Source organism: Mustelus asterias, chromosome 16, assembly GCF_964213995.1.
Source record: "Mustelus asterias chromosome 16, sMusAst1.hap1.1, whole genome shotgun sequence".
In the NCBI taxonomy this organism is placed as follows: domain Eukaryota; kingdom Metazoa; phylum Chordata; class Chondrichthyes; order Carcharhiniformes; family Triakidae; genus Mustelus; species Mustelus asterias.
In genome coordinates this window covers 99,624,962-99,697,050 of record NC_135816.1, presented here as the reverse complement: position 1 = coordinate 99,697,050, position 72,089 = coordinate 99,624,962, and the positions used below count along the sequence as shown (strand labels likewise).

The following is a 72,089-nucleotide window of genomic DNA, read 5'->3' as shown; positions in this document are numbered from 1 at the left end:
ACCAATAATATCAACCCCAAACCCCAATAATATCAACTCCAAACCCCAATAATATCAACCCCAAACCCCAATATCAACCCCAAACCCCAATAATATCAACCCCAAACCCCAATAATATCAACCCCAAACCCCAATAATATCAACCCCAAACCCCAATAATATTAACCCCAAACATCAATAATATCAACCCCAAACCCCAATAATAACCCCAAACCCCCAAAATATCAACCCCAAACACCAATAATATCAACCCCAAACCCCAATAATATCAACCCCAAACCCCCAAAATATCAACCCCAAACACCAATAATATCAACTCCAAACCCCAATAATATCAACCCCAAACCCCAATAATATCAACCCCAAACCCCAATAATATCAACCCCAAACCCCAATAATATCAACCCCAAACCCCAATAATATCAACCCCAAACCCCAATAATATCAACAATAAATTCAAACTCCCAAAATATAAACAAACCCAAACCCCAATAATTTAAACTCCAAACCTCAACAATTTAAACCCTAACTCGAAATCCCAATAATTTAAACCCAAACCCCAATAATTTAAACCTGAACCTCAAACACCAATAATTTAATCCCGAACTCCAAACCCCAATAATTTTAACCCTAATAATTTAAACCCAGACCCTAATAATTTAAACCCTAACTCCAAACCCCAATAATTTAAACCCTAACTCCAAACCCCAATAATTTAAACCCTAAATCCAAACCCCAATAATTTAAACCCAAACCCCAATAATTTAAACCCAGACCCTAATAATTTAAACCCTAACTCCAAACACCAATAATTTAACCCCTAACTTCAAACCCAATAATTTAAGCCCTAACTCCAAACCCCAATAATTTAAACCCAAACCCCAATAATTTAAACCTAAACCCCAATAATTTAAACTCCAAACCGCAATAATTTAAACCCTAACTCTAAATCCCAATAATTTAAACCCAAACCCCAATAATTTAAACCCGAACTCCAGACCCCAATAATTTAAACCTGAACTCCAAACCCCAATAATTTAAACCCTAAATCCAAACCCCAATAATTTAAACCCAAACCCCAATAATTTAAACCCTAACTTCAAATCCCAATAATTTAAACCCAAACCCCAATGCTTTAAAGTCCAATAGTTTAAACCCTAACTCCAAACCCCAAGCGCAGTCCTGTCCTTAATCAGAACATCCCAACCCCCAAGCACTAGTCTCAAAAAGACTGCAGCCATGACACTTCATCTCTTGTGAACTTCAATCGCAGCCACCATGGCGTCAATAGAGACAAGGCAGCTCACAGTGTGACTGGAGCCTGTAACACCACTGGTGACACCAGTCACCCCAATAGTTATCATGGAGGAGAAACATCCATCTCTCAGTGTACCCAAACAGGCGCCAGAGTGTGGCGACGGGGATTTTCACAGTGTTAATGTAAGCCTACTTGTGACACTAATAAATACATTTTAAACTTTAAATCAGTAGGTTAAAGGTTAGCCCGAATTCCATTATCTCTTGTGCTGGAATGGATTTTTCAATTTTGCTCATTTTGTGGAATTCTGTTCCAAAGCCAGGAAGTCTGCAAGTTCATTGTGAGCGAGCTTCCAGTTATTTGTACAATGTCAGTCATTGATCCATAGGAAAGATTTGTTGCTCTTTGTACCTTCTCAACAGAATGTTCCTATAGGACATATGGGTTGGGATTCTCTGGTCTTGCATGCCCGCTGCTGCCAGCGAGAATGGAGAATTTGGTGCTCAGCCAAACCTCCATTAATTGTAGTGAGACCGGATGATACATAATGCAGCCACAATGTCCTCTCCACACAAACAAGCTAACTTCCAGCTTCGAGGGCGAATCTTCTTAAAAATGCATTGTATTGGCTCAGGTGAGAAAACCGGTGTGAAGCTCATAGTGCTTCACAGCTGGCTATTCCTGCGACATTGAACAACACTCTGCATTTTAAAAGGGCAAGCAGGAGGCGGACAGTTAGCTGGAGGCCTAAAAACACTGGCAAGGCCAGGAATCCCAACATCCAACTTAAAATAAGGCCCCCCTCCACGAGAGATACCATGAACCCCCCACCTGCAATATAACGTAAACATCGAGAGATCACCCCACACCCACCCACACGCATTGGTACTCTCCCTTCTGCCCCACACACCCCCCACCCTGCCCCACAGGCATTGGGGCTTTTTCCACCCCAACCACGCACCATGCAATTATCAGGGCTCCCCCCCCCCCCCCAACCACCCCCAACTATAAGTAAGCCCCTAATGGGGCTCTCCAGAGGACCTGCCCCTAGCAGTGCCAACTGCCAGCCTGGCACAGCTAACCTGTATGGTTGGCAGTGCTAGGGTGAAATGCTAGGGCACCACTTGCCCATGTCCCTCATCACTGGGGACTATAGTTACCTCCACACTCCTGGCGTGCTCACACTGACTGGTTTTTGTTTTTGAAAACCAATAGTGATCTGCGCTGGCATGACATCACGTTGACGAGGTGGGAAGATAGATCGTGGGCAGATGTTACTGTGTCAAGGCTGGTAAGTAGATGATATTAAACTTTATGGAGATCAGGTTCATGACCTTTTGATCACGTCACTGGCGGGGGGTGGTAATCTTCAATACTCTCAAACTGAGATCTCAACAGCACAAATTTGTGTCTGTTGGCGAGATTAAGCAGCCATTACAGGGGTGGCATGGTGGCACAGTGGCACTGCTGCCTCACAGCACCAGGGACCCAGGTTCTATTCCCAGCTCGGGTCACTGTCTGTGTGGAGTTTTCACATTCTCCCCGTGTCTGCGTGGGTTTCCTCCTGGTGCTCCGGTTTCCTCCCACAGCCCAAAGATGTGCGGGTTAGGTGGATTGGCCATGCTAAATTGCCCCTGAGTATCATGGGGACTAGCTAGGGTTAATGCATGGGGTGATGGGGATAGGGCCTGGGTGGGATAGTGGTCGGTGCAAACTTGATGTGTTGAAGTGGAAACTTTCCTGCTTCTTGGCTGTGATAGAAAAACTCAACAAAGTTCGTTCCGACAAAGCATCTAGTATTTATTTACGAAAGACTGCATGCAGTTTTGGCTGAAAACTTGAGTTCAGAGAGCAGTTGGTACAATTTGCTAATTCCTCCTCAAGTCCGCAATTACACAAAGAATCAGTTCAGTATTTATACATAATCACTATCAGTTTGCGTGACCAGAGCATATTCAGGAATTTGATCAGTAATAGAACCATAAGCAATGTCATTAATCATGTCACAACCTTCTGACCTCCTAGAACTCTTTGTCTCATTATTCATACCCTTATCTTGTCCTTTAATGTAACAAAAGAAGGTCTGTGACTCCTTCATCCCTGACCTTATCTTGCCTTATTCATACAGCCCTAGGTTTATGAGGAGTCAAATCTTATCAGGCCTTCCCGAAGTCAGGCATTGCTCGACCTTCTCTGGTCTTATTCATGTCTTAAGTTATGCGGAGTCAGCCTTATTAAGTCTTATAGGGGTCTGGCATTTTGAAATAGCTTTGGTCAGCCGTTCTTATATTGTACCAAATAGTTGACCAATTTTCTCATCATGCTATTCCTTAGTTCGTACAACTTCACATTCCCTCCTTTTGTCATATCATGACAACTAATTAAATAGGTATATCCATGACCCGATTAAAAATGCATTTACACAAGCAGCCAAGCAATCCTATCCCCAGTAACAGTAGTAGTAGTAACATGAAGGCCTTAAAGATCCAATCAAATAATCCGTGACCCAGCCATCCTAACCAACCCGACGGGTCATAATCATGAAATTCTCGGCCAATCTCTTGAATTTGATCAGCCTGTCTCTTAATATGGTCGGCCAGGTTGGTGATAATTTCAGAGGCATCTGGGATATAAGTACAGCATTCCTGACCTACAATGGCGCACGTTCCTCCCTGCGAGGCTAACAGATAATCCAAAGCCAGTCGATTTTGTAATTCCACGGTCTGGACAGCCACCAGCTCAGCCGCCGTTGTTACGTTTGCCAGTTGTTCCAATGCTGAGGCCATAAGAATCAGTTCGTTGGCTGCCCCGCCCCTTCCATAGAGTTGAAAGGCCATCATAAAGAACCGTTCGGATCCGCTAATGGTCCTTTTGGCTCGCGAGGGGTGATACTGAAGGGAGGGTAGGTGGTGCATGTAGGGTACGACATTTCCCAGATAACAGGATCCTATCCAATTGGTAGGAAGGCACGAGTGTGCTTTAGTGCCACATATGAAATATGTTCCATTATAGGCCATAAAATCATCAGCCAATGTCATCCAGGGTATTGGGGAAGTCTGTGCCCATGAGCTATTAGAGGTTGTATTCCATACCCTGGACCAATCAAGAATAAACATACCCTTGGTGGATAGGTTTCCTACTGGTCCTTGCCACTCAGCTGTAAGGTTACATCTACTTTGCCCCATCAGCTTTCCTTTCCCTGATTTACTAAAACATAGGGAACCTCGCACATCATTCGAGGGGACGGTGAGGGAGGGTGGAAGCAAGGCATGATTATAAGCAGGCTGGTACCAACCCGAAAACCTAGTCATTTCGCCGCTTCCCATTCTACCATGTCTCCCTCGAACCCTGTTCGGTTTTGACGTAGAATCCATTCAACTGTCTCTCCTATCTGGAATGGGAGGGATTGGAGAGGTATTCCTTCCCTCGAATGGACGGGGATGTGGGTACAAACCCAACACTTGCTTACATTCAATTTTTCAGCATAAATATATGACACATATAAATAGATATTGGCATGCAGTCCCCGGGTAGTTTGCTTTTTCGCTACCGAGTGGCCATTAAGGCCAAATAGTCCCGAAAGTCCAAAAAATATAATGAAGATCTTCATCCTGTGTTCGTTTCTGGGTTGGAGACAATCTTCTTACAGTTGGATAGATGTATCCAACTTGGACGTCCTTCAAGCTTGACGGAAGTTGGTGTGGTCAGTAGTAATTGAAAAGGTCCGCTCCAGCGTTGTCCTCGCTTCTTTCTATTCCAGTTCTTCACCAATACGTAGTCTCCGGGTTCGATCACTGGATATCGAGGGGTGGCTGTCCCTGCTGTCACTGGGAGGTGTGCCTGTTTCACCTGTGAGTGGAGAAACTTCAGAGAAAGTGTTAATTGCTTCAAATGATTCTGCATCTGTTCCCCCATCACATGGAGGTCTACTCCCTCCAGGGGTTTTTCATGGGCATCCCAGGGAGTCCTCATTGGCCGACCGTAGACTATCTCTGCAGCTGACAGTCCGGTCCGCGAATGTGGAGTCACCTGCATGTGAAACAGTGCCAAGGGCAATACCTTTAGCCAATTTCATCCAGTTTCTTCAGTCAATTTAGATAATTTTTCTTTTAAAGTCCCGTTGGCTCTTTCCACAATTCCTGCTGCGGGTGATACGCGCAGTGCAGTTATTGTTTAATTACGAGTGCTTCGCACAATTCAGTATTGATCCGAGCCACAAAATGTGGTCCATTATCTGAACTCACCATTTTGGGTACCCCAAAACGGGGAATAACTTCTGTCAATAATAATTTCACCACCGTAATTGCAGTACAATTCGTGGTGGGGAAGGCTTCAATCCATTTACTAAACACATCGATTATTACTAAACAATATTTATAGCAATTTACTTTTGGTAATTCAATTAACTCAAGCTGTATACAGGCAAAAGGACCATCTGGCAAGGGAGTGGTTCCGGGAGGGCATTTAGTGCCTTTACTCTTATTATTTCTCATGCAAATGGGGCATCGATCCAGCCGCGTTTTCGCTGCAATATTCAAATCTGGGTGCCACCAAGTCTTTAGAAGTAGCTGTACCATTCCCTCCTTGCCGAAATGGGTACAAGAATGCAAATAGCCAATAAGCATTGACCCTCTGATAGTGCGACACTCCCTCAGTACTGACCCGCTGACAGTGCAGCACTCCCTCAGTACTGACCCTCTGACAGTGTTGACACTGGGAGTGTCAAATCTGCATGATGAGCCGAATCCTGTTGATTGGATTGTAGCCAGTGTGCTTCTGATTCCAAGGTGAGAATCGAGGTACTGAAGCAGGACGAACTGACCTGCATCGGGCTACTACAGTTTCTGTTCTTTCAAAATGTAATTTCACTGTTCTTGTTTGCCTTCCTCATTCTCTTTTCGACTTGTATTCATATTGTTTTGTATTCTGACTTGCAATGCTTCCCCTCAGTTTGGTTTAGATGCATACATGTTAATGAGGATTTATGTGGTTTAAAGAAACGCTAAATTGTCAACTGGAGGCCATCCTGGGACAGAAAGACATTCTGAGTTAGTTTGAAGCCGAAACCAGGAGAAACAGGAAGGGAGCAGTGGGCTGCAAAAAACAGGCTTTAAAAAGAACAAAAGAAAACCCAGAAACCAGCGCGTTGAGGACAAAAAGAATGCATCAGGAAGACAGTTAAGTTGAAGGAACAAGAAGTTAAATCAGGTTCTCCTCGTAATTCAGCCCAACACCAGTTTCCCGTCACCAACATCCTTTCATATGCCCCAAAGGAAAGGGCCGCGACTGCAGCCGACTTTCAGGCAGTCTTCACCTCAGAACCGACAATAACAGTCTGGGTAGAGGAACAGGTTTAAAATCACTGCTTCTTGATGGGAGACCTCCACTCACTCAAAAGACAACTCGTACTCCACAAAGCAATTTTGTCTTTTAAAAAGCATTTAGACAGTTACATGGGTCAGATGGGTATAGAGGGATATGGGCCAAATGCGGGCAATTGGGACTCGCCTAGTGGTAAAAACTGGGTGGCATGGACAAGTTGGGCTGAAGGGCCTGTTTCCATGCTGTAAACCTCTCTGACTCTATGAAGCCCATGGGGAGATCAGTGATTCCCCCATGTTTATAGAGGACTATATTTCTGTTTATAGAGGACTATATTTCTGTTTAGAGAGGACTATATTTCTGTTTATAGAGGACTACATTTCTGTTTAGAGAGGACTATATTTCTGTTTAGAGAGGACTACATTTCTGTTTAGAGAGGACTATATTTCTGTTTAGAGAGGACTATATTTCTGTTTAGAGAGGACTATATTTCTGTTTATAGAGGACTATATTTCTGTTTAGAGAGGACTATATTTCTGTTTAGAGAGGACTATATTTCTGTTTATAGAGGACTACATTTCTGTTTATAGAGGACTACATTTCTGTTTAGAGAGGACTATATTTCTGTTTAGAGAGGACTATATTTCTGTTTAGAGAGGACTGCATTTCTGTTTGTAGAGGACTACATTTCTGTTTATAGAGGACTATATTTCTGTTTAGAGAGGACTATATTTCTGTTTATAGAGGACTATATTTCTGTTTATAAAGGACTATATTTCTGTTTAGAGAGGACTATATTTCTGTGTTGTGGTGAGGTTACCATGTGTATAGTGGGCGCTGCTTATGGGGGCAGTGGGCGACATTTCTGTAAACCTGGGTCACAGTTCTGCTTTCCCATGGCCTATTCTCTTGGCACCTAGTGGTGCACTGACGCAATCTTGCATCTGTTTCCATAGCTAGTAATTCTCGGAACAGGTCACTAGTCTGTCGCCAGTGGCTTATAGCTAAAGAGACCCAATCCTAATTAAACTGACCAGGAGTCTCTCCCACTCTTACCACCAGCTATTGGCGTCAGGAAGGATTTGTAGGATTATGCTGAACCTGTTTACCCTCACAAAATTTCCTAAAGAACCTTTTGTTGATGTTTTGTCTGCACTTCAGTCCCACGCTCCTGATCTACGGACACCCAGTGCGGAGAGGGGAGGGTCGGGATGGCGACCTCCTCGTGAACCTGCTCCTGGGCCTGGCGTAACGTGCCATTTACCGGTCCAGGCTGCGGGCGATCGAGGGGGCCGTCCATCCTGACTGTCTGCCCCTCTACCGCGGCTACGTTCGCGGCCAGGTGTCCCTGGAGAGGGAGCATGCAGTGTCCACGGGCGAGGTTGACGCTTTCCGCGCCCGCTGGGCACCGCAGGGGTTGGGGTGCATTATTGACCCTAATAATCACATTTTAATTTGATGTTTTTAAGTTTCCTTTGTACTTTGATTTCTGTTCGGGCTGTTCCCCCTCCTTTTTGGGGAGCTGCCCCTTTTACTTTGTCCTGATTTAATCTGAGTTTGTTTACTACCGGCACGGTAGCACAGTGGTTAGCACTGCTGCTTCACAGCTCCAGGGTCCCAGGTTCGATTCCCGGCTCGGGTCACTGTCTGTGTGGAGTTTGCACATTCTCCTCGTGTCTGCGTGGGTTTCCTCCGGGTGCTCCGGTTTCCTCCCACAGTCCAAAGATGTGCGGGTTAGGTTGATTGGCCAGGTTAAAAATTGCCCCTTAGAATTCTGAGATGCGTAGGTTAGTGGGATTAGCGGGTAAATATGTGGGGGTAGGGCCTGGGTGGGATTGTGGTCGGTGCAGACTCGATGGGCCAAATGGCCTCCTTCTGCACTGCAGGGTTTCTATGTTTCTATGTTTCTACTTGGTTTGGTTTGACCTGAAAAGAGGACAAACGCACCATTCTTGGCCTTCAACCCCAGGGTGGAATTCAACCAGGAGTTTCTGGCTCAGAGGCAAGTATGCTGCCCATTGTACGACAAGACCTTCACATTTCTGTGGAAGGGCCTGATTTCAGTGTACAGGGTGGTTACAATATGTACAGTAATGGACTTAATTTTGACTGTTCAAAGGACAATATTTCTGTGTACCTAAGGCTTGATTTCTGTGTATAGGCCTGCCACGTTTCTCTATAGACGGGGCTACATTTCTGGGTACAGTGGTGCTACATTTCTGTGTATGGGAGTACGTTGTGGTGTACAGTAGTTGTATTACCATGTACAGGGACAAAATAGCTTCCTCCTGTTCCCATGTAACAGGCTTGAGGTGGCCTCTTCCTCCTCCGAGAGAAGGATGAAGGGCCTCCTACTGTTCTAACCACAGACTGAGAGGATGGTAAACTGAAGATGCTGTGAGACAGAAACTGGGATGGAATGCTAACCTGACCAATGACAAGCTAATTCTGGGCTGTGTAGTTACTTGAATGTCAGAAGCATCTTAAAGGGACAATAAGTTTAGACACACCAATACAGTTCAATCTTTCGAGTCAGAACAATTGTTCAGGCGACAGTGAACAAATGAAGCAGAAATCGGTCTTCAAGGGAACAAAGAAACAAAGAACAAAGAACAATACAGCACAGGAACAGGCCCTTCGGCCCTCCAAGCCCGCGCCGCTCCCCGGTCCAGGATTGAATCCTGAATCCAGGATCCCCGCCCAATTTTCCAGCCTATCTACATACCAATATCCTATCCACCGAGCTGTCCCTCACAGCTACGATGCTTTGTTCATTACAACCTATTAACTCACCCCCACCCCCCTATTCCAGACCATGTGATCCCCAGGGAGAGGCGAAAACCCAGAGTGAAAAACCCCAGGGCCAATATGGGGAAAAAAAAAATCTGGGAAATTCCTCTCCGACCCCCTGAGGCGATCGAAACGAGTCCAGGAGATCACAATGGCCCTGATCGGAAAATGCTTCCCAACCCTAGTCATTTCCACTTCCATGAACACCATATGAATTCCCTGCCCCCGAGACAGGTTCCCAACTATCCGCAGTCTCGCTCTGTACTGGCACCAGCAAGATGATCATAGAATGAAGCCTTGAAACGAGAAACAAGGAACAATTAGCCCGCGCCGCTCCCTGGTCCAAACTAGACCACTCTTTTGTATCCCTCCATTCCCACTCCGGTCATATAGCTGTCTAGATAAGTCTTAAACGTTCCCAGTGTGTCCGCCTCCACCACCTTGCCCGGCAACACATTCCAGGCCCCCACGACCCTCTGTGTGAAATATGTCCTTCTGATATCTGTGTTAAACCTCCCCCCCTTCAAAGAACAAAGAACAAAGAACAGTACAGCACAGGAAACAGGCCTTCGGCCCTCCAAGCCTGTGCCGCTCCTTGGTCCAACTAGACCAATCGTTTGTATCCCTCCATTCCCAGGCTGCTCATGTGACTATCCAGGTAAGTCTTAAACGATGTCAGCGTGCCTGCCTCCACCACCCTACTTGGCAGCGCATTCCAGGCGAAGGGGGATGATGTGAGGTCTGTTTGAATGGAGCACCAATCAGCTAATCCTACAATCGTCTCCTTTACGGATTAACCTTGTGGGCAGTTAGCCATACACTACTCACACATACTGAACAGGTATCAAGGTGAAAAACACAAGGAAACTGCATTATTTTAAACAGGAAATAACAGTGTATTTTTACCTTCAGAGCAGAGTTCAGTTTTGGGTCTCATTAAAAATGACTGACCTTCCATTAGTGCGGCACTCCCTCAGTACTGACCATCTGACAGTGCAGCACTCCCTCAGTACTGACCCCCTCACATTGCAGCACTCCCTCAGTACTGACCCTCTGACAGTGCAGAACTCCCTCAGTACTGACCCCCTCACATTGCAGCACTCCCTCAGTACTGACCCCCTCACAGTGCAGCACTCCCTCAGTACTGACCCTCTGACAGTGCAGCACTCCCTCAGTACTGACCCTCTGACAGTGCAGCACTCCCTCAGTACTGACCCCCTCACATTGCAGCATTCCCTCAGCACTGACCCTCTGACAGTGCGGCACTCCCTCAGTACTGACCCTCTGATAGTGCGGCACTCCCTCAGTACTGACCCTCTGACAGTGCAGCACTCCCTCAGCACTGACCCTCTGACAGTGCAGCACTCCCTCAGTACTGACCCTCTGACAGTGCAGCACTCCCTCAGTACTGTCCCTCTGACAGTGCAGCACTCCCTCAGTACTGACCCTCTGACAATACAGCACTCCCTCAGTACTGACCCTCTGACAATGCAGCACTCCCTCAGCACTGACCCTCTGACAGAGCAGCACTCGCTCAGTACTGACCCTCTGACAGTGCAGCACTCCCTCAGCACTGACCCTCTGACAGTGCAGCACTCCCTCAGTACTGACCCCCTCACATTGCAGCACTCCCTCAGTACTGACCTTCTGACATTGCAGCACTCCCTCAGTACTGACCCTCTGACAGTGCAGCACTCCCTCAGTACTGACCCCCTCACATTGCAGGATTCCCTCAGCACTGACTCTCTGACAGTGCGGCACTCCCACAGCACTGACCCTCTCATAGTGCAGCACTCCCTCAGTACTGACCCTCTGACAGTGCAGCACTCCCTCAGCACTGACCCTCTGACAGTGCAGCACTCCCTCAGTACTGACCCTCTGACAATGCAGCACTCCCTCAGTACTGACCCTCTGACAGTGCAGCACTCCCTCAGTACTGACCCTCTGACAATACAGCACTCCCTCAGTACTGACCCTCTGACAATGCAGCACTCCCTCAGCACTGACCCTCTGACAGAGCAGCACTCCCTCAGTACTGACCCTCTGACAGTGCAGCACTCCCTCAGTACTGACCCTCTGACAGTGCAGCACTCCCTCAGCACTGACCCTCTGACAGTGCAGCACTCCCTCAGTACTGACGCTCTGATAGTGCAGCACTCCCTCAGTACTGACCCCCTCACATTGCAGCACTCCCTCAGTACTGACCCTCTGACAGTGCGGCACTCCCTCAGTACTGACCCTCTGACAGTGCAGCACTCCCTCAGCACTGACCCTCTGACAGTGCAGCACTCCCTCAGTCCTGACCCTCTGACAGTGCAGCACTCCCTCAGCACTGACCCTCTGACAGTGCGGCACTCCCTCAGTACTGACCCTCTGACAGTGCAGCACTCCCTCAGCACTGATCCTCTGACAGTGCAGCACTCCCTCAGTACTGACCCTCTGACAATGCAGCGCTCCCTCAGCACTGACCCTCTGACAGTGCGGCACTCCCTCAGTACTGACCCCCTCACATTGCAGCACTCCCTCAGTACTGACCCTCTGACAGTGCGGCACTCCCTCAGTACTGACCCTCTGACAGTGCAGCATTCCCTCAGTACTGACCCTCTGACAGTGCAGCACTCCTTCAGTACTGACCCTGACAGTGCAGCACTCCCTCAGTACTGACCCTCTGACAGTGCAGCACTCCCTCAGTACTGACCCTCTGACAGTGCAGCACTGCTTCAGGACTGACCCTCTGACAGTGCAGCATTCCCTCAGCACTGACCCTCTGACAGTGCGGCACTCCGTCAGTACTGACCCTCTGACAGTACGGCACTCCCTCAGTACTGACCCTGACAGTGCAGCACTCCCTCAGTACTGACCCTCTGACAGTGCAGCACTCCCTCAGTACTGACCCTCTGACAGTGCAGCATTCCCTCAGCACTGACCCTCTGACAGTGCGGCACTCCTTCAGGACTGACCCTCTGACAGTGCAGCATTCCCTCAGCACTGACCCTCTGACAGTGCGGCACTCCGTCAGTACTGACCCCGTAACATTGCAGCACTCCCTCAGTACTGACCCTCTGACAGTGCAGCATTCCTTCAGTACTGACCCTCTGACAGTGCAGCACTCCTTCAGTACTGACCCTGACAGTGCAGCACTCCCTCAGTACTGACCCTCTGACAGTGCAGCACTCCCTCAGTACTGACCCTCTGACAGTGCGGCACTCCCTCAGTACTGACCCTTGTAAGAGGTCTTTCACTCTACACATGGTGGTCTCTGCTACCACTCTTGGACATGTTTGTCTTTCCCGTAGGTGGTGTAAACAGCGCGAGTGTGACACTGGGACGACTTCGCAGGAGAGATAGAAAGTGAGCCACAGTTTATGCCTGATCAGTGAAACCACTTGAGTGAGTGTTTTCGAGGCGCCCGAACCCCTACGATTCTAGACTCTGGAATTATGTCGTAGCTCTGTGATTCACCAGAATGAAAAGAGAGACGATTGGGTGAATTTTATTTCGGAAGGAATGAAAGTAACTCGACCTGTCGACATGCATACGGAACCAGTTACTGTGATATGGAAGGAAGAGACTATAACGAGACAACGGATATTTTTAGATTTACACAATTCCCAATCACCCTTCCTCAACACTTGACTAATCGGGTATTTATGGGGACTGTAGATTATACTCAGCACTCCTGGGGTCAAAGTGGCAGTGCGGTCTTGAAGAAAAGGTCAGGGCCGTCTTGCCTTCAAGGGACACACACCTTGGTTGCGTGGTTAGGTGGGTATAAAAATCTTTGCTGTGCAACCCAGGCATTCAGTCTCGGCTTGTGTCCGAAAATGCAGTTTCTTGTATCCTGGATCTTTGCTGGTAAATACTTGTTGAATTTCTTTCTTTGGTGGTTGAAGAGTAATTTTAGTGTCTTTTCAGTTGTTGGAGCTGATAAGGAACAAGTTTGCGGCTCAGTCAAAGGTGGTTTGTTCTGCTTGGAGAACAATCTCTGGCTGTAGTTGTGGAGAAGTCGACCACTTGTGTGCTCTGGCTAAAAGAGTATCCTGTCCATTGTCCATCCAATTTTAAAAAGATGCAGCCTTTGAAATTCTGGCAAGCTTCTCCGAATAGTTGGTCAAATTTTGATGAGAGTGCTTGGAGCTGATGAGGTGTGAAATGGTTTTTGATGGTCCTCAGGGTGTGTTAATCACTTTCCAATCGAGATGGTTTTGTAAGACACAGCCTGGGCCCAAACCTGTTGGATTGCGCAGACAACCTGGAGTCAAAAATGTGTACTTGTCCATTGATATTTTAATGAAGAGCATATTTTAATGAAGAGCAGAGGGTGGTGGTTGATAGTAAATATTCATCATGGAGTGCGGTTACAAGTGGTGTACCTCAGGGATCTGTTTTGGGGCCACTGCTGTTTGTAATATTTATTAATGATCTGGATGAGGGTATAGTTGGGTGGATTAGCAAATTTGCTGATGACACCAAAGTCGGTGGTGTGGTAGACAGTGAGGAAGGGTGTCGTAGTTTGCAGGAAGACTTAGACAGGTTGCAAAGTTGGGCCGAGAGGTGGCGGATGGAGTTTAATGCGGAGAAGTGTGAGGTAATTCACTTTGGTAGGAATAACAGATGTGTTGAGTATAGGGCTAACGGGAGGACTTTGAATAGTGTGGAGGAGCAGAGGGATCTAGGTGTATGTGTGCATAGATCCCTGAAAGTTGGGAATCAAGTAGATAAGGTTGTTAAGAAGGCATATGGTGTCTTGGCGTTTATTGGTAGGGGGATTGAATTTAGGAGTCGTAGCGTTATGTTGCAACTGTACACAACTCTGGTGCGGCCGCACTTGGAGTACTGTGTGCAGTTCTGGTCCCCACATTACAGGAAGGATGTGGAGGCTTTGGAGAGGGTGCAGAGGAGGTTTACCAGGATGTTGCCTGGTATGGAGGGGAGATCCTATGAGGAGAGGCTGAGGGATTTGGGATTGTTTTCGCTGGAAAGGCGGCGGCTAAGAGGGGATCTTATTGAAACATATAAGATGATTAGAGGTTTAGATAGGGTGGATAGTGATAGCCTTTTTCCTCTGATGGAGAAATCCAGCACGAGGGGGCATGGCTTTAAATTGAGGGGGGGTAGTTATAGAACCGATGTCAGGGGTAGGTTCTTTACCCAGAGGGTGGTGAGGGATTGGAATGCCCTGCCAGCATCAGTAGTAAATGCGCCTAGTTTGGGGGCGTTTAAGAGATCCGTAGATAGGTTCATGGACGAAAAGAAATTGGTTTAGGTTGGAGGGTCACAGTTTTTTTTTTAACTGGTCGGTGCAACATCGTGGGCCGAAGGGCCTGTTCTGCGCTGTAATGTTCTATGTTCTATGTTCTATAGTTAGCCAGGTCTAGCAGGGACCATTTTTTTCATAACTAGCAGGCAAGTTTTGCCCATGACTTCTCATCCTTTGTCTGCTCAAGCAACTCCCAGATGGATTTGATAAGGCTGTGTATCCCTTTGTCTGTTTATATCTCGTTTGCAGACATTTTAAATCCATGTGCTTTGAAACACAGAATTGTAAGTTTGAGTATATTTCAACCAATTTTGTCCATATGCCACATATTGTATTTATGTCCATAAAAAGGTGGATTTACCTCATCTTACACCCTCTGACAGGGCAGCACTCCCTCAGCACTGACCCTCTAACGGGGCAGCACTCCCTCAGTACTGACCCTCTGACAGTGCAGCACTCCCTCAGTACTGACCCTCTGACAGTGCAGCACTCCCTCAGTACTGACCCTCTGACAGTGCAGCACTCCCTCAGTACTGACCCTCTGACAGTGCAGCACTCCCTCAGCACTGACCCTCTAACGGGGCAGCACTCCCTCAGTACTGACCCTCTGACAGTGCAGCACTCCCTCAGTACTGACCCTCTAACGGGGCAGCACTCCCTCAGTACTGACCCTCTGACAGTGCAGCACTCCCTCAGTACTGACCCTCTGACAGTGCAGCACTCCCTCAGTACTGACCCTCTGACAGTGCAGCACTCCCTCAGTACTGACCCTCTGACAGTGCAGCATTCCTTCAGTACTGACCCTCTGACAGTGCAGCACCCCCTCAGGACTGACCATCTGACAGTGCAGCGTGCTTTCAGTACTCACCCTCTGACAGTGTAGCACTCCCTCAGCACTGACCCTCTGACAGTGCAGCACTCCCTCAGTACTGACCCTCTGACAGTGCAGCACTCCCTCAGCACTGACCCTCTGACAGTGCAGCACTCCCTCAGCACTGACCCTCTGACAGTGCAGCACTCCCTCAGCACTGACCCTCTGACAGTGCAGCACTCCCTCAGCACTGACCCTCTGACAGTGCGGCACTCCCTCAGCACTGACCCTCGGACAGTGCATCACTCCCTCAGTACTGACCCTCTGACAGTGCAGCACTCCCTCAGTACTAACCCTCTGACAGTGCAGCACTCCCTCAGTACTGACTCTCTGACAGTGCAGCGCTCCCTCAGCGCTGACCCTCTGACAGTGCAATGCTCCCTCAGTGGAGACCCTCCGATAGTGCAGTACCCCCTCAGGACTGACCATCTGACAGTGCAGCACTCCCTCAGCACTGACCCTCTGACAGTGCAGCGCACTTTCAGTACTCACCCTCTGACAGTGCAGCGCTCCCTCAGCACTGACCCTCTGACACTGCAGCGCTCCCTCAGTACTGACCCTCTGACAGTGCAGCACTCCCTCAGTACTGACCCTCTGACAGTGCAGCACTCTTTCGGTACTGACCCTCTGACAGTGCAGCACTCCCTCAGTACTGACTCTCTGACAGTGCAGCACTCCCTCAGTACTGACCCTCTGACAGTGCAGCACTCCCTCAGTACTGACACTCTGACAGTGCGGCGCTCCCTCAGCACTGACCCTCTGACAGTGCAGCACTCCCTCAGCACTGACCCTCTGACAGTGCAGCACTCCCTCATTACTGCCAATGTGAGTTTTCTTGTAACATCAGTAATAGCACTGGGAGTCTCAATGCGGTTTTATGTTCTCCAGGCTCATGAGTGGGTGTGTGGAACCCAGGGCCTTTTGTGTCAGAGAGGAGAATGCAGAAACTGAGCCTGAACCAACCTTTCTGCGTGGCATTACCCGAATTACCTCTGCGGTTTGGTTTGTAAATCTCCCATCAGTTGTTTACTTGGTGCTGATCTCATTAACAAGACATATGTTGGGATTGAAATTATTTGGCACAGATAAGAATATCAATCCGATATGTCTGTCACTTGTGTCCACAAGCCTGAGTTTTAAGTTTGATCTTCTCGAATGAAGGTTTGGTCTTTCCAGCTCTCCCTGTATTTTTGCAGTCCCCTGTGGAAGACCCAGAGATAATTCTTACACGTTGTCTGCAGCAGAGTGTGAGATGTGTTTGAAATTTATATCTATCACTGATAGCGGCATGACAGAAGCTGGGAGTGGTGCACTGTCTGTCTCCAGTTCCACTACTTCACAGGTCGCAGCATATATTCAAATAATTTCTCCAGCTAGTTATATAGTCAAGTTTGTGCTTTAATATTAGAATGACAACTCAATTACCAGCTTTCTTCAATAAACAATAAAATTATTTGTTTATTATAAAACCAGTCTTGACTTATGGTTCAGGTCAGAAACCACAAAATGTTGTCTGCAGCCCGCCTGGATCATCAGTTTTGCATTTTGAATTTGGCTCGGATAAGAATGATAGGTTTCACTTCAGGTATGATTCAAATAACCCACTAGGGAGCTTTTATCAAACAAAGTTTATTTAAAAATATAGTTAACATGTATAGTAAGGATATTAGCTAGATATTTTATCAATTAAAAACAAAATAACCACGATAATGTACAACCCTCAAAAAATATATCTAAGATGCTCCAATCAAACAAAAATCTTCCACAGACAAAACCCCTTAAACAGGTTCAACACAGCAAAGACCAAAGCTCACATGATACTGGAACCGAGCCCTTTGGTTGGAGGATTAAAAACTCTCAGTCTTGTAAGTTCTAGCAGTCTCTGGATACACCCAGAACAGTCTGAAGTCAGAACAGCTTCCCAGAACATCAGGGAGAGAGTCTGGTCAAGCCTACCATCGACACCACAAACTGCCGGCTCCGAGTGGAGAGGATCTCCAAGAGGATCGCGCATATCGACACAGACATCAAGTTTTTCACCCCAAGCCATCAACAGCAGGTTCTGTACTCCAGGAAGGCAATAAACCTTGCTTTCAGCTAACCAGCAGAATTTCAAAAACCAGGGAAAAAGAGAGATACTTATTTTCAGCTTGATGTCTCTCCTAAAACTAAACTGAATACAAAACTCTGCTCAAAACTGAAAACAAAAGAGCTCCTGTCACCTGACCTGCCAACCAGTTTTCCTCCGAACAATGCAGAGTCATTAAAACTAATCCCAGAAAGTATCTGAAGCCCACATTTAAGCCACTTAAGGAGCAATAAAAGGACTCCTCGTAGACAGCTTGGCAACATGACATCAGCTCAGGCTGTGACCTGCAGAGAGCATGATTTTAAAACAAATCTCTTAAAGGTATACTAACGTTACAATTGTCAACCTGAAAGTGACATGGTTCGATACATGTGTACCTTCCATCAACTGGACTATACAAAGTTTTTTTTGTGCTTTTCAAAATGGATAATTGCTGAGTTGACACAATGTCAGAATTTTACCACCCAATCCGCCACAGTAATCGGAGCGGACCAGGCAGACAATGGGAAGGTCCGTTGACCTCGGGCAGGACTTTACAGTCTCGGGACGAGTGACGCTGGAAAATCCCGCCCAGTATCTCCAGCTGGTCACATGCTGGTGTCCAGCAGCTTCAAAGTAACAAAGGTTTCAAACATCTGGAATTTGTAACCCTCCTGGCATAGCCTAAACATTGCAGCCGAGTCAACACAGTGACCCAGCAGACGGTCAGTGTACGTCAGCTAATTTCAAACAAAGACATCCCTTTGCAGGTCCAAGTCTCCAATGATGGTGCTAATTGCCTCAGCCTTAACTGGTGTAATGCAATAGTTTCAACGAGAGGCCCTCTTTTAAGAACCCAAACCCAGTATCACATGACCGAGACTTGGGCCAGCTGACTTTCTTGAACTGTGCAGTTATTAGACCTTATGGTCAGTTGTTGTTTGACCTCCAAGAACAGAACTCCAGGCAACAACCTGCGCTGGCTACTGTTAAGCTGGTGGCAGCAGAAAGAACTCTGGCCCTCATCAAAAATGGCTGGAACTTTGGAACTTGCGCCTCCCGACTAACTCACTCAAGATGCCTTCTCACTCATGGCAGTCTCACTCTGGTAAGGTTCACCACTCTACAATCAGTCAACATCTTCTCGGAAGTAAGCTTTAGATTTCTGATTGTGGACAGATGTAAAACCCTAACCTGAATTTATTTTCTGGCCGTGCCCTGAACCCTCTTATCTTATCCCTCATTTATTGTGAGTGTAAATGGGTGTAGGAGGTAAAAAATACCTCGTTGAGGCTGGTACGAGTCAAAATAGAGTCGGCTTTATTCTCACAAGCTTGCGGGAGAACTTGACCCCTTGAAAGCGGAAGCCAAAGTTCTCCCTGAACACAGAAAAGTGGGGATATATATACATCATGGCTTCTAATACTGGTCACGAATCAACCGCAGACCAGTCACGACTCAGAAATACAATTTACAACTGCTGGTCACGGAGCAAGCTTCCAGACCAACTACAAAAAATACATTGATATCTCCTGACCATAAACCAGTGTATCTGGCATCCTCAGCACACGAAGCGCAGGTCTTCTGTTTCCTGTTCTTCCCACGGTTCCCCTTTGAAGTTCCGACGCTCTTCCAGCTGCCTCAGCGGGAGTTCCTCTTCAAACGGCTGGTATCGCGATCTACACCATGGAATCGCTTGTCTTCCGCAAACCACACACAAACTTGTAGGAAAGGTAAGACTTCACAAACACATTCACATTTACATTGACTATCTATTGTTATAAAAATAAAAGTTAACTGGTATTAATGTCAGAAGCAGTACAAACAAGAATCACTTTATTCATGTCAAAAGCAGTATAAACCTGAGGGGATTAGCCACATGAAGGGTTATGCTTGTGATACATTCTAAATACAAAGTTCAACCTTTTAGGTACAAAATACATTAACCCTTTCCCTTCTTCAATGGGGTGCATGTCAGGGTGTAAAAATTAAACCACCCTTTTAATTTCATCGCACCTTATGTTTGCTGTGCAAGTTATTCAGAGAGGATTGGAACCCTTCAAATTTAAATGTTTGGAAAATTAGGGCACCATTTATAAAGGGGGAAATCAGAATGAAAAATACCTTTTCTGTTACCGAATGGTGGAGAGTGGAGAAATGAGGACAGTTTAAACTGACCCCTTTCCTATCCATGACAGACATTGGGAGCTCAAATCCAGGATCAATCTAATTCGAATTTGATCAGTCCAAATTAATTGATGAACCAAAATTAGACACAAAGGAATCAATTGGAACCAAAAAAGGGAAACTTGTGGCTTGAACTGATTTTAAGAAAAGTAACACTTTGCAGCAAGCCCTTTTAGAGCAACTTGGAAAATTATATTACAAAGAAGCACTAACCAGTGAAACTCTAGCCTCCCAAAGTCAGGGACAATTCAGATTTTTAGGCAGGAAATTTCCTCCTGAGACCTAAAGGTGTGAGGTACTCTAAATACCTTTGGGAAAATTAGAGCTCAGAACCTATCCAGAGCACGTAGAAGAATCGGAACCAAACAATGATTGGAGAGCTGTAATCAAGATAGCTACCCTGGCCACATAATGGCTGGTAGAAAAGAGGAGGCTAGTGAAAGAGGACCAGGAGAGAGAAAAAGAGGGGTAAACGGAATTTGAGGAGAGTGTCACGGACAAGATGGGTGGGTTTGGGGGGGGCGGAATTTAAAGCAGCCAGATGTCCCTCCCCTCCCCTCCCATCCACAACCGGAATGCTGTAATCCTGTATTACTAATGTGTGTGGAACATCCAGCCTTCAATCACCTGCACACACATACAAATAAAAATACAAGTATGGGGTTTACATGTCTACAGAGTCCAGAATCATGAGTCACTTGATTGTTCCTTCTGTGGGAAGGCTGGCTGATTGTCGAAGACTTTGTCTTTCCAGACAAAGTGGGTTTCCTCCTGGCGCTCCGATTTCCTCCCACAGTCCAAAGATGTGCAGATTAGATGGATTGGCCATGCTAACTTGCCGCTGTGTCAAGGGGACTAGCTAGAGTAAACATCATGACATTCAAGGATATGGGACAAGTGCAGGAAAATGGGATTAGCGCGACTTTAGTGGTAGATATTGTCGGTGCAAACTCGATGGGCCTTTTCTGTGCTGAATGCCTGTCTGACTCGATCAAGCTGGTGGCAGCAGAAAGAACTCTGGCCCTCATCACAAACTGCTGGAACTGGTCACTCCAGACTAACATACTAAATCACTATAGTTACTGCAGTCAAACTTGTGATTTTTTTTGGTGATGGTCACAATTACATCATCTGAGATCTGCTGGCGTGTTCTCCTCTGTCCAGAGAAGGGAAATAAGGTAAAGTGTTTGCACCAATGGTGTTTCTCCACCAGGCCGTAGTGATTTGGCAGGCATTCCATCTCTTTCAGATGCTTGTTCTTTCACTATCGGATGGCCTTTTCTACCTCATGCCGGGTTTGGGTTGTGCTGAGATGGTGACACCTGCATTGTTGGTGTCATTCTGCAGCACACTCCTGCCTACTGAGCTAACCAATCCACACAATGTACAGATACCTATTCATATTCCCATAGATCTCTCTGTCACGAGTTGATGAATGTCAGCAGTCTGCAATCAGGTTACTGTCCCAAATCCTTTACTGGACATCGATGTGTACACTTCCACACAGAGTCCTGGTCTGTGACTATTCAGTGACTGAAGATAGTTGGATCCATCTGGACTGAACTTGTTCCTCTGCAGCCTGAAACACAGCGATTAGTATCCAACACAGGTTAATCAATCCAGCAGGAGATATTCATACAGGTATGTGGGGAGAGTTGTTTGTTTTATTAATGAGCAGTAAATCAGGGTCTGAGGACACACCATGTCCCAGTCGGGGCTCCTGATCTCTAGACTGTAGAAAGGGAGATCTTACCCTGAAAACATGGGCACCAGACTAACCAGGAATAGGTGCAGCAATCAAGTGGATTGTATTTGGGTCTGCCCAATACAGAGTCTAAATGTTTATTCAGATCCACGGGGAAGTGATGCACTGAGGGAGGGAGGATCAGTGAAGTGAAAAGATTATAAATGGGTTCAAAGTGAGTCTCTGGAGAGAATGAGGGAAGGATTAGGAAATATGGGGAATGAGTGGTCAGGTTTAATTAACATTTCTCAGAAAGATGTTGAAGTGTTTTTATTGCTGATGGTTCCTATTCAAGTTCTTATCTGGAGCCCCACAGCAGGAACTGAACACAGAATCTAGGCTGAGACTCTGTGCAGGACTCAGGGGATGCTGAACTGTCAGAGGTGCTATTCTTTGGATGGAGAATGAGTAAATAGGTGATCATCCTGTTTCAGATAATGTTAAGGGTCCTGTAGCTCTGTTGGAAGAGGAGCAGCGAGTTAGTTCTCCCAGTGGCCTGGTCAAAACTCTTAACCAACATCACCGGAAAAAGATTAGCACAGAATTTCCCTCCTTGTTCTTTGTGGGATCTTGCTGCGCTGTGTGAGGTGATTCACTGATTTTTTTCCCTCAGTTGCTCAGTGAAGTGGGTGGAAGGAATATTTTCTTGAACATCGATACACTCACCTGATCTCATGGAGATAAGTGTGCCTCTGGATCAGGTTCTGAAGAGCACGGATAGACTGGTCTGTGAGCAGATTGTTGGACAGGTTCACCATTGTCAGTGATGTGTTTATAAAGGAAATCCTGGTCAGTTCCTCGGTGTAGGTATCTGAGATCCCATTACCCTCCAGTCTGCATGGATCAGATAAACATATATAATAACAGAAGAGCAAGCTATATATACAAGAGTTAAGTAGAGATAGTGGCAGGGAAAGAGTGGAATGGCAATAAATTGGTGTCAAAATGAAATGCACTTCATACTCAGGGCTTATATATAACCGCAAAAACAGCCATGGCCACACATGTGTACACATGCACACAGCCACAGGCAGACATACATGCAGCCACAGACACCCATGCATACACAAGTACAGTAAGAAGTCTAACAACACCAGGTTAAAGTCCAACAGGGTTATTTGGTAGCAAAAGCCACTAGCTTTCGGAACAGGCTGTTCCTTCGTCAGATGGGTGGGAGTTCTTACTTCTTACTGTGTTTACCCCAGTCCAACACCGGCATCTCCACATCATGACTACACAAGTACATACAGCCACACACATTTACTTACTCCAATGTTTGGATTGGACAGTTCTGCTGACTCAGTGTGATAATTAACAGTTTAAATCCCATGTCTCCCAGTTTGTTGTTATTCAGATTTAAGTTTGTCAATGATCGGTTGTTTCTGAGAACGGAACTGAGTTGATCAACGATATTACCTCGAATCAGATTCTCACAGAGCCTGGTGAAGAAAAAGAACAGTGTTAACAGTTACTGTCTTAGAAAGTTTTCCTACACACAGGAGGACAAAGGCAGATTAACTTAATGTTTCCTTTAAACTAAGATAAAGGCAGATCAAGAATTGAAGGGCACAGGTTTAAGATAATTGGTAAAAGAAACAAAAGCGATAAGAGAATGACCCTTTTCACACAGCGAGTGGTTCAGGTCTGGAATGCCCTGCCCGAGAGAGTGGTGGAGACAGGTTTAATCAAGACATTCAAGAGGGAATTAGATGATTATTTGAAAAGAAACAATGTGCAAGGTTCCACAGAGAAAGCAAGAGAATGGCACCAGGTGAAATGCTCATTCGGAGAGCCAGTATGAACATGATGGGCCAAATGGCCTCATTCTGTGCTGTTATAAGTCTGTGAACTTACTCGAGAGTCTGTATTTTACAGTGCCAGCTGTTCAGTGCCTCACACAGGTGTTTCACTCCAGTGTCTCCCAGTTTATTCTTCCTCAGATACAGCTGCGTCAGTGATGAATTGCTGGTGAGACCCATTGCAAGTAGCTGAGCATCTGTGTGAGACAAACCGTTGGAACACAAGCTGTGGGAGTGAAACACAGTGAATTGGGGAGTATGTTAACACTGGAACAGTAAGATTATATAGAAACAACTCACACGAGTATTTCTTGTCACAAATACACATTCAGACAATGTACACAGTGTATTACTTACTCCAATGTCTGTATTTTACATTCCGGTCTCCTCAGTGCAGCTGACACCAGTTTCACTCCATCAGTCAGATTATTGCCCCTCAGCCTGAACACAAACACACACAGACTCAGAGGCCAGCACTGTGCGCTCTCATTTCAACCACACGTTAGATCAGCTTTCCCTCAATAAACTCAAACATTAATTTCTATTGTATTTGAACAACAAATATAAAAATATAAAAGATATCAGAGTGAAATCTGTTCAGGATGCAGTTGTATTGATTAGTGTGGGTACAGAGAGAATGAAACTGGACAAATGTAAAGGGCACGAGCTGTTATGGAAAATTGCAGTTCAAGGAAGAAGATCCAGAGGTAATTGTACATGGATTTTTCCAGTCCAAACCACAGGGGTTGAGTTTTACCGTCCAGATATTAACGGTCACCTGGGCAAAACACAGAAAGAAGAAGAAGGACAATAGGGGTAGATAATGAGATTAGCTACAGGTGGGATCAGGAATACATAACTGCAGGAAAACCAATTACTGTAAATTACTGTATGAATAGGCCAAAACTAAAAACCATTGATAGCCACTGACGTAGGAAATGTATCCATTCATAAGACAATGCGATGTTAACATGTTCATGTCTGTATCTGTCTGTCTGTCTATAATGATGTGTTAACGGTCGATCACCTACTTGATTGCAACAATGTGACAATGGCTAGATGTCTGGTCCATCTATTGTGTAAAGGGTATAAAGATGGACTGCTCCTATTGTCTCATTGAGAGAAGGTTTGCTGCTTGTTAGTGTCTTTTCTCCACGAAGCTTCGTTAAATAAAACTGTATTCTTGAAACCTTCAAGCCTGACCCAGTGGTACTTTTCCCACAACAAGTACTTAGAAAGAACAGTTATTATATTTTCATTTCAACTTGCATGTTAATAGACCAGATGGAGTAGGAGCAGAATTAGGCCATTCAGCCCATTGAGTCTGCTCTGCCATTCAATGAGATCATGACTGAGCTGATGTGATAATCCTCAACTCCACTTTCCCATTTTATCCTCATAACCCTCAATTCCCTTACTGATTAAAAATCTGTCTATCTCAGCAACCCAGCCTCTGCAGTAAAGAATTCCACACATTCACAACCCTCTGAGAGAAGAAATTCCTCCTAATCTCGGTCTTCAATGTGCGCCCCCTCACTCTGAGATTATATCCTCTGGTCCCAGACTCTCCCACAAGGGGAAACAACCTCTCAGCATCTACCCTGTCAAAACCCCTGAGAATCCAATATGCCTCAATAAGGTCACCTCTCATTCTTCTAAACTTCAATGTATACAGATCCAATCTACTCAACCTCTCCTCATAAGAAAATCCCTCCACACCCGGGATCAACCTAGTGAACCTTCTCTGGACTGCCTTTAATGCCAATATATCTTTCCTTAGATATGTTTTGTTTTTCTAATTGATAAGTTGTGCATTTAAGAAACCTGGACATTAAGTGTTCATTCTGCTATTAATCAATAAAGCACATATTTGGCCTAATAGCTAGCTGGAGAAATCATTCCATGTATGTTATGACCCGTGTGGAGTATAGTGGGATTAGTCAGACAATGCAGTGCTCCCATCTCATTCATAACAGTAGCTAATATCACTGCAGAGAGAAAGGGGACAGGATGCGAGTCTCCTTAAGAGTTTGGAGAAGAATTGACTGAGTGTGTTTTTTAGAATTTTCCCTTCTCTCAGGACATTGCCTGATTACAAGGAGGAGGCAACATTATGAGACACCAGGTTTTGTTGACAAAAAGCAGAATGCTACGGATGCTGGAAATCTGAAAGGAAATGAGAATGTATCAGACAAATACAGCAGGTTGTAGCAGACCTGCGCAGAGAGAAACATACATTTCAGATTTGTGATCATTCATTAGAACTGGGAAAAGTTAGAGATGGAACTGGTTTTGTGGAAGGGGTGCGTGGGGCAAGGACAAAATAGTCAGTGTTAGGGTGAAAAACAGGAGAGGTTGAACGACAGAAGCCAAAGGAAATGGCAATGTGGAAAGAAAAGAAACACAAGATGTGCTAAGATCAGGTATGTTATTGACTGAAGAAAAAAGCAATACCAAGAAACAAGATGGAGTCTAAAATTGTTAAACTCAAGTGTTGAATCCGAAAGGCTGTGAAGTGCCGGATTGAAAGATGAGGTTTGGTTCCTCAACCTCACATTGAGCTTCACTGAAACAGTTCTGTGACAGAAAAATCAACGTGAAAGCAAGGTGGAGAATTAAAATGACAGGTCAGCTTAGATTCAGACTCACAGACTGAGCAGAGGTATTTGCAAAGTGGGTCACCTAATCTGTGTTTGTTCTCTCCCATTGTAGAGGAAACTACAACGTGAGCAGCTGGTCGAGTGGACTGGCTTGAAACAGGCACACGGTTCCATTGACAGATTTCCCAACTAACACAGAGGTAAGGGAGCTTGTTCAGACTGCTACTACTGCCTTGTGTAAGCCCACCTTCACTAGCCAATATAAATGTTCAGATTCCTGTCAGTTATACACATTATAAAAGATAAGCCTTATCGGCAATCTCATAAACAGCGTCAGAGACATGTTCTCACTGTGCAAGTTTGACACTGAAACAGGATGCGTCAAAGTTAACCTCCAAGATAATAGCTATCCAGATCAGATCATTGCTCACTGTGTATCACACATACTCATGATTGGGCCTAAGGCATCCACTCTATCTCACTCTACCCAAGTCTACTCAAATTACCCTGGAAAAGCAAACTATTTCAAATATTTGAGCAACAGCTAGCCATTTCATGTTGCTACAATGCAACGTTAATGGAAGTGTTATTTGTCAAGTTGTCAAGCAAAAAAGATGTCTCGTCTACCAATCATCTAAATCAGAGAATCCCTACAGTGCAGGAGGCCATTTGGCCCATCGAGCCTGGACCAACAATAATCCCACCCAGGCCTTATCCCCATAGCCCCAAATATTTATCCTGCTAATTCCCCTGACACTAAGGGGCAATTTAGCATGGCCAATCATCCTAACCGGTACATCTTTGGAGTGTGGGAGGAAACCAGAGCACCCGGAGGAAACCCACGCAGACACGGGGAGAATGTGCAAACTCCACACAGACAGTGACCCAAGGCCAGAATTGAGGTCCCTGGCGCTGTGAGGCAGCAGTGCTAGCCCCTGTGCCACTGCGTGTATGAACTTTCAGTGTCAGTTAGGTTGTACATGCCATTGACTGTCAGATCATATCAAACAGCATGTCCCTTCAGCTGTTCAAAGCAGGCAGAATAATGATAGTGCCCAAACATCCGTGTTTGTAAAACTCCAAACTTAATGTGTTTTGGTGGATGTGATTTTGTAATTAGATCGCACTTGCTGCACAATCCTAGTGTGTTAAGGATTAGACTAACAGTCAATTTAACATTTATCAGTTGGGTTTGGAATGTAGCTCAAGCTTGCTGGAAGCTACATTTCTTTATGGGGAGTGACCTATCCTCTGCAGGCAAAAGGAACTGTCCAGGCTTTGTACTTCTTTTGATTTAAACAACAGAATGGGGACAGTGGTCCCCTGGAGCATTCTCTGTGCAATGCCATGACAGGAGTCAATTTGCCAACCAAGCAGCACCCTTTTCTTACACAGAATAAATTGTTGCTCAGTTCGAAATATGGCATTCTTGCATGTGTTCTGATGAGTACAAGAAGAAAAATTTCAGCAGCGTTTTCCTTTTTGTCAAACTTTACTCAAGTTCTGTATGAGCAAGCGACTATGTATCCATCAATCAGCATTACTAAAGCAGATTGTTCTGGTCAAGATTCCAAGATGGCGCCAGAGCAAGGCAACTTGTTGCAAGCTGTGCCCAGCATACCTTCTAATTCTATCTCTTACTCTCGTTCTACGCTTCTAAAACTGTATTCTCACTACATTCTTCACCCTCTCCCTATAGTGCAGAAGGAGGCCATTTGACCCATTGGGTCTGCACCGACTCTTGACATAAAATCTTACCTCAGCCCACCCCCTGCCCTATGCCCGTAACCCCCACACATTTACCCCACTAATCCACCTAACCTATACATCTTAGGACACTAAGGGGCAATTTAACATGGCCAATCCACCTAACCTGTACATCTTTGAAGTGTGGGAGCAAACCGGAGCACCCGGAGGAAACCCACACAGCCACAGGGTGAACGTGCAAACTCCACACAGACAGTGCCCAAAGCTAGAATTGAACCCGTGTCCATGGCGCTGCGAGGCAGCAGTGCTAGCCACCGTGCAGCCCTATGATTTAGAATTGTGGGATCTTGCTGTGCACAAAGTAAGCGCATTTTTATGCAGAATAATAGGACAGCATCTCTAAAATGCTTATTTAGCTGGGAAGAGTTTTGGGATTACCCTGAGGATGTAAAAGCTGCTATAAAAATTAAGCTATTAACTTACTACATTAAACTGCAGTGAATTTGTCATAATTAGTGAAACACAATAAGTTAAATAACTTATAGCTGGGAGTTATTGATATAATATCTTCATTAGAACAGCACAATGGACCAAACAAGAGCTATGTGTGTTAGTTTGGTAACATGCTGTGGTGGTCAGCTGACCCGGTAGAAATAAGATGCACATGGGGATTGAGGGAGAGAGGTTGTGTGGCCCAGGACAAGGCCCAAGTGGTTATGCAATGGAGTTTCTTTATTCAAACCTTTACTTTGTTAATCTGGTTTATTGCTTGCTACTGGAAGACTCTTACTGCGGATGAACATTGGTAACAGAGTAAATCCCATTGTAGCTTGGTGCCTTTCTTCTGTCGGGCTTGAAGAGGTGCTACAGACTCAGGACACAACAATGGCAGTAGGTAAAAGCAAACTTAGGTCATTTGATTGCTCTTCTGTCCATGGAGGACTACATCATGGAATTTGATAAAGACCCTATCAGACGAAAGAGATGCCCTGAATAAAGGCGGGTTACCGCTCCTATTGCAATATCTAGATAAGTTTTACCAAAAAGATGAGTTTTGGAGAATTATGAAGGGTGGGTGATTTTTGACAGAATTGGAAGACAAGAAAACCAGTCCATGGAGGAATATATCATGAAATTCAATAAGGGCCATAGCAGACTAATGTGATTTAGATTGGAGAGTCTCGATGCAGTATTGGCCTTTAGGTTGTTGCACTGTGTCTGCCTCTCTCAGATGGATAGTATTCTGGTAATGACTGGAGTACAATTTAAGGAAACAGAGCCCTTCAATCAAATGGTAACATCTTTAAAAATGTTTTTCGGGAAACAATCGTTTCCCGTCACCTCCCTTGTTCAATTCAGATTGGAATGCCATAGCACCCAGAGTAGAGGAGTCAATGGTAGCTCAGCTGCATTCTCGACCAAGTGGTACACGAAGATCCCTAGACAGAGACAGTTATGCTTGTGTTGAAACTAGATATCACCGATTTGATAATGGAGATAGAAGGCACACATCGGAGGGTGATAAAAGACGAGGGGGTGAAGCCTAAGGGGATATGGGCAAGTGGCAGTGTTGTGTACTCTGCAACTAGTGATCAACCGCCCTGTATCGGAGGGAGGAATTGGGGCAGGGGGGGGGGGGGGGGACGGGGGACGGGGGGGAGGAGAGGAATGTGGAAGATCAGCTGTGGAGGCCAGCAATAGCTGGAGGAAAGCAGCGACAGATCGCTCTGTTCTGTTGCTTCATTTTTTTGCTCAGAGTATGGAAAGTTCGAGTTTTTTAACTTGCCCAAAAAAATGGGCGGGAATTCTCTCCTGTTTTCACGTTCGGCACTTTGAACTTTTTTTTGGTAAGATTGACCCCCTAAATATCAGCCCGATTTGTACAAAATATAGTGAGGTACCACTGCCTGTAGTTGTGAGTCACCATGAGCCCAGTGTCATGGCGATGGATTTGAAGATTTGGGATAGAAACAATTCACCTATTTACTACACTTCAGTTCAGTACATCTGCAGTGATTTATAGCAAAGACAAAAAGACCGTTGTGCACAAAATATGACTTATTGGTTGGAACAGGGCTGGGGGCACTGTCTAAATTCTTGACGGACAATGGGGGTAAATTAGCGAATGATAAGTCCCAAGGCATGTGTGAAAATGTGAATATTGTGGTGATGCACACTGCAGCAGAAAGTCCATTCAGCAATGGACTGTGAATGGAATCATGCTGTAATAAATTATATGCTGCATAAAGTTTTGGCTGATCAACCAGGCTGCAAATCACAGATTGCATTAGTGGACAGTGCACATGAAAAATTCTTCACAAATTGTGGGGGGCTGTAGACAATACCAACTGGTGTACGGGAGGAACCCAAAATTACCATCAGTATTTACAGACACTCCGGCATTAGAAGGGGCAAGTATTAGCTCCATTTTGTCTGTACGTCTGAATGCCATAAATGCAGGGAGAAAGACCTTCATTAAGGTTAAGGTTTCAGAGCGGATAAGACACTAAGGCATGGCATAAGACCGTCGGGGGTATATTTAGAAAAAGGTGATATGGTCTACTATAAAATAGAGGCCCTAAGAGGGTGGAAAGGGCCAGGGACGGATGGCAAGGTAATCATACGGTAACCAGACAGTGTGAGCCCACTCTTCGAGAGTAGTGGGAATTGATTATTTGGAGCATCTGAACAAGATGTACAAAGACAAGAAGCACCTTGTTTCCCTCATACACAGACCTTGAGCAACTATGATCATCAGACAGCTATAGACGAAAGGGAATCTGACGATCAGCTAAGTGTGGGCGGCACGGTAGCACAGTGGTTAGCACTGCTGCTTCACAGCTCCAGGGACCCGGGCTCGATTCCCGGCTTGGGTCACTGTCTGTGTGGAGTTTGCGCATTCTCCTCGTGTCTGCGTGGGTTTCCTCCGGGTGCTCCAGTTTCCTCCCACAGTCCAAAGATGTGGGGTTAGGTTGATTGGCCATGCTAAAATTGCCCCTGAGTGTCCTGAGATGTGTAGGTTAGAGGGATTAACGGGTAAATGTGTAGGGATATGGGGATAGGGCCTGGGTGGGATTGTGGTCGGTGCAGACTCGATGGGCCGAATGGCCTCTTTCTGCACCGTAGGGTTTCTATGATTCTAAGTAACAGGGAGGCAGGAGATGAAACCGTTACTTCAAATGTTCAGCTACCCACAGTGGGCACAGTGGTATTGTACATACTCAAAGGGAGGGATGCCACATTAATTGGAAGAGCAGGAAAATATAAACACTGACTCAATGTCCCAGAGCAAGGGCGAAAAGCGAAAGCGATAGATTGGGGAAATGGGGGTGAAAAGATGGAAGCCAAAAAAGCAACATTTAACTTCTGATGATGAGTCAATGAGCACTCGTGAACACAGGAAAAGGTCACAAATCTGTGACTGAAGTTATGTTAACAGAGAACAGGGGTGATTCACCCAAAAATACTCTTAAGTATCGAATTTGCATAAAAACGTTTTTCAGTGGGATTTTCAAAATGAATCTCTCACTCTGCATTTCAGAGTGCCCTCGCGTGCATCACATGAAATTTCAGTGGGTGGTCCCATTCCTGCTGGACAGGCTGGCAGCATAGCGCTGAGTGGGTCACTGCACATGTGCCAATCAGTCAGCGCCCTGCACTGCCGGCCTCCCGATCGCTGGCCAGCCCCGCGACCCCTGCGTCACTGTCCATAGGACCTCCCCATGGCCATGTCCAGGCCAGCCTCGACACACACCCTACCCCGACATCCCCCCATCCCAATCTCCTCCCCTCCCACCCCACCATAGCAGTCCTGACACCCCCCTCCCCCTTCCGGGCCGGCCCCATCCCCCACCCCAGTGTCCAGCCTTGATCGTTGGCCTCCCTCCCTCTGTCAGTGTAGAGTGGCAGCGGGAACCCCCACCGATCTCCCCTAGAGGCCTCCATTACGTCCCGGCCCCTTGGTACTGCCCGATGCCCGGTGGGCAGTGCCAGGGGGCCAACTTGGCACTGCCCAGGGGGCACCCCACTTACCCCCAGCCTCCATGTCTCCCCTTCACTCCAGCAGAGTCAGGCTGTCAGTTCCCTGCAAGTGGGGAGCTGTTGTAAACCCTGCTGCAGTGAACCACTCCTGGCGGGGAGTAGACGGGAGCGGGCCCAGAGACTTCAGTCCCGGGCCCTCGAATTATATGTTAAATAGATTAAAATGCTCGTTTAAATAATTTATTCAGCTCCGCGCTGATTTTTGACGTGGAGCTGATGATGCCAGAAATCCGGCTGCCGGAGACTCGTGGAGGCCATGGCACCCAGCGGGAAGCCCACGAAACAGCCTCGACTTGAGTCTCCCAGCCTGCTGCACGATAAAAGCAGCACAGCAGGCCACCCCCACCCCCCCCCACCCCCCCCACAGAGGTCTGCGAATAGCAGCCCTGACAGGGACAGACATAGCAGTTTGATGAGGAAAGCAAGGAATCAAACCAGTGATAGTAATAGGAGTAGAAGCCCCCATGATAGGGAAGTATTGGTAGCTGCTGATAAAATGGAGCTCATGGAAATAAGAAAGGCCAAACAAAGAGAACTGGCCAGTTGGAAAGAGTTTGGGGTGTACACCGAGGTACCAGATGAAGGGCAGCCTGCTCTGTCCCATCAGTGGGCTTGCACAGAAACATTTGTAAGATGGGACTTATTAAGCAAAGGCAGACTATAGCCCGTGGCTATGGAGGAACATGGAGGGGAGAGACATTCGGGTCGATTCACCCACAGCAGGGAAAGTGGCACTGAATTTTCTTTTTGCTGTCCTAGCATCTAATAATTGGGAATGTCCGTCGATCGATATCAAAGCAGCGTTTCTGCAGGGCAAAACATTTCAAAGAAAAAGTATTTGAAGCCACCCAAAGAAGTGGGCAAATACACAGGGACAATTGTGGAAACTGAACAAATACATATACGGATTGAGTGACGCATTAAAGGTTTGATATTTCTTTGTATCATCTCTATTGCTGAAAACTGGCTGTGTCCTATTAAAAACAGATCCTGCAATGTTCTATTGGAAGTTGAAAGGAAATTTGGCAGGAGTTTTTGTGATGCATGTTTATGACTTACTGGCATGCTACCAAGTTACCACCAACACGTTTCCTGTTCTACCAGAGGTACAAACATTCTAGACCACTGCTACATAAATATCAAACATGCCTACCACTCTATCGCCCGCCCATACTTTGGCAAATCAGACCACAAGGCTGTGCTCCTGCTCCTGGCTTACAAGCAAAAACTGAAGTGGGAAAATCCGTCAAAGAAAGTTAGCGTAAGGAATCGGATGATCTCCTACGGGACTGTTTAGAGTCAGTGGACTGGTCAGTATTTAAAAACTCTGCGACCAGCCTGAACGAGTACGCCGCTACAATAACTGACTTCATTAGTAAGTGTTTAGAAGACTGTTTGCCAAAAGAGGCAAATTTGCGTGTTTCCGAACCGGAAACCATTGATGATATCCACTGCTTGCTGAAGTCTAGATTTGAGGCGTTCAGGTCAGGCAACCCTGACCTATACAAGAAAGTATATTTTGGACTCATGGTGAGCAATCACTGAAACAACTATATGATGACATCAACAAGTTCCATCCCACCATCAGACTCACCATGGACTACTCTCCGGAATCGGTTGCATTCTTGGACACACGCATCTCCATTAAGGACGGTCACCTCAGCACCTCACTGTACCGCAAGCCCACGGATAACCTCATGATGCTCCACTTCTCCAGCTTCCACCCTAAACACGTTAAAGAAGCCATCCCATACAGACAAGCCCTCCAAATACACAAGATCTGCTCGGATGAGGAGGATCGCAACAGACACCTCCAGACGCTGAAAGATGCCCTCATAAGAACAGGATATGGCGCTCGACTCATCGATCAACAGTTCCGACGCGCCACAGCGAAAAACCGCACCGACCTCCTCAGAAGACAAACACGGGACACGGTGGACAGAGTACCTTCGTCGTCCAGTACTTCCCCGGAGCGGAGAAGCTACGCCATCTCCTCCGAAGCCTTCAACATGTCATTGATGAAGACGAACATCTCGCCAAGGCCATTCCCACACCCCCACCTCTTGCCTTCAAACAACCGCACAACCTCAAACAGACCATTGTCCGCAGCAAACTACCCAGCCTTCAGGAGAACAGTGACCACGACACCACACCTCTGCAAGACGTGCTGGATCATCGACACGGATGCCATCATCTCACATGAGAACACCATCTACCAGGTACACGGTACCTACTCTTGCAACTCGGCCAACATTGTCTACCTGATACGCTGCAGGAAAGGATGTCCCGAGGCATGGTACATTGGGAAAACCATGCAGACGCTACGACAACGGATGAATGAACACCGCTCGACAATCACCAGGCAAGACTGTTCTCTTCCTGTGGGGGAGCACTTCAGCAGTCACGGGCATTCAGCCTTGGATCTTCAGGTAAGCGTTCTCCAAGGCGGCCTTCACGACACACGACAGCGCAGAGTCGCTGAACAGAAACTGATAGCCAAGTTCCGCACACATGAGGATGGCCTAAACCGGGATGTTGGATTTATGTCACATTATCAGTAACCCCCACAGCTTTCCTCCTGGACTTGCAGAATCTCACTAGCTGTTCTGTCTGGAGACGATGCCCATCTCTTTAACCTGTGTTTAATGTTCCCGCCACCCACATTGTCTGTACCTTTAAGACCTGGCTGGCTGCAGGATTCGCATTCTAATCAGTATTCTGTAACTTGATTTTGTGTCTGTTTGCACTGTTTGAGAGCACATTTCCACTCCATCTGACGAAGGGGCAGCGCTCCGAAAGCTTATGGTATTTGCTACCAAATAAACCTGTTGGACTTTAACCTGGTATTGTGAGACTTCTTACTGTACAAGAAAGCCAGATATGATCTAAGGAGATCCATCAAAGATGGTACCGAACCAAGCTAGAGTCCCAGGCTAGCCACACGGACCACCACCTACTATGGCAAGGTCTGCAAGCCGTAACAGGCTACAAGATGAAGGCATGTAAAATCGCCAGCTCCAATGCATCCCTCCCTGATGAGCTCAATGCATTCTATGCCCATTCCGAGCAAGAGGTCAGCAAGAGCACGCCCTCCACCCTGGAAGCCTCGGATGAACCTGCATCTGAGGTCACCATGACAGATGTCAGAACAGCCTTCTCGAAGGTCAACCCACGGAAAGCGACTGGCCCGGATGGAATACCCGGACGAGCACTCAGATCCTGCGTGGATCAGCTGGCGGGGGTATTCACAGACATCTTCAACCTCTCTTTACAACAATCTGAGGTCCCTATCTGCTTCAAGAAGGCGACCATCATCCCAGTACCAAAAAAAAGCCAAGCAGAGTGCCTTAATGACTATTGGCCGGTGGCTCTGACATCCATCATTATGAAGTGCTTCGAAAGGTTAGTCATAGCACGAATCAATTCCAGCTTCCCAGATTGCCTGGATCCACTCGAGTTCGCCTACCGCAATAGGTCCACAGCAGACACCATCTCCTGGTCCTGCAGTCAACCCTGGAACATCTAGATAACAAAGACACCCAAGTCAGGCTCCTATTTATTGACTACAGCTCAGCCTTCAACGCCATTATTCCTCTGAAACATCTCCAAACTCCGAGGCCTGGGCGCCGGCTCCTCCTTCTGCGACTGGATCCTGATCTTCCCAAGTAAGGATAAGCAACAACACCTCCTTCACAATCATCCTTAACACTGGTACCCCACAAGGCTGTGTTCTCAGCCCCCTACTATACCCCTTATACGCCTATGACTGTGCGGTCAAATTCCCCTCCATCAAATTTGTTGATGACAGCACTACAGTGGGTTGGATCGCAAACAATGATGAGACAAAGTACAGGAATGAGATAAGAGAATCTGGTGAACTGGTGCGGCAAAATAATCTCTCCCTAAATGTCACCAAAACGAAGGAGGTTGTCATCGAGTTCAGGAAGCATAGTGGAGAACATGCCCCTGTCTACATCAACGGGGATGAAGTAGAAATGGTCAAAAGCTTCAAGCCTTTAGGTGCCCAGATCACCAACAACCTGTCCTGGTCCCCCCCATGCCGACACTATAGTTAAGAAAGCCCACCAACGCCTCTACTTTCTCAGAAGACAAAGGAAATTTGGCATGTCAGCTATGACTCTCAACAACTTTTACAGCTGTACCAGAGAAAGCATTCTTTCTGGATCTTGCAGCTTGGTATGGCTCCTGCTCTGCCCAAGACCGCAAGGAACTACAAAAGGTCGTAAATGTAGCCCAATCCATCACGCAAACCAGCCTCCCATCCATTGACTCTGTCTACACTTCCCACTGCCTCGACAAAGCAGCCAGCATAATTAAGGGCCCCACACACCCCGGACATTCTCTCTTCCACCTTCTTCCTTTGGGAAAAAGATACAAAAGTCTGAGGTCACGTAACGTACCAACTGACTCAAGAACAGCTTCTTCCCTGCTGCCATCAGACTTTTGAATGGACCTACCTTGCATTAAGTTGATCTTTCTCCATACCCTAGCTCTGACTGTAACACTACATTCTGCACTCTCTCGTTTCCTTCTCTATGAACAGTATGCTTTGTCTGTAAACACGCAAGAAACAATACTTTTCACTATGTTAATTCATGTGACAATAATAAATCAAATCAAAAAAACTTCCTAAGGGGTGGCACAAACAGATTTTAAAAGAGGGTAATTAATACGTTAAAGACTACATTTAAAGTAGGGAGTCAAGCTTTTCGATATCTCAGTCTTGATATATGAAGAAGCAAATCCTGGATAACAATACATCCAGTAAGAGTTTTAACGACACCAGGTTAAAGTCCAACAGGTTTATTTGGTAGCAAATGCCATTCGCTTTAGGAGCGCTGCTCCTTCGTCAGATGGAGTGGATATCTGCTCTCCTGTTCTCTTCCTGTGGGGGAGCACTTCAGCGGTCACGGGCATTCAGCCTCTGATCTTCGGGTAAGCGCTCTCCAAGGCAGCCTTCACGACAGCGCAGAGTCGCTGAGCAGAGACTGACAGCCAAGTTCCGCACACATGAGGACGGCCTCAACCGGGATCTTGGGTTCATGTCACACTATCTGTAACCCCCACAGCTTGTCTCCTGGACTTGCAGAATCTCACTGGCTGTCCTGTCTGGAGACAATACACATCTCTTTAACCTGTGCTTAATGCTCCCTCCACTCACATTGTCTGTATCTTTAAGACCTGGTTGGCTGTAGAGATTCGCATTCTAATCAGTATTCTGTAACTTGATTTTGTGTCTCTGTGCCCTGTTTGAGAGCACATTTCCACTCCATTTGACGAAGGAGCAGCGCTCCGAAAGCTAATGGTATTTGCTACCAAATAAACCTGTTGGACTTTAACGTGGTGTTGTTAAAACTCTTACTGTGTTTACCCCACTCCAACGCCGACATCTCCACATCATAACAATAAATCAACAGGGATATCTAGACAGCATTAATCCTATTCCCATAACTGCAATAATCACTACAATCCCACCCAGGACCTATCACCATAACCCCATGTATTTACCCTGCTAATCCCTCTGACAGTAGGGGGAAATTTAGCATGTCTAATCTGCACACTTTTGCAGTGTGGGAGTAAACCGGAGGAAACCCATGCAGACACGGGGAGAATGCACAAACAGATGCATATTTTCAGAGCCAAGGAATATGAGAGAGACAGTTGTCCTAATATGCAGTGAGCAGAATCAGAGAGCCAGGGGAATAAATGTCAAATTCTGTAGAAGCAGACAAGTCAGTTTAACATCCAACAGCAAGCCAGCCATCAACAGGCACTTTTAAAGTCTTAAAGCTAAGGTAGTGCATAAACCTTTGCAAAGGCAGTTTAAATATCTTCGCTAAACCCGGCAAAGATGCTTCCCAGACTGGATCATCTCTCTGGTATTGTGTGGTAACTATAAGCTGGATTTTACTTAAAAATTTGCTGAAGGTAGACATCATTAGGGCAATGGGGAAATCTGAATGAGTTCAGCTATCGGAGACATAGGCGGGAATTGTACCAGCCTCCCTGCCACAGGCGGGCAATGGGCAGAGCATGGGAAGGTCCACTGACCTTGTTTGGGAGTTTACGATTTCAGGAAGTGAAAGGCTGTAAAATCCCACCCATAGTTTAGAACAAAGGGTGATTTCTAGATAAAACTGTGTATGTGTATTCTAAGACCATAAGATACATTCGGAAGATGAGATGCTGTTCCTCCAGTTTGTGTTGGGGTTTGCTGGAACGTTGCAAAAGTAACAAGTCTCACAGCACCAGGTTAAAGTTCGACAGGTTGTTGGACTTTAACCTGGTTTTTGTGAGACTTCTTATTGTGCCCACCCCAGTCCAACCCCGGCCTCCACAACCTTCTGCAGCAAAGAGTTCCACAGATTCACCACTCTCTGGCTGAAGAAATTCCTCTTCATCTCTGTTTTAAAGGATCGTCCCTTTAGCCTGATGTTGTGCCCTCTGGTTCTAGTTCTTCCTACGAGTGGAAACATCCTCTCCACATCCACTCTATCCAGGCCTCGCAGTATCCTGTAAGTTTCAATAAGATCCCCCCTCATCCTTCTGAACTCCCAACGAGTACAGACCCAGAGTCCTCAAACATTCCTCATACGACAAGCTCTTCATTCTAGGGATCATTCTTGTGAACCTCCTCTGGATCTTTTCTAAAGCCAGCACGTCCTTCCTTAGATATGGGGCCCAAAACTGCTCACAATACTCCAAATGGGGTCTGACCAGAGCCTTATATCGCCTCAGAAGTACATCCCTGCTCTTGTATTCTGGCCCTCCCGACATGAATGCTAACATTGCATTTGCCTTCCTAACTGCCGACTGAACCTGCACTTTAACCTTAAGAGAATCTTGAACAAGGACCTCCAAGTCCCTTTGTGCTTCTGATTTCCTAAACATTTCCCTCCTTCCAAAGTGCATAACCTCACACTTTCCCACATTGTATTGCATCTGCCACTTCTTTGTCCACTCTCCTAACCTGTCCAAGTCCTTCTGCAGCCCCCCTGCTTCCTCAATACTACCTGTCCCTCTACATATCTTTGTATCATCTGCAAACTTAGCAACAGTGCCTTCAGTTCCTTCCTCCAAATCGTTAATGTATATTGTGAAAAGTTGTGGTCCCAGCACCGACCCCTGAGGCACACCACTAGTCACCGGCTGCCATCCTGAGAGAGACCCCTTTATCCCCACTCTCTGCCTTCTGCCAGTCAGCCAATCCTCTATCCATGCCAGGATCTTACCCTTAACACCATGGGCTCTTAATTATTTAACAGTCTCCTATGCGGCACCTTGTCAAAGGCCTTCTGGAAATCTAAATAAATCACATCCACTGGTTCTCCTTTATCTAACTTCCTTGTTACTCCGGTGTCTCCTAGAATTATAGTCCTGTTGATGTGTATTTGTCTTTAATTTAATAAATAGTCTTTAGTAATTACACTCTGGCTGGGCTGCTTATTCTCACGGACGGTTTCATGTAATTCCTCAGACCATTTCAAAAACAATAATATACCCCACCATGGACCAGTATATCACGTTGAGACATCCTCGCAGGTAACATCAGCGGGGTTCGTGACATGAGAATGCTTGATGTGTTTCTGCTTGTGGCTTGTATTAAATATAAATGTATTCATGGCCTCACTTTTCAGGTCGATACAGGATTCCCTAACTGTGCAGGAGATTACTTGTATTATTGGAACATTCACAGAGCGTATATTTTATGTTAGTGACAGTACTGCTTTGCACCTTGTGGAAAACGAAATGACTACATTGACAACTGTCTGCTGCAGAAATATCATTGACTCAGGTATTAAATCTGTGGGATGGTATTTGATAGGTCCAGAGCGATGCTGTAGCCTTACAGAGCCTGAGAAACATTTAAAATGTGAATCACCCTGCGCCTTACACCATATGTACTTGAGTAACAGTCAATCTTGTGAACAAGTCGAACCCAACTTTGGAAATAAATAAATCCCGAATTTGTCAAATCCCTCAATTAATTAATAATTGAAACAGTGCTTGCGTATGCTGATTTAATGCAATGCCCCTGAACCAGGCTTAGGTCAGAGCTGCCAGCATGACGCTTTCCAATGGTGCAGCTAATGCTGCTGCTCCCTCTCCCGGGCTGTGAGAGGTCAGAAGGAGGGGTGATTCCCTGAAGCAAGAACACAACCTGATGAAAGTGGGCTTGGGTTTGATGTGTTTATGGGATTTCGGTGTGAGCACCATGTCGAGGGACCATTATGTTGGACTAAATTCTATGGTGTCATGTTTACTTAGCTGAAAGACTGGGCGCTCCCCGTCCAGTTCATGATTCAATGGATGATGAATCTTTATAGTGACAGATTAGCTGTCTGGTTTACAAAGGACCAATGGAGTCCAGGCACAATGTTGCAAAGGTAAGTCCAACAGTTCACGATGGTTCATAGACTCATACCCAAATGGTGAGAGTGCTGAGCAGGAGATTCCCTGTGTCTCAGCAATGGTATTTCACATTACCTTCGTGTTGAAAGTAAGTCCCTCAAACCATTACCCCCTACTCCAACATTTGACTTTTACAGAATTTACACACAGTATCTCTTCCTGATAGGGGAGTGTTGGATCTTGAGAAGGAAGGAGATTGTTCTGATTAGGAAACAGGAAAGGAGGAAACCAGAAAATCAAATGACTGAAGCAAGAGGGAGAGAATAATGCTACGGAAATACCTGAGCTCTTTGCATTTGTGTAGAACAGGTGCCAGTCTCTGGATCCCTTCAGTTCCCAGGCAGCAGTTATTGAGGTTAAGCTCCAGTATCTCATCACAGTGACTAATGACAACTGCCAGCACAGAGCAGTCCACAGATGTCAGTCGGATTGAACTGTAGAGAAAGTCATGACCCAGTGCGAGTGTCCCTCCCGATCCCACAGTGTTCCGCGTTAACCCTGTGTTCTGTAACTCAAACAGATAATACAGTGATTCCAACAGCTTGCTCCTTCTGTCTTTCCTCTGTATGTTAAGGTTATTGCTGAGGTTGTTCTCAGTTTGTTCTTTCACCCAGTCGATCACTGTGCAGGTGGTCTGATGAGGAAGGGGTCCCAGGATCTCTCCGAGTATCCGAGCTGAACCTGACGAGGAGAGACCGACCATAAATCTGAGGAACGTCCTGAATCGGTCACCACGCTCAGCAGCAGAATCCAGGAACTGTGTCAGATTCTGTGGATCCACAGTCAGGTATTTAGCCAGAGCCGCTACAAACCCCTGGAGGGTGATGTGAATGAACGAGAAGATGGGTTGAGACATATCTGTGTCGAGATATTCTGTCAGAAACCCTGGCAAGGTGTGTGATCGCTCCAATCTGAAATTATTTAACTGCTTCTCATTGAACTGAGTGATATTATCACAGATTCCCATGTAGGCCATTTCACCAGTTCTAATTACCAGATCACGAATTTGTTCAGGACTGAGATCATGATGTTTATAAATGTTGAATTCATGGTTTTTGAACATGTTCGAGATGTAAGTTGCGAATATCTGAGTAACTGTTGTCGGGAGAGTTTTCTGTGTCCCCTGCATTCGTCTCAATCCTGGAGCCAGTGAGGAACAGATGATTCTGCAGTAGGAGGGGTTGTCACACATGGAGTACAGGATGTCATTCTGTTCCACATGGGTGAAAGCTGCTTCTGCCAGGCTCTGATCTCCAAAGTATTTCTGAAAGTACTCCTTGCGCTGCTCCTTTAAGAAGCCCACAATCTCTGCCCACAGATTAATCTCAGCCTCTCTCAGTGACTCCAGTTCAGTCGGGCGAGTTGTGACCAGCACTGAGCAGCCTTTCAATACTTTCTGTTGGATCAGACAGCGCACAATGTCGGACACTTCACATTCACAGTCTGGGTGGAAACACTGGTGCTCAGGGAGTGTGTTTCTCTTTGAGTTTGTGAAATCTATCTTCTCCTTAAACTCCTCTAAACTGTCCAATATAAAGAGCAATCCCTGTGGATCCTCCCAGAGATGTTCAATCCCATTCCCAAAGTGAGGATATGAATCCAGGATCAGTTTCTTGATACTCGTTCTGCCTTTAATGTTATTGAGGTCTTGAAATCTAAAGAGCAACACAAACTGGAACTGTGGATATATTTTCCCGTCCGCCCAGTCACTGACTATCTTCTGGATCATGGTGGTCTTCCCAATCCCAGCAGCACCACTGACCACCGCAGTCCCAGACAGGCTGCTTTTCCCAAAACTGCTCCTAAACAGCTGACTGATTCCCACCGTTCCCCAGTGTGCTTTGATCATCTTCCTCTGACCTTCCTCACGCCTTTTCCCGCTGACTGTTAGATCACGTCTCGAAACACTCTGATCAGGATCTGAAACAATGATGATCTGTTCGGTATATTGATCCTCCAGGGAGAATTTAACCTTTCTCCCACCAATGATCTTGATCAGTAGATTCTTGCTCTTTTCATGGAGGAATTCTTTGTGCTGGACCTGGATTTCTTGAAGTTAACATTGAAATTGTTATAAATAGTATAACGTGGATAATAATAGATCAGGTACAGAAAATAATCAAAGTAGCTAATGAAATGCTGGCTTTTTATACCGAGAAAACTGGAATAGAAGTTGGAAGAAGCCATGTTTCAGCTACACAAAAGTGGTTGGACCACAGCTGGAGCACCGTGAGCTGTTCAGGGAAGAATATAGTGACCTTGGAGGGAGCAGATCTACCAGAATGATACTTGGACTCCGAGGGTTCAATTACAAGGAGAGATTACACAAACTAGATATGGATGCCCTGGAATTTAGACGGTTGTGGGATTTGATATGTCAAAGTTTAGGATATTAAGGGAAACTCTGAGAAGCCAAAGGAGACCCCACGGTGCGAGAAACTGGAAAACAATGTCATCTCAGTGTGTGAACTGGAATGAGTCTCACAGTTTGCTAGTTGGGGATCATTCTCAGGGAACTAATGCTTTTCTGCAGTTTTACCTTTTAGATAATTGGACACTCTGGATTCCATCTGACTCCGGCTCACTTCCATTGGTAGATGGGCTCCTATTAAAATAAGTTCCATTATTTACAATTCACATTTTTTCCTTGTATAAACAGAATATTGAATATTCTCATCTTAAACTCGAGTACATTGAGTGTTACTCCACACCTTTATTTTCAATCTCTTGCAGTATCTTTCTCAGTTTTGGATGATTAGGCACCATCTTTACAAAGGTTTCCCACATTGCTCTCGCTGCCTGAGCTCCACTCTCCATCACAGTGTCCAGGAGAAGTTTGGAAGCTTCCCGCTGATGCCCGTCCCTCGCCAGCTGTTGGATTTCCTGGAAAATAACAGGCCAATCATCACCATGAGGGTCAGGAAATCTCTGGATATTATTTGGTCTGAGTGAGTGTAGTGAGGATGTGGAGATGCCGGCGTTGGACTGGGATAAGCACAGTAAGAACTCTCACAACACCAGGTTAAAGTCCAACAGGTTTATTTGGTAGCACAAGCTTTCGGAGTGTCGCTCCTTCTTCAGGTGAGTGCAGTGAGCCAGAATTGAGAGAAATTCTTTCAAAAACGAAGCATGAAATTATGACCCAATTGCTGGATGGATAAACCATTAATTATTGTTGATGCAACAGACAAATGTTTAACAGAGTTTTCCGTTATGGTGTACCATCCTGTGTAATGTGGCTCCAGACCTCAAAATCATGCAAGACAAAGAAAGCTTCTACTGATCAACACTTACCTCTCTCCCCAGACCACCCCTTTGTGCTGCCCCCACCTCCCCATCCCCCCCCTCCCCCCCCCCCCCCCCGCCATTTCCCCCCCGCCCCCCCCAGCAATTAATACTCTAAGTTGAAAATCTCTTGGAGGAAGCGCGGAGGGTGGCAAGGACACAGAATGTTCTCGGGCTGGGAGACTTCAATGTCCATCACCAAGAGTGGCTTGGTAGCACCATTACTGACTAAATCCAAATGACAGGGCTGCTAGATCGGGTCTGTGGCAAGAAACAAACAAAGCTTCATTCTCACCAATCTAGCTGCAATGTTTCCATGACAAGATTGGTAGGAGTGACTGCCATCAGTCTGGGAATATCATCATGTTTTATGACACTAGAGTGTTAGAGTGGATTGAAGATTGGGCTCAAAATGAGGTATCCATGATGCACTTTGGCCAGCAGCAGCACAATCTCTATTAACCACAAGCTGTAATCTCATGCCCCGATATATCCCCCACTCTGCTACTGCCATCGAGTCAAGGTATTGACTCTGCAGGAGGGCATGCCAGGAGCACCAAGCATACCTAAAAATGAGGTGACAACCTGGTGAAGCTGCAAACAGGAATACGTCCGCACTAAACAGCTCAAGCAACATGCTATTATTATTTATTTTATTTAATTATTAGTACAAAGAACAAAGAACAATACAGCACAGGAACAGGCCCTTCGGCCCTCCAAGCCCGTGCCGCTCCCTGGTCCAAACTAGACCATTCTTTTGTATCCCTCCATTCCCACTCCGTTCATATGGCTGTCCAGATAAGTCTTAAACGTTCCCAGTGTGTCCGCCTCCACCACCTTGCCTGGCAGCGCATTCCAGGCCCCCACCACCCTCTGTGTAAAATATGTCCTTCTGATATCTGTGTTAAACTTCCCCCCCTTCACCTTGAACCTATGACCCCTCGTGAACGTCACCACCGACCTGGGGAAAAGCTTCCCACCGTTCAACCTATCTATGCCTTTCATAATTTTATCCACCTCTATTAAATCTCCCCTCATCCTCCGTCTTTCCAGGGAGAACAACCCCAGTTTTACCCAATCTCTCCTCATAACTAAGCCCCTCCATACCAGGTAACATCCTGGTAAACCTCCTCTGTACTCTCTCCAAAGCCTCCACATCCTTCTGGTAGTGTGGCGACCAGAACTGGACGCAGTATTCCAAATGCAGCCGAACCAACGTTCTATACATCTGCAACATCAGACCCCAACTTTTGTACTCTATGCCCCATCCTATAAAGGCAAGCATGCCATATGCCTTCTTCACCACCTTCTCCACCTGTGACATCACCTTCAAGGATCTGTGGACTTGCACACCCAGGTCCCTCTGCGTATCTACACCCTTTATGGTTCTGCCATTTATCGTATAGCTCCTCCCTACATTATTTCTACCAAAATGCATCACTTCGCATTTATCAGGATTGAACTCCATCTGCCATTTCTTTGCCCAAATTTCCAGCCTATCTATATCCTTCTGCAGCCTCTGACAATGCTCCTCACTATCTGCAAGTCCTGCCAATTTTGTGTCGTCCGCAAACTTACTGATCACCCCAGTTACACTTTCTTCCAGATCGTTTATATATAGTGTCATAAGTCAGCTTATATTAACACTGCAATGAAGTTACTGTGAAAATCTCCTAGTCGCCACACTCCAGCGCCTGTTTGGGTACACTGAGGGAGAATTTAGGATGGACAACGCGCCTAACCAGCACATCTTTCGGACTGTGGGAGGAAACTGGAGCACCCGGAGGAAACCCATGCAGACACGGGGAGAACGTGCAGACTCTGCACAGACAGTGACCCAAGCTGGGAATCAAATCTGGGTCCCTGGCGCTGAGGCAGCAGTGCTAACCACTGTGCCACCTTAACGACAAAGCTTAACTGTGTCACCTTAAAGACAGAGCGAAGCGATTCGTTAACCAAGGAATGAGTTGAAGGGATCTGGGAAAAGGAGAGCCAAAAGATTGATGTCGGGAGCCAGTGAGAGATTTTAGGGATCCCTGTGGAAAGTGGTTGTGGCAAGACTGAAGGAGACTTAAGGCCTACGTCCTGTATGAGTAAAGGAACTGAATCACCAGCTGGGAAATACAGAGGACTGAGAGACTCGGAAGCTGAAATCAATGCCAGTTATTTGTGATAGATGATTGCTTGCAATTTCATTATCAGTGATTTGAAGTGAAAGGTATCATTTTTGATTCAAGTATTATTTGTTTGTTAATTAATGTTCAAAATTATGCTGATTTGATTATTATAGCAAAAGTTAAAAAGGTGAAAAAAAGCAAATTACTGCAGATACTGGAATCTGAAACCAAAAGAGAAAATGCTGGAAAAATCTCAGCCGATCTGGCAGCATCTGTGAGGATTTTCTCTTTTGGTTAAAAAGGTGAAACCTTGTCCACTGATTCTTTCCATTGGGGTGGTTTGAGGTTTCTATTCTTTCAAACTTTAACCTCTTGACCCACAAGCAGTGCTGAAAAGCCTCTGGACTTCTCAACTCGCTGTAGCTGCAGGCTTACCCCAAGATCTGGGATAACCATCCGGCCACAGTTAAACCTGCTATATCCAAGGCTTCCAGCTTCATTAATATATTTAAACTGCCAAAGGATGGTTGACCCAACTCTTATTCTGCCCAAGTAAAACCCAAAAATGGGAGCTCGGCAAGTTATACATGCTTCCGTCCTGTACCCTTTCCACTCCCATCAGCCTGCATCCAATTCCACCTTCACGCCCATGTTCAAAATGCCTCCTTCACTGTCATTATAGTCTCCATTGAGAAGTGCAGGTCAAGAAGTCAACATCTTCAGGAAAGGAGAGAACAAAAATGCAAGAGAGATCGGCAAAATTAAAAGAAGCTATTGTATTGTGGGTACCAGATCAGAAACCCTAAAGGATATTACAACGTCAGACTAGATCCCAACAATTTTCTATTTTGGCATTGGTGTGAGGATAGGATGTTTCACTCCAGGCGCGATTCTACTAACAAAACATGGAATTTTTATCAAAACAAAATTTTATTTAACAAAAGAGTTTAACAAATGAATTAGCTTAATCTTTAACAAGTTAAACATGACAAGACACAATTCTTAACTGCTGTCCTATCACTTTTGAGTAAAATATTTCCCTTAAAGACTTCAATCCCTCTTTATATGGTTGTGACTTAGGTTAACGGTCTTGGAGCTTTCAGAAAGCCTTTGGAGGGAGAGAAAGAGAGAGAGTAAGAGAGACTGCTTTGTTCTGGCAGCCCATATGCAACTCATTTTTAGAATGAAACCGAAACTCTTTCCTGCAAGCTTAGCTCCCATTACCACATGACTCTGCCTCTGTCAATCAACCTAATCAAAACTCTACTCAAACTATAGGGGAACCCAAGTAAACACAAATGCAATAGCTCTGGTCAAACAAACACTCCGTGTCTAAAATGAATACTTAACTTGTTCTCCCAACTACTAATTTCAAAGTTTTTCTAAACAAACCGTCACCCTGCAAAATAGAGCTGAACATTAAACATACCCCTTACGAGAAACAGGATTATAAATATATTTCTTAAAGGTAGTGTTATCACAGTTGAAACATCAGCAACATTTAAAACAACGATCAGCAGACGATTACATTGAGGATTTGTATTCTACATACCATATAGCAATGGTCATTTGACTTTACTTCATTTAGTATTATCAGGCTGACAGCTTCCACACATTCCTCAATGGCTTCTTCTATTCTCTGTCGGTAGAACTCAGTGACTTTGCGGAGATGAGTGTCAGTGTAACCTCTCAGAGTCTCTGTGACAGCAGCACTGTTATCTGGAAACACAGTAAAAATAAACACTGGTTAGAAACAACGGCACATCACTGATTTCACCCATACTGAACATAATTTAAGTTGGTTGTTGTGAGGTGTCACTGACAACGTCTCATTTATTGCCCAAGCCAGCTGGCCTTTAGGTTGGTAGTGGGCCTTTTGCAGCCATTTGCCACCCTATCAACCTCTTCCCGATCATCAGCAAATGACTGAAAGGTTTGTTGACAGCGCTATCAAGTAGCACCTACTCAGCAAATAACCAGCTCACGATGCTCAGCTCCTGACCTCATTACAACCTTTGTTCAAACATAGACAAAAGAATTGAATTCCAGAGGTGAGCTGACAGTGACTGTGCTTGACATGAAGGCAGCGTTTAACCGAGTGTGGTATCAAGGAGCCCTCGCAAAACTGGAGTGAATGGGAATCAGGGGAAAACTCTCTGCTAACTGCATACCTGGCACAAAGGAAGATGGTTGGAGGCTAATCATTGGATTCCCAGACGTCTCTGCAGGAGTCCCTCAGGGTAGTGTCCTAGGCCCAACCAGCTTCAGCTGCTGCATCAATGACCTTCCTTCCATCATAAGGTCAGAAGTGGGGATGTTTGCACAATATTCAACACCATTCATGACTCGCCAGACGCTAAAGCAGTCTCTGCCAAAACGCACCGAGAATTGGACAATATCCAGGCTTGGGCTGACAAGTGGCAAGTAACATTCGTGCCACAGAAGCACTGGACAATGATCATCTCCAACAAGAGAGAATCTAACCATCTCTTTGTGACATTCAATGGCATTACAATCATTGGATACCCACTATGAACATCCTAGGGGGTTACCACTGACCAGAAATATATATGGGGCTACGAGAGTAGGTCAGAGGCTAGGAATCCTGCAGTGAGTAACTCACCTCCTGACTCCCCAAAACATGTCCACTATCTACAAAGCACAATTCAATGTGATGGAATACTCTACACTTGGCTGGAATGAGCATGGCTCTCTCAAGAATCAGGACACAAGCCAGGACAAAGCAACCCACATGTTCAATATGCTATCCACCACTTGAAACATTCACTTCCTCTCCCACTGGCACACTATTATTTACAAGATGCACTGCAGATTCTCCAAGGTTCCTTCAATGGCATCTTTCATTCCCATCACCTCGAAGTACCAGGGCAGCAGATGATGAGAACACCACCCCCTGCAAGTATCCCTCCAAGCCCCACACCATCCTTGTTAGAATGTAACTGGTGACAACTTTGTATAGGATGTAATGTGACCAATGGTAACAAGCTGTAAGAGTCAGCTGATCCAGTAAACCATGGATCTAATTATAGAATGATGTGATGGTCAGCTGACTCACTATAAATAAGAACCTGTTGGGAACTGTGGGGAAAACTTGGATTGGCCCACTGCGAGGCTCCAAGTTTGGAGTAATGAAGTTTCTTTATTAAACTTTCTTTGATTTATAAGTTGGATTAATTTTTGTTATATTTTTATTGTCTGCATTTGAAGATTTCCTTCTGAAGAAACAATCGTAACAGAACTATAATTACTGGGTCAAAATCCTGGAACTCCCTCCCTCACAGCACCGTGGGTACCCAGACCACATGGACTGCAGCGGTTCAGGAAGATGTTCACTATCTTCCCAAGGACAATTAGAGTTGGGCAATGAATGTTGGCCCAGTCAGAGGCGTCCACATCCCATTGAGGAAAAAATATATATTTCAAACCATGAGGGAGATGGTTTTGCACAATAATGTAAGATATGGAGTTCCAGGATCTTAACCTAACAATGAAGGAACAGTCGATACTGTTGGGCCATAGGAGGTGCTGTCTTTCAGATTCAACATTAAATTGAGGCCCTGTAAGTGGATGGAAAAGATCCAACAGCCACTATTGGAAGAAGAGCAGGGACAATTTGGTCAATATTTATTCAAACAAAATCTTGTCAGGATCTTTATTCCTCATTAAATAAATGATCCATTTCAGTTTGTGGGATCTTGTTGTAGATGTTTTGGATGATGAGTTTTCCAATAATATAACACTAACTAAATGTCAAAGTTATTGCATTGGCTGTGAAGAGATTTGGGATGTCACAAAACGTGTTTTAGATAGGTGATCTTTTTTTTCATTTGTGAAATCATATATACATATAAAAGCAAAATACTGCAGATGCTGGAAATCGGAACTATAAACAAAACACTGAATAAACTCCGCAGGTCTGGCAGCACTTGTGGAGAGAGAAACAGAGTTAACATTTCAAGTCCATTGACCCTTCTACAATTCTGTTTCTCTTTAAATATTTTCTGTTTAAATATACACAATTATTCTAATTAAAATATCACTTTTCTACATACACAAACCCAAGTTGGAACTAGGTGTCCTTGTGTCTACAGACGGGGAGATAGATTTGCACCCTCTGCCCCAGTATACAAAGGGTGGATCAATTGGCCATTGTAAACACCACAAGCATGTCATAGATTTTGATATAAATTAATGTCAATCCCCTTCTAATTATCTGATTGGACTACCAGTTTTACAGCTGGATTTCAAGTTGAAAATCTACCGAGTGTTCCTGCCAAAACCACTTCTCGTTGTGTCGGTGATCTGTTCATTGAAGTCAGTAAAGGAACTGAGTCAAAGGGGATGAAACACATTGTCAAAAAGGGAGGGTGAATGCAGATTCAATTATAACCTTCAAAAGGCAATTGGCTAAACAGTTGAAGGGGACAATTTACAAAGCTTAGCAATGTGGAGTGGGACGAATCAGATAGCTCTCTCATAGAGCTAGTACAGTAACAAAGAGCCAAATGGCCTCTTCCTCTGCGCTGTAACATCCTATGATTCCGGGATTGATTTTGGCAGCGGGGAGCTGCTGCAGTCAGTGCGACTGTCTGTTCACTGCAAGTTTTCACACCCAGAGAACAGAGGTTTTGTCATGTTCAAAGCTGACTGTCAGACAAAGGGCATGAAAGTCATTGTTTGATATGTAAAGGGAGAAGCTGTATAGATACCTCTGTTAGTCTGCTCCAATGCTTCATACCAAGATAGAGAGAAGGTCGACTTCTTTGCTTTTTTCACAGGTATGGCTATGTCTCCATTGTCAGCTAATCGGACTTTGGTGCCTGGCTTCCTCGATGTACCTGTGCCCTGCATACTGACAGACTCTAGTTCCATATTCTCAAATGAATCTTCCCTGTTGTCCATCTGGTTCACGTTTTCACCAGCGGTGGCAATGTTCATGTTGGCTTTGATGAGTGTATGATTTTCACCACCAGTGAGATAGCCCGAGTCAGAACTGAGTGGATCTGTTATATTTCCCATCTGATTCATGTTACTGAAAGTGAAGGGATTATCACCTCCTTTACTGGGGGTTATTCCATCCTCACCTCCCACTGCTCCTTTACTGAACACAAGGTCACCGACTGTCTCTGATTTGCCTCTGGTCTGATTCCAACCGGTAACAGTGTGCTTCGTATCTATGCTGGTGTCCTGTGATCTGTAGCTGAAGCCAGCATTCCCACTCGTGCTGCAGGCCATCTCATTCCCACTCCACTGACTGAAAGCATTACCTTTATAAGCTGCTGTGTTCGAGACCTGTTCCTCACCCCCAGGAACTGCACCATGCCAACCTCCAACATTAGCAAAGACCCTCGGGACTCCTGTACCTGGTTTGATCACACCTGCAGCTGCTGGTGTGGGATGGCTTTGTTTTTGATCAGTGTCACCCAGTGTTTCACAGCCTATTGCTTTCCTTCTTCGCCACCCTAATGTAAAGGGAAAAGTTCCTACTTTCTCCTTAGTCCTCTGTTTACCCTCGCTGTGGAATGCTTGGCTGGTATCCTGGCTACCCAATTGACTGAAATTACTCCAAGTCTGTGTGAGACCCCCGAAAGAGAATCTGGGGACCCTTAATCTGGTGCTTGGCTTATCTACTGTCCCTTCAGGGCTGTAATGAAGGCTACCAGTTTTCCCTGGGTTACTGCCTGTCTGTTTCACCTCCCTGTGGAATGCTTGGCTGGTGTCCCAGCTACCCAATTGACTGAAATTACTCCAAGTCTGTGTGAGACCCCCGAAAGAGAATCTGGGGACCCTTAATCTGGTGCTTGGCTTATCTACTGTCCCTTCAGGGCTGTAATGAAGGCTACCAGTTTTCCCTGGGTTACTGCTTGTCTGTTTCACCTCCCTGTGGAATGCTTGGCTGGTGTCCCAGCTACCCAATTGACTGAAATTACTCCGAGCCTGCGTGAGACCCCTGAAAGTGAAGCTTCGGTCCTTTATTTTTGTACCTGATCCCTTATCTACCATCCCTGGTGCTGCAGAGCTGTAACTACCAGTTTTCCATGGGTTACTGCCTGTCTGTTTCACCTCACTGTGGAATGCCTGGCTGGTGTCCTGGCTACCCAATTCACTGATATTACTCCGAGCCTGCGTGAGACCCCTGAAAGTGAAGCTGTGTTCCTTTAATCTGGTGCCTGGTTCCTTATCCACCGTCCCTGGTGCTGCAGGGCTGTAACGGAGGATTCCGGGTTTTCCTGGGCTGCTGCCTGCCTGGTACATGTTGGCTGAACTGAATAGGCTCCCTCCAGCCACTGGATTCAGCTTCTGCTCTTCATTACTCAGTATCACACATCTGGAGCCTGCAGATGGTCGTATCTGCTGGTCTGGAGAGGACTGGTAGAAGAGAAAGGGACAGCAGATGTTATTAGGTCAGGGGTCAACTCAACATCTGTGATGACCTTGGGAGTCAAACCAATGTTTGGACCAATACCTGTGTGCTGATCATTTGGTTACAAGGCTCAGGAAGATCAATTCTGTCCCTCTTGTCTGTTGGATCCCCTTTACGTCTGAAGCCAAATTTATTGAACATGTTTAGCTGCAAATAACAAATAAAAAAGCCTTTAATATTGTGACAGGTGACTATTCCCTTCTCCACTCATTCTCAGTCACTGACACAATTCAACGTGTACCAAAGCTCCCGAAGGAAGTTAATTCCCCCCGATTCGATAAGGTCCCCCATGCAAGGCTTCTAGAAAAACTGAGAGGGCATGGGATCCAAAGGACTGCTGCCCTGTGGATCCAGAACTGGCATGCCCAAAGGAGGCAGAGAGTGTGTATAGATGGGTCTTTTTCTAATTGGAGGTCGGTCACCAGTGGTGTGCCCCAGGGATCTGTTCTGGGACCCTTGCTGTTTGTCATTTTCATAAATGACCTGGATGAGGAAGTGGAGGGATGGGTTGGTAAGTTTGCCGACGACACGAGGGTTGGTGGGGTTGTGGATAGTCTGGAGGGATGTCAAAAGTTACAGAGGGACATAGATAGGATGCAAGACTGGGCGGAGAAGTGGCAGATGGACTTCAACCCAGATAAATGCGTAGTGGTCCATTTTGGCAGGTCAAATGGGATGAAGGAGTACAATATAAAGAGAAGGACTCTTAGTACTGTAGAGGATCAGAAGGACCTTGGGGTCCGGGTCCATAGGACTCTAAAATCGGCCCCGCAGGTGGAGGAGGTGGTTAAGAAGGCGTATGGTGTGCTGGCCTTTATCAATCGAGGGATTGAGTTTAGGAGTCCGGGGATAATGATGCAGCTATATAAGACCCTCGTCAGAACCCACTTGGACTACTGCGCTCAGTTCTGGTCGCCTCATTACAGGAAGGATGTGGAAAAGATTGAAAGGATGCAGAGGAGATTTACAAGGATGTGGCCTGGATTGAGTGGCATGCCTTATGAGGATAGGCTGAGGGAGCTCGGTCTTTTCTCCTTGGAGAGACGTAGGATGAGAGGAGACCTAATAGAGGTATATAAGATGTTGAGGGGCATAGATCGGGTGGACTTTCAGAGGCTTTTTCCCAGGGTGGAAATGTCTGCTACGAGAGGACACAGGTTTAAGGTGCTGGGGGGGGAGGTACAGGGGAAATATTAGGGGGAAGTTTTTCACACAGAGGGTGGTGGGCGAGTGGAATCGGCTGCCGTCAGTGGTGGTGGAGGCGAACTCAATAGGGTCTTTTAAGAGACTCCTGGATGAGTACATGGGACTTAATAGGATGGAGGGTTATAGGTAGGCCTGGAAGGTAGGGAGATGTTCGGCATAACTTGTGGGGCCGAAGGGCCTGTTTTTGTGCTGTAGTTTTTCTATGTTTCTATTCCTCAGAGATCACAGTCTGTCCCACTGTCTCTGTCTTGTTTATCCCTCCTCACACAGAAACATGATCTTACAAACTTGTCTCCCCCAGATGGACGATGCTGTGTACAGATGAAGTGTGTGAACTTTACAGTGGTAAAACAAAGGCACTGTGCAATGATACCATGGGATCAATTCAGCTGCTCTCACTCCCTGGTCAAAGCCACCATCAGGACAGAGCTGAATTTATTCCTTGTACAGAAAATGCTGGAATTAAGTAGGCGGCACAGTGGTTAGCACTGCTGCCTCACAGCGCAAGGAATCCAGGTTCAATTCCGGCCTCGGGTCACCGTCTGTGTGGAGTTTGCACGTTCTCCCCATGTCTGCATGGGTTTCCTCCGGGTGCTCTGGTTTCCTCCCACACTCCAAAGATGTGCGGGTTAGGTGGATTGGCCATGCTAAGTTGACCCTAGTGTCAGGGGGATTAGCAGGGTAAATATGTGGGGTTGTGGGAATGGGGCCTGGGTGGGATTGTGGTCGGTGCAGACTTGATGGGCCGAATGGCCCCCTTCTGCACTGTAGGGATTCTATGATTCTCAGTAGAGAGAGGGAAAAAAAACAAAGAGTTAACATCGGACTGGGGAAAGTTAGCAATGTAATGGAGATTCAGCAAGTGAAAATGAACAACAGGTGGGTAGGGTAGAAGACAGGAAAGATTAAAATTTTTTTTAAAAGAGTTGAGGTACAAGGCAAAGGGAGTGATAACAGAACAGGGTAGGACACAAAAGATGAAGCTGTGAATGGCAGAATGATGAATATACCATCCAAAGACAAAACAAAATCCAAAAGAAAGAAGCATGAACTAATCTAGAAGAGTGTGAAGTGTCGAATTGAGGTTGCAATAAACTATACTAGGACACTGCAGCAGGCTGGCAGAGGGGGCAGAACAGGAACAAGATGGACAATGAAGGTATCAAGTTCAGGGTTGTGCTTGCAAGCTGAATGGAACTGTTCCACGGAAGTGGTCACCCAAACTGTGTGTGGTCACCCTGATGTCAAACAGACTAGACTGCTGGACTGAAAGAAGGCAGGAATGTTTGGTCCCGAGCACGGTAAGAATGGAGGAGATACAAGGACAGCTGTTACATCTGCATTTGCACAGAAAGATGTCAAAGGGATGCGAGGAATGTTGGGAGTGACTGAGGAGTGGTTATCATCGAGAGATCGGATCCTTCGGAATGCTGAAAGGAGAACTATGTCTGCTGGTGACATCATGTTGGAATTGGGAAAGTGACGGAGGATGATCGATTAAATACAGAGAGTGGTGGGGTGGAAGGTGAGGACAAGTGGAATCCTAGCATTACCCTGGGAGGGAGAAGAAGTAGTGAGAGCAGAAGTGCAGGGGATGAGATGGATACAGTCACAGGCACTGTCAGTCTTGGGAGAGGGGAGTCTTTGGTTGAGGGAAAAAGGGAACCAATATTGGAAGCACCAATATGGAAAGTTGCTTTGTCCGAACAGATACTTCAGCATCCAAGCAACTGAGAATGGAACAATTTACCGACGGAAAGACAGCATTAAGATCGCAAAGATAAGGGTGGAGATTGTTGCACAAACCCATCTAATGTCCTTTAGGGAAGGAAATCTGCTGTCCTAATCCGGACTCCAGACTCACAGCAATGTGGTTTACTCTGAAATAACACTCTGAAATGGCCATGTGAGCCCCTCAGTTTAAGGATAGTTAGGGATGGGCAATAAATGCTGGCCCAGCCATCAATGCCAACATTCCATGAAGGAGTTTTAAAAAAAATAGCAGATGGGGACTAGTTGGATCATAACAGATCATAAACTCTGCTGGGCCTACTGAAGGAAGATAAAACAGTGCTGCTGATAGCGTCAGCCCAGATCCAGCGTTGGGCATTATTGCTGGCGGCATATCAGTATCGATTGGAGAACCGACCAGGGACAAGAGTGGCAAATGCTGATGCCTTAAGCCGGCTACCGTTACCGGACACTCCACCATTGGTACCCAGAATGGAGGAGACGCGATGACATTAAACTTTATGGATATCCTCTCGGTGGATGTACACAATATATGCCAGTGGAGGCAGAAAGACCCTATATTGGCGAAGGTAAAGCACCTGGTGCTAACAGGGCAGCTGGAAAGATCGGTCCATCCACAGTTCCACCCACACTGGAGCAGAAGGGAGCAGATCACGGTGGAAGATGGATCCTGCTGTGGCAGGGCCGTCAGGTCATACTGGCCGAACTATACCATGGGCACCCTGGAGTATCAAAAATGAAGATGCTGGCCAGGAGCTACATCTGGTGGCCAGGTCTGGACGCAGACATAGTGAAACTGGTAGGACAGTGCCAGAAGTGCCAACAGGGGCAGAAGGCACCACCGGCAGCCCCGCTGCACCCTGGGAATGGTCAGGCAGACCATGGTCGCGACTCCATGTTGATTTTGCAGGCCCGTTTATGGAGTCCATGTTTCTGCTGATAATAGATGCCAATTCCAAGTGGTTAGACGTCTATAAACTAAACTCGGCAAACACGACAGCAACCGTTGAGAAACTGCACACCTCGTTCGCAATGCACGAGAGGCCTTGGTTCCCATAATGATTCAGTGTTTACCAGCCTAGAGTTCACAAAATTTATGAAATCAAATGGAATCCGGCACATCAAGACGGCACCTTATCACCCGGGTTCGCGGAGAGAGCAGTCCAGACGTTATAGGCCGGGTTGAAAAAACAGTCAGCGGCTTCATTAGAGACGAAACTCTCAAGGTGGTTATTTGACTACAGGACCACTCCACACGCCATCGTGGGAATTGTGCCAGCAGAGTTACTGATGGGCAGACGGCCCCACAGACTGAGCCTGTTGTTGCCAAACCTGGGAGGAAAAGTGGAAAGACACCAGGCCCAATGCAGGGGCCATAACAACACTCACCGAGAGAGGCACTTTGAAGCGGGGGAGAGTGTTTGGTCAGAAATTATGCAAATGGACCCGACTGGGTAACCGGAACAGTCGAGTCCAGGACCGGACTGGTATCCTACCGAGTACGGGTAGGAAAGGCAGCGGTAAGGAAACACCGGACCAGGTCCGGGCCTCAAGCTCTCCACCCGTTCCAGAGCCGAGTCCACCCTGCAGCCCGAGGGACGAGCAGAGCCCCCCTCGACAAGCCAGTACCGCCTCCCTTGACGGGGACCTCAGAGTCTGAAATGGACACGGGACGAAGCTGCAGCAATTCCTCTACCACCTGAAGTGGACGAGGAACAAGACCTCCGGCATTTGTGGCGGAAGAGATGGGTGCCCAACCAACACACTGCCGACATCAGAGGCCGAGCTGGAGGATCCTGAGCCGGCGCTCAAGCGGAGGAAAAGATCCCTGAGGGAAGCAAACTGAGGGGAGTCCTCGGACTTTGTGGGGGGGGGGGGGGGGGGGGGGGGGGGCGTAACGACTTCAGCCTGCCTAATGAAGTTGGCTTGCTAGAGTATGAAATACCTGATGAGTCTTGGCCTGGCGAGACGCGCCATCAATAGGTCCAGGCAGCGGGCGATCGAGGGGGCCGTCCACCCGGACTGTCTGCCCCTCTACCGCGGCTACATTCGCGGCCAGGTGTCCCTGAAGAGGGAGCATGCGGTGTCCATGGGCGCAGTTGACGCCTTCCGCGCCCGCTGGGCACCGCAGGGGCTGGGGTGTATTATCGATCCCGATAATCAGCTTTCGATTTAATATTTTAAGTTTCCTTTGTACTTTGCTTTTTGTTCGGGCCGTTCCCCCTCCTTTTGGGGAGCTGCCCCTTTTAATTTGTCCTTAATTTGAGTTTGTTTATTTGGTTGGTATCAAAAGAAATACCCGATGAGTCTTCCGTTTTTGAAGTTTCCTTTGTGCTTTGCTTTTTGTTCCGGCTGTTACCCCTCCTTTTGCCCCTTTTAATTTGTCCCCAAGTTAATTTGATTTAGTTTATGTGGTTGGTACAGAAAAGTACCTGATGAGTGTTAATTGATGGTGAAATCAGGGAGCCTCATGCTCCTTGTTTAAAGCGGGTGTGTCAGACTCCCAGCCTGCATTCAGCAGGGAGCAACTGGAGAGCTGGCTGTGTATGATACATGGTGCAAATAAAGTAACTTGGTGACAGGACGTTTGCCTCCGTGGAGTTATTACACACGGATAGTCATAGAACCACTCACCGTTTAACGCAGTCCCATTTTTTTTAAACCTTACTTTTTAGCGGAGTTTTTTTTCAGTTAAACAGGAAACCGGAAGTAGGCCATGGGGAGGCCTGGGCAGGTTTTTTTTTTGCCCAATAAATTTGAACGGGGAGGTAACCCGAGACTCTACACGTGTAGAGTCCCCCACCCTCCCCCCTCCTCTAACCTAAATAAAGACTCGGAGTGAGAGCAGGTAAGCTTTTTTTTTCTCTTTCGTTTCTTAGTAAGGGAAGTTAGCAGGGATGTCAGTGCAGGCAGTGCAATGTTCCTCCTGTGGGATGTTTGAGGTGAGGGACACCAGTGTCCCGGCTGAGTACACCTGCAGGAAGTGCACCCAATTCCAGCTCCTTGAAGACCGTGTTAGGGATCTGGAGCTGAAATTGGATGAACTCAGGATCATTCGGGAGGCAGAAGCAGCTATAGATAGAAGCTACAGGGAGGTCGCTACTCCCAGAAATTATGATACGTGGGTGACAGCTAGAAGGGATAAGAAGCAGTCAGAGCAGTGATCCCCTGGATCCCCTGTTCCTCTGTATAATAAGTATTCCATTTTGGATACTGTTGGGGGGGTGGGAGACTTAACAGGGGTAAGCCATGGGGTACGGGTCTCTGGCACAGAGTCTGTCCTTGTTGCTCAGAAGGGAAAGGGGGGGAGGAGTAGAGAATTAGTCATTGGGGACTCCATAGTTAGGGGGACAGATAGGAGATTCTGTGGGAATGAGAGGGACTCGCGGTTGGTGTGTTGCCTCCCAGGTGCCAGGGTCCATGATGTCTCAGATCGTGTTTTCGGGATCCTTAAGGGAGAGGGGTCCAGCCCCAAGTCGTGGTTCGCATAGGCACCCAAGACATAGGTAGGAAAAGGGATGGGGATGTAAGGCAGAAATTCAGAGAGTTAGGGTGGAAGCTTAGGGCTAGAACAAACAGAGTTGTTATCTCTGGTTTGTTACCCGTGCCACGTGATAGTGAGGAGGGGAATAGGGAGAGAGAGAGATTTAACACGTGGCTACAGGGATGGTGCAGGAGGGAGGGATTCAGATACCTGGACAATTGGGGCTCATTCTGGGGCAGGTGGGACCTCTACAAACGGGGTGGTCTACACCTGAACCAGAGGGGTACCAATATCCTGGGGGGGAAATTTGCTAATGCTCTTCGGGAGGGTTTAAACTAATTCAGCAGGGGGATGGGAACCTGAATTGTAGCTCCAGTGTACAGGAGGTTGAGAGTAGTGAGGTCATGGATAAGGTTTCAGTGTCGCAGGAGTGTACTGGCAGGCAGGAAGGTGGTTTGAAGTGTGTCTACTTCAATGCCAGGAGCATCCGGAATAAGGTGGGTGAGCTTGCAGCATGGGTTGGTACCTGGGACTTCGATGTTGTGGCCATCTCGGAGACATGGATAGAGCAGGGACAGGGATGGTTGTTGCAGGTTCCGGGGTTTAGATGTTTCAGTAAGATCAGGGAAGGTGGTAAAAGAGGGGGAGGTGTGGTATTGTTAGTCAAGGACAGTATTACGGTGGCAGAAAGAACGTTTAATGAGGACTCGTCTACTGAGGTAGTATGGGCTGAGGTTAGAAACAGGAAAGGAGAGATCACCCTGTTGGGAATTTTCTATAGGCCTCCGAAAAGTTCCAGAGATGTAGAGGAAAGGATTGCAAAGATGATTCTGGATAGGAGCGAAAGTAACAGGGTAGTTGTTATGGGGGACTTTAACTTTGCAAATATTGACTGGAAAAGCTTTAGTTCGAGTACTTTAGATGCGTCAGTTTTTGTCCAATGTGTGCAGGAGGGTTTCCTGACACAGTATGTAGATAGGCCAACAAGAGGCGAGGCCACATTGGATTTGGTACTGGGTAATGAACCAGACCAGTTGTTAGATTTGGAGGTAGGGGAGCACTTTGGTGATAGTGACCACAATTCGGTTACGTTTACTTTAGCGATGGAAAGGAATAGGTATATACCGAAGGGCAAGAGTTAAAGTTGGGGGAAAGGAAATTATGATGCGATTAGGCGAGATTTAGGATGCATAGGTCAGGGAAGGAAACTTGCAACTCGGCCAACGTTGTCCACCTGATATGCTGCAGGAAAGGATGTCCCGAGGCATGGTACATTGGGGAAACCATGCAGACGCTACGACAACGGATGAATGAACACCGCTCAACAATCACCAGGCAAGACTGTTCTCTTCCTGTTGGGGAGCACTTCAGCCGTCACGGGCATTCGGCCTCTGATATTCGGGCAAGCGTTCTCCAAGGCGGCCGTCACGACACACGACAGCGCAGAGTCGCTGAGCAGAAACTGATAGCCAAGATCCGCACACATGAGGATGGCCTAAACCGGGATATTGGGTTCATGTCACACTACCTGTAATCCCCACAGCTTGCCTGGACCTGCAGAGTCTCACTGGCTGTCCTGTCTGGAGACAATACACATCTCTTTAACCTGTCTTAATGCTCTCTCCACTCACATTGTTTGTATCTTAGATTAGCTGTAAGTATTCGCATTCCAACCATTGTTCTGTAAATTGAGTTTGTGTCTTTATATGCCCTGTTTGTGAACAGAATTCCCACGTGGGGGAATTGGCTAGCTGTAAGAAGACAAAGGGTCGTGGTTGATGGGAAATGTTCATCCTGGAGTTCAGTTACTCGTGGTGTACCGCAAGGATCTGTTTTGGGGCCACTGCTGTTTGTCATTTTTATAAATGACCTGGATGAGGGCGTAGAAGGATTGGTTAGTAAATTTGCGGATGACACTAAAGTCGGTGGAGTTGTGGACAGTGCGGAAGGTTGTTGCAGGTTACTGAGAGACATCGATAAGGTGCAGTGCTGGGCTGAGAGGTGGCAAATGAAGTTCAATGCGGAAAAGTGAGAGGTGATTCACTTTGGAAGTAGTAACAGGATTACAGAGTACCGGGCTAATGGTAAGATACTTGGTAGTGGCTTAAGGCTCCGAAAGCTTGTGGCTTTTGCTACCAAATAAACCTGTTGGACTTTAACCTGGTGTTGTTAAACTTCATACAGGGAAGGAAACTGCAGGGGATGGGCACAATTGAAGTGTGGAGCTTGTTCAAGGAACAGCAACTGGGTGTCCTTGATAAGTATGTACCCGTCAGGCAGGGAGGAAGTGGTTGAGTGAGGGAACCGTGGTTTACTAAAGAAGTTGAATCTCTTGTGAAGAGGAAGAAGGAGACTTATGTAAAGATGTGACGTGAAGGCTCAGGGCACTTGAGAGTTACAAGTTAGCCAGGAAGGACCTAAAGAGAGAGTTAAGAGCCAGGAGGGGACATGAGAAGTCTGCCTTCTTAACAACCCGATCAACCTGAACAAGCTCCACACTTCAATTGTGCCCATCCCCTGCAGAAGGTAGGATCAAGGAAAACCCTAAAGCTTCCTATAGGTATGTCAGGAATAAAAGAATGACTAGGGTAAGATTAGGGCCAGTCAAGGACAGTAGTGGGAAGTTGTGTGTGGAGCCTGAAGAGATAGGAGAGGCGCTAAATGAATATTTTTCGTCAGTATTCACGCAGGAAAAAGACAATGTTGTCGAGGAGAATACTGAGACACAGGCTATTGGACTAGATGGGATTGAGGTTAATAAGGAGGAGGTGTTAGCAATTCTGGAAAGTGTGAAAATATATAAGTCCCCTGGGCCGGATGAGATTTATCCCAGGATTCCCTGGGAGGCTAGGGAGGAGATTGAAGAGCCTTTGGCTTTGATCTTTATGTCATTGTCTACAGGATTAGTGCCAGAAGACTGGAGGATAGCAAATGTTGTCCCCTTGTTCAAGAAGGGGAGTAGAGACAACCCTGGTAATTATAGACCGGTGAGCCTTACTTCTGTTGTGGGCAAAGCTTTGGAAAGGATTTTAAGAGATAGGATTTATAATCATCTAGAAAGGAATAATTTGATTAGGGATAGTCAGCACGGTTTTGTGAAGGGTAGGTCGTGCCTCACAAACCTTATTGAGTTCTTTGAGAAGGTGACCAAAGAGGTGGATGAGGGTAAAACAGTTGATGTGGTGTATATGGATTTCAGTAAAGCGTTTGATAAGGTTCCCCACGGTAAGCTATTGCAGAAAATACGGAGGCATGGGATTGATGGTAATTTAGCAGTTTGGATCAGGAATTGGCTAGCTGTAAGAAGACAAAGGGTCGTGGTTGATGGGAAATGTTCATCCTGGAGTTCAGTTACTCGTGGTGTACCGCAAGGATCTGTTTTGGGGCCACTGCTGTTTGTCATTTTTATAAATGACCTGGATGAGGGCGTAGAAGGATTGGTTAGTAAATTTGCGGATGACACTAAAGTCGGTGGAGTTGTGGACAGTGCGGAAGGTTGTTGCAGGTTACTGAGAGACATCGATAAGGTGCAGTGCTGGGCTGAGAGGTGGCAAATGAAGTTCAATGCGGAAAAGTGAGAGGTGATTCACTTTGGAAGTAGTAACAGGATTACAGAGTACTGGGCTAATGGTAAGATACTTGGTAGTGTGGGTGAACAGAGGGATCTGGGTGTCCATGTGCATAGATCCCTGAAAGTTGGCACCCAGGTTGATAGGGTTGTTAAGAAGGCGTACGGTGTGTTAGCTTTTATTGGTAGAGGAATTGAGTTTCGGAGCCAGGAGGTCATGCTGCAACTGTACAAAACTCTGGTGCGGCCGCACTTGGCGTATTGTGTACAGTTCTGGTCACCGCATTATTGGAAGGATGTGGATGCATTGGAAAGGGTGCAGAGGAGATTTACCAGGATGTTGCCTGGTATGATGGGAAGGTCTTATGAGGAAAGGCTGAGGGACTTGAGGCTGTTTTCGTTCGAGAGAAGAAGGTTAAGAGGTGACTTAATAGAGGCATACAAGATGATCAGACAATTAGATAGGGTGGATCGTGAGAGCCTTTTTCCTCGGATGGTGATGGCTAACACTAGGGGACATAGCTTTAAATTGAGGGGTGAGAGATATCGGACAGATGTTAGAGGTAAGTTCTTTACTCAGAGAGTAGTAAGGGCGTGGAATGCCCTGCCTGCAGCAGTAGTGGACTCGCCAACATTAAGGGCATTTAAATGGTCATTGGATGATATTGGAATAGTGGAGATTAGAGGGGCTTTAGATTGGTTCCACAGGTCGGCGCAACATCGAGGGCCGAAGGGCCTGTACTGCGCTGTAATGTTCTATGTTCTATGTACAGTCATAGAACCATTCACAGTTTAACTCAGTCCTATGGATAGTCAGAAAGCCGTTCACGGTTTAACTCACTGGCAGAGTATCAGCTCAGGACCGCCCCCGGTTCCTGTTTGTCTGCACGATCTGGCTCCTGCTGAAACATTCTCCCCCCGATCTCTTGAACCACTCTGGAGCTCAATAACTTCCACTGCGGAAATCTCACGGTTTTTAAGCTGATACATTTACCTCCTGGCATGTTATTCGTCGCGAATTTTCATGTTAAATTGATCTTCAATTTCCTATTGCGATTGCAGCACACCCAGACATGACCGCTTGTCTTCTCGAACTGCTTTCTCTCCGTACGGGATACTGGTGACACGACTTCAACTCCGATTGGCTGCAGATTGATGAGAGGAGTTTCAGTCTGATTTATCTGGTTCAACAGTCAAGGGAAACAGCAAAGACAGAGAAATTGTGTTTTTGTGCACTACCTTGTTTAATATGTGTTATTAGTAACATCAAACAAAAGCGGATAGCCTCACTGGTGCATTTACCAGTTAGTGGTGACCTTCAGAGCTGACACCGCTGAAACATATCGACTGGTTTGGGCTTGTTGGCTGTAACATAACCTGCGGACAGCGAGAAACAGCGAAGCCTTGCAGCAGCAAGGTGCATTCAACTCCCTGAATCCATCAGACATGAACCAAAGGGCTTGCAACTGAAAAGCAAACCAATGTTTTATAGAATCACAGAAACCCTACAGTACAGAAAGAGGCCGTTCGGCCCATCAAGTCTGCACCGACCACAATCCCACCCAGACCCTACCCCCATATCCACCCACTAATCCCTCTAACCTACGCATCTCATGTCACTAAGGGGCAATTTTAGCATAGCCAATCAACCTACCCCGCACATCTTTGGAGTGTGGGAGGAAACCGGAGCACCCGGAGGAAACCCACACAGACATGAGGAGAATGTGCAAACTCCACACAGACAGTGACCCAAGCCGGGAATCGAACCCAGGTCCCTGGAGCTGTGAAGCAGCAGTGCTAACCACTGTGCTACTGTGCTGCCCTATATCCTGGTTGTGCCCTAACTGGAGATTTATAAAGGTTCAAAATAACTTCCCAGCTTCTGTATTCAATGCCTTTATTTACAAGGCCCAACATCCCATACAATTTGCTCAGCACACTCTCAGTATATCCTGTCACCTTCATAGATGGGTGAGCATGCACTCCCAGCGCACACTCTTTACAACAGTGCCATCAAGCCTATTACCCTTCTGCCAAAATACATTACCTCATACTTTTGTATTCAGTCTCATCTGACACTTGTGTGCACATTCTGCCGGTTTAGCGGTCTTGTTGTAGTTGATTGAATTGTCCTCACTTTTGCCACTCCTCCAAGTTTTGATTCATCAGCAAATTTGAAAGTTTACCTTGTATTCCAATATCCAAGTTATTTCTATGTATCAAAAGCAGTGTTCCTGGCACTGACCCTTGGGGAACCCCACAGCACCATCATTCAGTCTGAAAAACCACAATTCACTGATTTCTGTCCTGAAGCATTTATTTTATCTAAGCTGGCATTGAGCCTCCTATTCCATGAGCCTCAATTTTATTAACCAGCCTTTTATGTGCGACTTTGAAAAACACTTTCTTAAAATCCATATAAACGACGTCCACCACATTCCCTTCTTTGTTCGGTCATCAGAGTTTAGAAGGATGAGGGGGGATCTTATCGAGACATATAAGATAATGAAGGGGCTGGATAGGGTAGAGGTGGAGAGATTCTTTCCACTTAGAAGGGAAACCAGAACTAGAGGGCACAGCCTCAAAATAAGGGGGGGGCCGGTTCAGAACAGAGTTGAGGGGGAACTTCTTCTCTCAGAGGGTAGTGAACCTCTGGAATTCTCTGCCCATTGAAGTGGTGGAGGCTTCCTCGTTGAATATGTTTAAATCACGGGTAGATAGTTTTCTGATCGATAAGGGAATTAGGGGATATGGAGAGCAGGCGGGTAAATGGAACTGATTCGCTTCAGATCAGCCATGATCTTGTTGAATGGCAGGGCAGGCTCGAAGGGCCTACTCCTGCTCCTATTTCTTATGTTCCTATCAGCAAGTACAATTAGGTTAGTCAAGCTCAATCTGTCTTTTACAAATTCATGCTGGTCCCTCTTTAATTAACTCAAACCACTCCAAATGCCTTGTTTCCAGACCTCTTCATACCATGTCTATGTTTTGTGTCTTAGGCTACACTCCCTTTTTGTTTTCCTCAAAAACCTTTTATTGATGTTTTGTTTGCACTTCAGTCCCACGCTCCTGATCTATGGACACCCGGTGCGGAGAGGGGAGGGTCGGGATGGCGACCTCCTCGTGAACCTCCTCCTGGGCCTGGCGAAACGCGCCATTTACCGGTCCAGGCAGCGGGCGATCGAGGGGGCCGTCCATCCTGACTGTCTGCGCCTCTACCGCGGCTACGTTCGCGGCTGGGTGTCCCTGGAGAGGGAGCATGCGGTGTCCACGGGCACGGTCGACGCCTTCTGCGCCCGTTGGGCACCGCAGGGGTTGGGGTGCGTTATCGACCCTAATAATCACATTATGATTTGATGTTTTTAAGTTTCCTTTGTACTTTGATTGTTGTTCAGGCTGTTCCCCCTCCTTTTGGGGAGCTGCACCTTTCAGTTTGCCCTGATTTAATTTGAGTTTGTTTATTTGGTTTGACCTTAAAAGAGGCCAGACCTCTTCATCTACCTGTCCAATCTAACCTTGAATATAGACACAGTTTCTGTCTCCAGCATTAACCCTGGAAATGAATCCTACAGTCCTACAGTCTCTCTGGATGAAGAGGTTTCGCCTGTGCTCTGTCCCAACTCTCTTACATTTAATTTTGTATGTCTGGCACCTTGATCTCAACTCTCAATATCTGAAACCACCTGCTTCTGTCTAACCAGTTTCATCCTCTCATAATTTTAACTTGATTTATATTCCAATGAACTATAAAGGTTCTAAACAAGCTTTCCTCCAATTCTATCCTCACAAATCATCAACATTTGTTACTTTATTAATCTCTGAAGCACCTTGGGATGTTAATATGAGGTGATGTGTAAATGCAAGTTCTTGTTAACCGAGTGGATGGAAGGCAGACCCACCGATTCAATTAGGCATTCTGTACAAGAAAACATGGCACCAATGATTGCAAAGTCCTTTGCATACGACATCCCACGCTGGCCCATGTCTTTCGAACTTCTTTGGCTGTTGGTGTCTGCAAAGGATCCTTTGGATCAAAGCAACATTGGTATCAATACCGGCTGTGAAGATCCCAAATGCCCACCTAGCACAAAGCCTAAGAGGGAGAGAAAACATAGATAATTCAGAAGGAGATTACCAACAGTCAGTCGGTCTCTGAGAGATCAAAAGGAACAGAGTCCTGACACCAGTGTGGGGTCTATTGCCATTGGAATCCCGTGGGCAGCCCTTTACAGATCTATCATCATGCTGATGTCAGCTGGCTCCTAGATTCTGCCACTGCCCTCCCCTTTTCCCTAAGAATACGGATTCTCCTGTCACCTTCCCTTAACCTGCCTCCTGCACTGTGCTTCATTATTCCTCCTCTCCTGGCAGTGCTAGATCTGGTAGGAGTACTGGCAACAAATGAGAAAGTGTCAGAACACAACATTTTGTTTCCTTGCTAATTTTCACAAACACTCCAGCAGTGGGAAGGAGGCTGATGTCCTGCCACACTCTCCTTGTCCAGGCCACTGACACCCAAATGCCACTGACAAATAATGGAATACAGGAATAATGGAGTACAGCCCTCCCCTGTCTGTGGAGACTGTGCCCCTATAGTGGGTTAACAGTCATTATTTTTTTTAAATGACATGTTTATCGATACAATTAAACTCTTTGAAATACTTTAGTATATTTCCTTAAACTTTGAAAAGCTTTATACACATTTATACACAGAAAGGAGGAAACTACAGGCCAGTTAGCCTAACATCTGTCAGAGGTAAATGTTAAAACCCATTATTAAGGATATGACAGAGATAAGGGGAATTCTTTTCTCTCAGAGGGGGATGAGTGAAGCAGCCCAGCCAGATGTCCTGGAACATTCTTCCTCAAAAGGCAGCGGAAGCAGAGTCTGTGAATATTTTTAAGGCGGAGGGAGAGAGATTCTTGATTAACGAGGGGGGGAAAGGTTATCGGGGGGTCGGCAGGAATGTGGGGTTGAGGTTACAGTGAGATCAGCCATTGATCATATTAAATGGCAGAGCAGGCTCGAGGAGCCGAGTGGCCTACATTGAGAGTCGGTACATGCACCGCCCGCCCCGGAAGATTGGTCGTCAGCTCTGTAGCTGCAGCAGCAGCAGACGATGGTGGTGTTCATTGCTGGCCCTGAGAAGAGGAGTAGATGGATACCGGACCTCGGTAAGTCTGGGGGTTTTGCGGCAGGTGAGTGGAGAGGGAGGGTGTTCCGGTTAGAAAGTCCAGTGAGGGACAAAGGGGTGGGGGTACTATCAATGGGCATGGGAACCCGCTACGGACCCCTTTCTGCCTGCCTTTAGCCCATTGCAGCAAAAGCTGCTGCACTGGTAACCTTTCACCCGCTTTCCTTTGCAGACTGAGAGGGGCAGAACGAGCCTCAGAAATGGCAATTAATTGTCCACTTAAGGCCTTGATAAGGTATCTGGGTGCGCTGCCCCACTCACCCCACCCTGAATCATAGGGGAAGACAGGTCGATGTGGGCAGGCAGGTGGCAGGTTGGTAACTTATTTAATTTAAGTGTCACTCAATAATTGCCTTCTCGCAGGTGAACAACCGCCTTTGAGATGATCCAGTGGCAGTGGGTAGGTGTCAGGCTTCTTATATTTTATGAGGCCCCCTGTCTCCCAGCCTATCTCCAGCGATCTGGTAAACTTCAGTTTCTTGTCTCTGTTTTTCTCACTTTTTGTCTGTTTCACTCTGTCTCCCTCCTCCCTTTCTCCTCTCTCTGTCTTTTTCTCTCACCTCTGTCTCCTTCTCTTTTTCTATCTCTTTCCAATCTATCTCTTTCACCACAATTTCTCTCTTCCTCTCTCACTCTCTTTCACACCATCTTTCTCTGTTCCTACTCTCATTCCCTCCTCTTATTCTTTCCCAATCACCGTCTCTGTATCCCTGCTGTTTTTCTCTCTCCTCCCTCAATTGTCACTCTTTTTATTCATTATCTCTTCCCTCTTGTTCTCTCTCACTCGTTTCCACAGTCTCTCTCTCTCTCTCTGCCTCTCCTTTCTCTATTTTCTATCAGAGATTATCCAGTATCTCCTTCAGTCTCCGTCTGCCAGGGTTTCACATTTTAGCCCTGTTGTTAACCTGTTTGTTTTACACAGGTTAGCGCCTCCATTAGGTTCAGCAGAAATGGGAACACTTGGCAAGCCTGTTCATCTTTAGTCCAGGAATCACTCACAGCCCTGTCAACCTTATCAGTGCACCCTCACCGCCCAATCAAAGCCATTCCTGTCCATCCTCCTTGGAGACTGTGACACAGGGTGGCACAGTGGTTAGCACTGCTGCTTCACAGCTCCAGGGACCTGGGTTCGATGCTCGGGTCACTGTCTGTGCGGAGTTTGCACATTCTTCCTGTGTCTGTGTGGGTTTTCTCCGGGTGTTCTGGTTTCCTCCCACAGTCCAAAGATGTGCAGGTTAGGTTGATTGGCCAAGCTAAAATTGCCTCTTAGTGTCCTGAGATGTGTAGGTTAGAGGGATTAGCGTGTAAATATGTAGGGATATAGGGATAGGGCTTGGGTCGGATTGTTGTCAGTGCAGACTCGATGGGCCAGATGGCTTCTTTCTGCACGGTAGGGTTTCTATATATTCTATATAGTTGTTCCGGTAAACACTTTTCAGTGCTGCTTTGCCTGGTGCTGGGACTGTGATGTGGTTTCAGCTGCCTGACTAGAAATATCTCAGCAAAAAAATAACCCACACAGGAAATCTCGTGTCACTTCTGTCACATTTTCAGTTTTAGAAGCTTTTTATTCCGAGGAGAAGTGTGATTATTTTTTATTGGCTGAGATAAATATTAGAGTTAGAGAAAAGGGCCCTCTATTTATATTCATGGTCTATGTAAATCAGAAAACACAAGGGACCCTGGGTGGACAGGACTTGCTGCCAGTTAGGATCCAGGGCAGCAGAGGGAGAGAGTGTGAGAGATAGGAGGCCAGTCACAAGAACCTTGGTGTATTCAAATCTGGAGGGGACAGGAGCTGATGGTGGTTTCAGCAGCAGCTGAGATGAGGCTGGGGCAGCACCGAGCAACTACGAGGAAGTGAGCTATCTTAGGGACAGAGTAAATTGTGAATCACAGACAAGTGTGACAGGAAGTGTGTGACAGCAAGCCAATTAAAAGTCGGCATGTTTGCCATGTTAGTGTATTGTGTTTTTTTCCATTTGTTCAAAGGGTGTGGGCATCGCTGGCTGGGCCAGCATTTATTGCCATCCCTAACTGGACCCGGAATGGAGTGTATTTCAGAGGGCATTTTTTAAGAGTCAACCACATTGCTATGGGTCTGGAATCACATGTAAGCCAGTCCGGGTATGGAAGCAGATTCCCTTCCCTGAAGGGACATTCGTGGGTTTTTCCGACAATCGACAATGGTTTCATAGTCATCTAGATTTTTATTGAATTCAGCTGCCATGTTGGGATTCGAACCCGTGTCTCTGGATTACTCGTCGAAACCACCATGCCACTGCCTCCCCATTCTCCCTGTCCGTGGATTTAGACCATAAGACATAGGAGCGGAAGTAAGGCCATTCGGCCCATCGAGACCACTCCACCATTCAATCATGGTTGATTTCAACTCCATTTACCCGCTCTCTCCCCATAGCCCTTAATTCCTCGAGAAATCAAGAATTTATCAATTTCTGTCTTGAAGACGCTCAACGTCTCGGCCTCCACAGCCCTCTGTGGCAATGAATTCCACAGACCCACCACTCTCTGGCTGAAGAAATTTCTCCTCATCTCTGTTCTAAAGTGACTCCCTTTTATTCTAAGGCTGTGCCCCCGCGTCCTAGTCTCCCCTGCTAATGGAAACAACTTCCCTACGTCCATCCTATCTAAGCCGTTCATTATCTTGTAAGTTTCTATCAGATCTCCCCTCAACCTCCTAAACTCCAATGAATATAATCCCACGATCCTCAGACGTTCATCGTATGTCAGGCCTACCATTCCTGGGATCATCCGTGTGAATCTCCGCTGGACCCGCTCCAGTGCCAGTATGTCCTTCCTGAGGTGTGGGGCCCAAAATTGCTCACAGTACTCCAAATGGGGCCTAACCAGTGCTTTATAAAGCCTCAGAAGTACATCCCTGCTTTTGTATTCCAAGCCTCTTGAGATAAATGACAACATTACATTTGCATTTATATCAATTTTAATGGATGGAAAGTCAAGCAGTGTGTGCTGGGAGGGAGAAAGGGGAGAATCATTCCTATACAGAAGTACATCAGTAAGAGCCCCTCCATCCTCCCCAGACAATCAGCAAACCTGAGACATTAGTCTCGTGCATACTGTGAACTTGCTGAGCACCCAGAAAATGAAATGTTTTTTGCGGTTTTGGGACGAACGAGGTTGTAAATCCCGCCCACTGTGTTCCTGTCACACGATTTCTGCCACGCTTGCTCTGCCATGCTGCCAGGTTGTCCATTTTAAACTCTATCCATGTCTCCTATTAATTGGGGTATGAAGGGGGTGAAGGTGACGGTGTGGATGGACTGTGCTGCACAGGAACAATTGGTCATGTCACGAGTAATCCAGAGGCCTGGACTCTGAACATGGTAGACCTGAGTTCAAATCCCACAATGGAATTCAGGAGAGGTAATTAATTATCAAATAAATGTCATATTTAAAAGCTAGTGATGGTGACCATGAAGGAAATCTCCTGTTCTTACCCAGCCTGCCTAACATGTGACTCCAGACCCAGCAATGGGGTTGACTCTTAAATGTCCCCTCTGAAATGACCCAGAGAGACACTCAGTTGCTAAGAATACAACTCACCACTACCACCTTCTCAAGAGCAACAGGAGAGGGGGATGAAATAGAAGCCTTGCCAGTGTCAGCAATGTTCCATTAATGAATGGGGATGAATTCTCCAAGATAGGTGACACTGAGCCTGAGGCCCTTTAGGCTTCTCAGTCGATTCTCTGCCACGTCTGTTTCCCCAGTTGGAAGCCAAATGGAAGCCTCGTTTTTTTGAACAGCCATCTCTCCACCCCTCTGCCATTGCCTAAGCTCCTCTGCCTCCAATAAATGTTTAATATTTTAATGCTATACTTCTGTCGGCCATGTCTAAATGAGATTTCCATTGCTGCCCAGTACATGCTGCTGGATTTCCAGCCTTATCTTCCTACAGTATGGTTCAAAAGTGATTTTTCTGTGCTACAGTCCCCTCTTCTGCTCCTGAGTTTATACTGAGCACCAGGCTCTCCTCTGCTTTTAATCCCAGCAAATTATTCTGCCTGGCTCCCCCTGCGCCTCCACCTTCTCCTGGGGTCTGTTAGGTGACATTTTCTCAAATGCCTTCGAAGAGATTAACGTAAAGCAAGAAATGATGGGTGTAATTTTGTCAATAATATTCCTGATGACGTATCCGGAACTGTACACCACTTCCACTTTCTCTCTGTTTTGCCCCTTTTCCACGTGACTTTTGGCTTCCTCCTGTGGAAACAGACAATGGGAGAGAATTGATTGAGAAGCCTAAAGGGCCTCAGGCTCAGTGTCACCTATCTTGGAGAATTCAGAATTTAGTTGGTCCTCACCAACTGTTTCCCACTGCAAAAACAACAACCAAGATGCCAGACCCTTCGCAATTCACTCCTCCTGATTCCATGCCCCACTTTTTGTCCTCTACTGGACCCCTCTTCCACTTCTCCATGCCCACGAGCTCACTCCAAAGACTCTCCTCACCACTGAGTCACCAATGCCAGTCCAGAGTCTCCATGAAAGAGCCCATTCTCCTGCTCCCCTGCTCCCGCTGACAAGTGCACGCCACCATTAAATGTTCCTGAACCGGGTGCCACGGGATTCCTGTGCGCCACTGACTTTAACTTGAAGGTAGAACTGTATGAAGAGCTGTTTCGCTCCATTGAATATTCTTAACATTCAAATGCATTGCAGGTACGAACCCGCTACGTCTCAAACCGTCGTAGGGAAACCGAAGTTCCGCATGCCTCACAATGTCACCCTGCCTGCCACACATTCTGCTCTAGTGAGCTCCTTAAACACCCCCAGGCATGCATTGTGGCTGCAATTTGTCATCTTGTCCCCCTCACACAGTCTGCCAAACATCTTGCATCTCATTCTAATTCATGCTTCCCTTGAGGTCCATTCGCAGCCCTCACACTGCTGCTGAGGTCTGTGACTGAACAGA

At 46.4% G+C, this 72,089-nt stretch overlaps 1 protein-coding gene across 1 annotated transcript; it reads right to left on the bottom strand.

The window, feature by feature from the left end:
- Positions 1-18,872: 18,872 nt before the first annotated feature.
- LOC144505316 (uncharacterized) lies at positions 18,873-63,044 on the bottom strand. The gene is made up of 12 exons (XM_078231431.1): positions 62,779-63,044; positions 51,970-52,074; positions 50,213-51,872; positions 47,035-47,201; positions 42,792-42,963; positions 42,620-42,685; positions 40,362-42,129; positions 23,657-23,740; positions 23,355-23,525; positions 22,769-22,939; positions 22,167-22,334; positions 18,873-21,335 (listed from the first exon to the last, which is right to left on the bottom strand). Exons 2-12 carry the CDS (start codon positions 52,066-52,068, stop codon positions 21,209-21,211), a joined length of 4,653 nt encoding a protein of 1,550 aa, XP_078087557.1. The 5' UTR covers positions 52,069-52,074; positions 62,779-63,044; the 3' UTR covers positions 18,873-21,208.
- Positions 63,045-72,089: the final 9,045 nt, after the last annotated feature.

Bases quoted from the DNA above. Each gene is read 5' to 3' on its own strand.
- LOC144505316 (XM_078231431.1), bottom strand. From the start codon at position 52,068: ATGTTCAATAAATTTGGCTTCAGACGTAAAGGGGATCCAACAGACAAG. The intron at 22,940-23,354 runs GTAAGTTCACAG...TTTCTTCACCAG, and splicing joins TGTAAAATACAGACTCTCGA to GCTCTGTGAGAATCTGATTC. The intron at 21,336-22,166 runs GTGAGTGTATCG...GCTGTGTTTCAG, and splicing joins ACTTATCTCCATGAGATCAG to GCTGCAGAGGAACAAGTTCA.